A 72,089-nucleotide genomic window follows, 5' to 3' on the forward strand; every position below is an offset into this window, starting at 1 on the left:
CAAATAAACATTAAAACACTCAGGCATAAGCCAAAATAAATAATGAATCTTATTATTTCATGTTTCTTGGGAGATTTGATTTCCTACTGATATTGGAGCAATGGGAAAAATACACTTTCAATGAACTTAGGATGTACAAAAGAATAAAATCATAGCTGTTGTTTAGAGTTTGAATGACTTCCTTCTACAAGTAATTAAACCATAGGGATTTGGTCCCTATATAACAATTTTGTTATAAAGTCTTCAGGTTCTTTATATTCATGCTGTTATTGGGAAACTACTCTTCTTTCACAGGTAATATTAGCTCTTGTAAAATGTACTTTGGAATCTAGAGCTATTTTGTTCAGTAAAATAAAATTATAAGCTGAATTATATTTTGATGAATTATTAATTGGCTTGAATTAAATTCTACTGCATCGCACTGTTTTCAGAGTACACATATTTTTAAATGTATAATGGCATAGTATTTACAATGAATGGAGAGCTAGACCAAAGATAAAGGTCATCTATCAATAACCATTGATGGTCTCCATTTGGGAAAGCACTGTTCTAGGTGCCACCAAGGCTATATAGCTACAGGTTAGATAAACTTCTTGTTCCTAAAGAGCTTGCACATTGATGTTGAGTCTTATTTTAGACTGGATCTTGTTTTTTCACCAAAAATTATAGTACCTACAATTTATTAAGTGCCTGTTACATGTCAGACATGTTTTTAAAGTTTTACCTTGATTAACTGTCTAATATGGGGGAAGTTGCTACTAGTAACCAAATTTTATGCATAAGGCATCATAGGCACAGAGAGATGAATAACTTGCCCAATCCTTCCTAGGAATTACAGGAAAATGGAACACATTGCATGGGGAGGAAACAAGTTGAAAACAAGCTTCAGTTTAAGGGAGTAGGTAGAGAGGTTTTAATTTTATATTGTAAAAATGGGTTCCACACAGCAGTTCCATTTCCCTAAGTCCATTTAGCTGTGAAAAACAGATGAGTTTTCATTGTGATGCCTTAGATATAACAGAAAAAAAAAACAATGCTTAAAAATATTGTTTAAGGAAATTTAAGTGAACGAATGTGATCAAGGCTTACAGAAATGGTAAAGAATTTTTCAAATATGCAAGGACATTCAGAAAACCTTTTAAAGATATAACTGCCTTTATCAGAATCATCTCTTTATTAATCTAGATATTTAAAACATCAATTGCATGTTTACTAGGCTACTTTATTTTGCCACATGTAAGTATAAGTTTGAGAGGAGAAGTATCAGAAGACATGATGAGGTAATGGATGAATAACAAAAGACATAAATCTCTATTTCTTCTATTTAGACTTCATTTGAAGCCAAGTGAACACAATGTCGAAGAAGAACTCCACAGTGGTGACTGAGTTTATCCTCCTGGGTCTGACAGATAGAGCAGAGCTGCAGCCTGTCCTTTTTGTGGTGTTCCTGGTCATCTACCTGGTCACAGCCGTTGGCAATATGAGCATGATTTTGTTAATCTGGAGTGACTCAAGACTTCACACTCCAATGTACTTCCTCCTCAGCCACCTCTCCTTCGTAGATCTCTCTTATGCCACTAATATTACTCCTCAGATGTTGGTTAATTTTTTATCCAAGAGAAAAACCATTTCTGTCACTGGTTGCTTCATACAATTCCACTTTTTTATTGCCTTGGTGATCACAGAATATTATTTGCTCACGGCGATGGCTTTTGACCGCTACATGGCCATTTGCAAACCTTTGTTATATGGTAGCAAAATGTCCAGAAATGTCTGCATCATTCTTGTTGTGATTCCTTACGCGTATGGCTTTGCAAATGGTCTGGTCCAGACCATCCTGATGGTTCGTCTCTCCTTCTGTGGACCCAATGAGATCAACCACTTTTACTGTGCAGACCCACCTCTGTTAGTCCTTGCCTGCTCAGATACTTATGTCAAAGAGACTGCCATGTTTGTGGTGGCTGGTTTTAACCTCACCTGTTCTCTTGCCATGATTCTCATTTCCTATATTTTCATTTTCACAGCCATTTTGTGTATTCAGTCCACTGAGGGGAGGCGCAAGGCCTTCTCCACCTGTGGGTCCCATCTGACAGCTGTCACTATCTTCTATGGGACACTGTTCTGCATGCATCTGAGGCCCCCTTCAGAGACATCCGTAGAACAGGGGAAAATTGTAGCTGTGTTTTATATCTTTGTGAGCCCTATGTTAAATCCTTTGATTTATAGTCTGAGGAATAAAGATGTTAAGGAAGCAATAAAGAAAGTTATCCAAAAGAAATTGTTTGCTAAATAAAGTCGTCATTTTGGTCATAGGTACGCAATATGTCCTTATTATTTGACCAGTTGATGAGCACTTTCAATTAAATAATCACTTTCTGTCCTTAAGTATGTCTTTTTTTTAAAATTCATATATTAAATTTATAAGAATGTTACCATATCAGTAAATTTAAAAAATGTACATAGAAATTCAAAGATATTACCAGAAGACATTGTTATTGCTCTTTAAGGTCAATAAAAATGAACATTCCCATCTATAATACTTTTACAGGTAAAAAATTATAAAAGACAGAATTACCAAATGATTTTACAGAAGACCATTAGTTAGATTTTTATACCACTTAATAATTTCCAAACTATATTCCTAATCTTCTCAACTACAGCAGGTAATTTTTTTCTTTTTGCCTTTATGCAAATCATATGCCAATGAAGTTTCATGGTTATCTCAGGTTAATACTCTAAGAAATATATTTAGAATGATAATATTGGTCCAGTGAAAACCTCATTTATAAGGTTTCATGAAATGTCAAAATTATTTTAGGGTTTTTTTAAACCAATATGAATCTTCAACATAATTTTTATATGTACTATTTTCAACATACAATCAAAAATAGAAAATAGTAGAAGATGTGTAAATATAAGTAATCATTATTTTCTTCACACAGTGCCACTTGTTTTTGATAATTCAGATACTTGGATATTCTAAAATTGAGTCCTCCCCACCTGATGCAGTTCTTTTTCCCATTTCTTGTATTAAACTCTAATATAATTTAATGTTTATTTTTTCTACATAGAGATTTAACATTTCCTAAGTGTTTATATATCCACAGAATTATACGATAATATTTTCCAAATATTTTTCTATATTTAAAAATTAACATAAGTGATATCAGTATATGTGTCCCTCTGCAATTTATTTTATTTTACATTAAACTTATCAGATTTATTCATGCTAAATCATGCAGCACTACTTTTCACTGATTATATTTATGTCAATATACAAATATGTCACAATATATTTATCTATTCTACTATTGATGGACAATTATATACTTTCAGTGTCTTATTTTATGTAAGTCTAGCAATAACTTTTCTTGTAGAATTCTGAATGTGTACCTGTTTAAGAGTTCCTCTCATGTGTACCTAAGATGGTGATTTCTGGATCGTAAGATATAAGCAAAATTAAACTTACTACATATAGCCAAGTTGCTTTACCAATCTACAGTCAGCCTATGATATATGAAAGTGTCCTTTACTTCACATTCTATTCAACATAATATAGGGTAGGGAGAAAATAGGTTTACAGTTGTGAGTACACAAAACACAGAGTTTATTTTTATATTATTGTTTATTAATTATTGTATTATTTTAAAATGTCTTTGAATCTTATGGTTCAAAATGAATTCTCATTTCTTGTATAAATTTTTAAAGTGTCATTACAATTGTAATTAAATATTTTAAAGTGCTTTAAAGGTAATTGAAAATGTCTCTTTTTTTCAGTTGTATATCCATATTCTTTACATTTCATTTGGGTTATTGCATCTTTATTTCTTACATTTATAATAGTTCTTCATGTATTCTTTACTAGGTACTAATCTTTTAATAATATTTATATACATACAATGCAAATATCTTTAACTTGATCATGGCTTAAATTTATTTTTGTCCATGATATTTTTGGTGTATATGATTTTTCATTTTAACATATTGAATAATTTAAATTCGTTAATCTTCTCTTTATGGTTGTACTTTGAATCTCCTGTCTAAACAATTTTTCCCTTCAATATGATCCTTTCTTATTATCAGGAAGGTAACAGGAATCTGATGGGAATATAGAAAGCACTGATTGGAGAGAAACTAAGGGAATATGTACATAATGGTGAGAAAGGGAGGAGCAAACTGTGACTCCAAGTTGAGGAATGGCAACTACCTACAATCGAAAATGTAGTCAACTTGGTATGTGAAGATATGAATTAAATCCTACCTAACACTTACCACTTAGGAGATACCGAGTGAATTAATTCATCACCATTCTTTTTTGCCTCTGTTTCTTTAGCTAAAGTTTAGGACGAAGTCCTTGCTTCTTAGGATTATATTAAGAAATCAATCAAATTACTATATGAAACTTGTACACACATGTGAAATGTTCACTAAGATTTTTGCCAATAAACTTGTGTTGCACAATCCTGCTTACAGTAGACCTTTCCCTAAACCTGCTGTTCAGCAGAGAGGATATTGCTAAGAGATATGGATTTTAGGAGGTTAGACACTTAGGATAAATGAAATAAAAAACATAAAAGTCAAATTATCATAAAATTTCAAGAAGATACTTATTTTTGTGGGCCTTCTACAAAGCTCTTAGGGGGAATACTAAATTTGAAATTATGGGTACCATGGAAATCTTACCTTTTGTGACAGCATGGATGGACTTAGAGGGTATTATGCTAAGTGAAATAAGCCAGTCAGAGAAAGATAAATATCATATGATTTCACTTCTTTGTGGAATCTAAAGAACAAAATAAACAAACAAAATAAAAACAGACTCATAGATACAGAGAATGGACTGACAGCTGTCAAAAGAGAAGGAGCTGAGTGAATAAGATGAAGGAACTGAACAGTACAAATTGGTAGACGCAGAAGACCCACAGCGATGTAGATTGCAGCATAAGGAGTGTAGTCAATAATGTTGAGATAAATAAATATGGGGCCAGGTGGGTAGTTGAAGCAACAGGGACCACTCTCTAAAATACCTGATTTTCTAATCACCTTACTGTAATCTGAAACTAATACAGAAAAATATTGAATATAAACCGTAATAGAAGAATAGATAAATAAATAAATAATGAAAACTATGACTGAGGCATATAATTAAGTGTTTCAATTAAACCCAAGAGGGATGATTCTCAAAGTAACTCTCATAGCTTCTGAGATTTGCTTCAAGAACAGGTCCCTCCCTCCCACATCCTGGTATAAATATGGCCACCTTTTACAGCTTAGAGAAGCATCGAGAAACATCCTTAATAAGAGGTTGGAAGAAATAGTGCTTATCAGAGCCAGAAGTAAGTTTTGGTGCTTTTATTCTCTTTCAGTCAAGAAAAAATTGTATTAAAATCTCAAACTGAGTCTTACAAATTTGTACCCAATGTTCTCAATTTTTCTGTTTCCAGTAACAGCATCTGAACTTTAACTCATTTCCCTGACAACAGGTGTACTGAAATTTTGGTTGGTTTTCTTAGACAATAGCTTACAGACCTGTCATTGGTGCAACTGAAACAAGAAAGGACAACATTCTCCTCCCCACACACAAACGCAAGGACATTTCCAGGTGTGGGTGGAGCTTACCCTAATACTAAAGTTTTTATCGTTAAAGTTAAGTGACCTGTAAGCCCCATATATACTGTGTTTTTTGGTAGATTTTTAATGTGTGCATATTTCTGGTCGAGGATCTATAGCTTCATTAGATTATTCACAAGACTCTTATTTTAAAAAATAAAAAGAAGCCTAAGGACCATTCTTACAATAAATTTTTGCTAAATTTTTTCTTAACTCTACTTCTTTTTATTCTGAAAAATGAAACAAAATAAAATTTATTCTTATTAATCTGTAATTGATTGGCTTCCAAAATTTGTATTGACAGCTAGATCATCAGTTGGGTTCCCTGGAGAACATTCTTATCAGGGCTAATTCATGTTTTGGGATTACTTTCTTCTCTTTCTATCTACATTCTTTCTTTCTTTAATTTTTTTTCTTTTTCTTTTTTTAAGTGTTGGAGTGCTCTTCTTCTTTTTGCATATCCTCATTGTCAGCTCTGTTAGCCTCTGTGATCCTAGAATGGCTGGCTCCTTGGGGATGTGGCTTATATAAGCTAGGTTTAACATTCTGCTGTTACCATGTTGAAATTTTTAATACTTGTTGAATAAGGGTCTCTTGAATTTTATTTTTTACTCAACCCTGTATAATGGGTAATTAGTGCTTAGTCCAGGTTTTACAATTCCTAGCTTTCTCCTGTTCTTGAGCTGCTCCTTTGCTAGTGTTCCCCTATCAGATGGAGGCTCCTGTGGTTGTGAACTAGGAAACCCACAAGTACTTTGTTCACATGATGGTCACCTTTCCCTCTGGCCTAAGACAAGGGTCAGAGCAGCTGTGATTTTCGGTCTCTGTAAACACACACTATTCATAGTCTCTTTTGCTTCTCTCCACTTATCAGTCCTTCTGCTTTACTTCAATTGGGTATTTCTGGATCCCTTAGGGGTCACTGAACTCGGAAGTCAAAGGCATTTAAGATCATACAGTCAGTCAGCAGGTGACATGCAACAAATAACCCTTCTGCAAATGAACCCTCAATTCCAGTTTCTACTTGTGTCTTTATAAGTCCGAGGTTCCCACATCCTTATCTTTTTCCTTTCAGTTTTCTCTGTTCATGTAAACACTACTTATTCTCTCTTTGAGATTTTCTGGTTTCAAGAGAATATGAAAATATCTCCTAAGCCACCCTGCTACTGTCAACAAATTAATATGCTGTTTTCCGAGTATTTCCTGCTAGACGCTTCTGGAAGAGAAGTTGTGCTTACCTGGTGGCTCCTGTTCTCCAATGAGGGTACCTTATAGTTAGGTAGGAAAGTCATAGGTAGAAGTAAACCAGACTTCAGTGAAGTGGAACATTTGTGCTTTAGGAGATAACTAAGCTAGAGTTTTCTGCTCTCCTCTGCAGAACTCTGCACACACAGACACATCACTAGCAGTTCCAAAAAAAGACCAGGTATAGTGTATTAACATCTGTTCTTTATCCTTCCTACAACACCCTTCATTTCATAATTAAAGTTATTGGGGTGACATTGGTTAATAAGATTATATATGTTCCAAGTGTACAATTCTCTGATACCTTATCTGTATATCGCATTGTGTGCTCACCACCCAAAGTCAAATCTTTTTCTGTCACCATATATATGATTTTACCCTTCACTACACCCTACTACCCTTTTTTTTTTTTACTACCCTTCTTAAAAAAGCCATATTGCTAGTCTCTTTGTCCTTCAGTTTTTGGCTTAAAAAGTCACTTTTTCACAAGTTCTTTGTTGATGTTACTTTTAAAATTTTGAGCCCTCTGTCTTTCCCCCAAAATCCATTTTTAAATTTTTTCTCTGTAAGTGCCATTTGAAACACCATGTACTCACTTGTAGCACCATCTGTCTCTGCCCACTAGAATGTGATGCCAGAAGGACAGGGGGTTCTGATGGCTTTGCTCATTTTGCATCTACAGTGTTTAATCACATGCTATGTGAGTTTTCATAAATATTTGTTCCATGAGTATCTACCTTAATTTCCTCAATGTCTGGGGAGAGAAGCAGGATAGATATTATTACTCCCATCTACAAATGGGGGAATAAAGTGACTCATGGATAAAGATTATTGTGTTAGCAATAACTATTAGTGTATACAAGAAACTTTCATCAGTATTTACTATTTTTGGTAAGGAAGATAGAGTTGTAAGAAGAGTTTGTCACTGTCTAAAAACTACACTAAAATATGTTTTAGTGATTCACTTTGAAATGACACCAAAATGAGGCAGATTTTAAAAATATGAAGTGTGAGAGAAAAGACCCAAAAAAGCATCTTAAAAGATAGAGAAAAGAGATTTGGCACTATTTTCGATGTAAAGGAGAGCAAACTTGAGATGTAAAGGTTACCAGAGTTAAGGGGGTTGGGGAAATAAAGGGGAAAGGGTGTCAAACAGACGGTGACAAAAGGAGATCGACTTTGGGTGATGGGGACACAATGCAATATACAGAGGAGATATCAGAGAATCATACAGTTGCAACTTATATAATTGTATTAACCAATGTCACCCCAATTAATTTCATCAAAAACCTATAGGGATGGTTAACGGTTTTACATAAATACAAGTTGTGATCAAATGACTTAGGTATTAACTATACAAAACTTATTTCTTCTTTAGCAACACATTTTGTCATCAATACAGATTATATTTAAAATATTGCATGACAATTCACTTGATTTGATGAATCTTTGTTTATTCATTTGGCATAGGTTTATGTTTGCAATTGATGGTGCCTTTTTAAAATTGTGATTGCGGCACTGTCTACATTAGAATCTTTTGAATAACTTAAACACAAAGATATCAGTATCTCACATCAGACTTACTGAAAAGCCTTTCTGTGAACTTGCATGATGGACAAGCTTCTCAAGGACTTGTGTTGTGCACTGCAGTTCATGGAGCACTTCATTCTCCTGGGAATATGAAAACTTCATGGAAATACAGAGACAAGTAAACCATTGCATGCAACTCATACTTGCATTCTTACACGATTTTTTCTTTTTTTTTTTTTTTGCATTTTTCTGAAGCTAGAAATGGGGAGAGACAGTCAGACAGACTCCTGCATGCGCCCGACCGGGATCCACCCAGCACACCCACCAGGGGGCAACGCTCTGCCCACCAGGGGGTGATGCTCTGCCCCTCCGGGGTGTCACTATGCCGCGACCAGAGCCACTCTAGCGCCTGGGGCAGAGGCCAAGGAGCCATCCCCAGCACCCGGGCCATCTTTGCTCCAATGGAGCCTTGGTTGCGGGAGGGGAAGAGAGAGACAGAGAGGAAGGAGAGGGGAAGGGGTGGAGAAGCAGATGGGCGCTTCTCCTGTGTGCCCTGGCCGGGAATCGAACCCGGGACTTCTGCACGCCAGGCCGACGCTCTACCACTGAGCCAACTGGCCAGGGCTTTTATTTCTTTTTTTTTAAAATCCAGTATGTGAATATGTGCTTAGAAATCTCAGTACAAAAACGGGCTAGACATTGTTCTTGCCCCTGGAGAACTAATATATTAGTTAAAGAAGATATGTTATGGTGATATAATGTGTTAAAAAATAAGTTAGGGGTATGACTTTGGGTGATGGGTATGCAACATAATCAAATGTCAAAATAACCTGGAGATGTTTTCTCTGAACCTATGTACTCTGATTGATTAATGCCACCCCATTAAAATTAATAAAAAAATAAGTAAGAGGTACACACAGTGACTGGAAACACAAAGCAGAAAGGGAGGGATTCAACCTCATGTCTGATAGGCGTGGAGGTATTCTTCATGAAGGATAAACCTTTACACTGGGCTTTACAGGATGAGTAAGAGTTTGAGAGGCAAAAAATAGCTGGGAGACAGAGGATGAGTGTAAGTATGATAATTTATAGGTCTAGCTATATGTTTAGGTGTAGATAAGAGTCTGATATATATTATATAACAGTAATTTATGTAAAGGCAAATTTAATAATGGCTTCGCAAAAATACAAAGCTGGTTTATGGTACTATTCATTTTGAATGACATGGGGCTGAGAGAAAAATCATTTCTATAATCAGTAACATGACTTGTATCTGCATGTCTGACCTATTTCCATTTGTTTCAAGTGAAGGCATAGAGTCTCAGAAGATGCCCATGGCAAACAAGAGCGCAGTAACAGAATTCATTCTCCTAGGGCTCACAGATCAACTCGAACTCCAGCCCCTCCTCTTTGTGCTGTTTCTGGTTGTGTACCTCGTCACTCTCTTCAGCAACCTGGGCATGATATTGTTGATCAGACTGGACTCGCGCCTTCACACGCCCATGTACTTCTTCCTCACAAATTTAGCATTTGTCGACTTGTGCTATACCTCCAATGCCACTCCGCTGATGTTGACTAATTTCCTGTCGGAGAAGAAGACCATCAGCTTTGCTGGCTGTTTTACCCAGTGTTACCTTTTCATTGCGCTCCTACTCACTGAGCTTTACATGCTGGCGGCCATGGCCTACGACCGCTACGTGGCCATATGCAACCCTCTGCGCTACAGCATGAAAATGTCCAGGCAGATCTGCATCTGCTTGGCCACATTTCCTTATGTTTATGGCTTTTCAGATGGCCTTTTCCAGGCCATCCTGACCTTCCGCTTGACCTTCTGTAGATCCAATGTCATCAACCACTTCTACTGTGCCGACCCTCCACTCATTAAACTTTCCTGCTCTGACACTTACATCAAAGAGCATGCCATGCTCATATCAGCTGGCTTCAATCTCTCCAGCTCCCTCACCATCATCCTGGTGTCCTATGCCTTCATTATTGCTACCATCTTCCGGATCAAATCAGCAGAGGGGAGGCACAAAGCATTCTCCACCTGTGGTTCCCACATGATGGTTGTTACCCTATTTTATGGGACACTCTTCTGTATGTATGTAAGACCACCAACGGATAAGACTGTCAAAGAATCCAAAATAATCTCTGTCTTCTACACCTTTGTAAACCCAGTGCTCAATCCCTTAATCTACAGCCTGAGAAACAAAGATGTAAAGCGGGCATTGAAGAATGTTCTCAGATGAGATATGGTCACTAAGATGGCCATGCCTTCACTCTCCAATAAACCATAAATTTAAACCTTTGGCTCAAATGTCTTTCCATATTGATGATGAGTTTTGGTATTCTTTATGGATATGTTTCAAATAGCTCATCTAAAAAGCTCAGTTCTTGGAAAAAAATGAGTGACACTTGTTAGTCTAGGCTCTTGCCTTCAATGTGTGGTCTTTGGACCAACACAATAGTGTTACCTAAGAGATTTTTAGAAATATGGCATCACATTCTGTACCTCAAATCTACCATATTGAAATCAGTGTTTTAATCAACTCCCAGGTGATTTGTAAACACATTAAATTTGAGGAGCAATCATCTAGCAGAAATCTCTCTCAGAGTACCTTGGAACATGGTGTGCTGTGATTGTTTATAATGGTAGGTAGGATAAACATGCTTTCAGCCCAGTTCCTTAAATTTATTTTGCTCTTATTATATTATCATCTATCCTTAAGAAACACATTTTACTCCAGTTGACTAAGTCAAACCATAAACTATGGGTCATAATAATGGTTTCCTGTTTCTATGCTTGTGTATGGTTGGCTTGTGCTAGGTAAAGAGAGGATGAGAAAGAGCATTCTTTTCCAGATATGAGTTTGTGACCTCTGAGTTAAACACTGTTTTAGCTGAAAACTACTAATTTTTTATAGCTCAGTTTGCAATATTTTCTTATTTTCCTGATCTATATTACTGTCTCTCCTTCCCTCTTTATCTAAACTAAAAAATAAAATAAAATAACCAGAAAAGAAAACTACAGTAAGCATTAAATTTTTCAAATCCCAGTGATACAAAGAACTTTCATTTTTTCCCTAGACCTTAGTTTATGAATCCATGGTTGCAGGTCAGAGGAAGGATTAGATATAGTTACTACAGTAAGCATTAGATATAGATCTGTTCCAGTATGTACCCTGACTGGGGATTGAACCATCAACCTCTGTGATTCAGGATGATGTTCTAACCAACTGAGCTATCCAGCCAAGGCTCTTTTCTAGTTTTTTTTTTTTAAATAAATGTTTGGATTATTGATTTCAGTTTTACTTTTTTTGTCATATAAGTGCTTATATATTTCACCTACACACTGTTTTAGCTGAAAACTACTAATTTTTTATGGCTCAGTTTGCAATATTTTCTTATTTTCCTGGTGACTTTTTCTTTAATTTACAGGTTACTTAAGCAGAGAGTCATTAATGACCAAATATTTGGGACTTTAAAAGATCTATCATTGTTACGCATTTGCAATTTAGTTTTCTTGTTGAAGAACTACCTTATAGTTCAGTCTGGGAGAACACAGAAATATCAAATTGCATGAACTATGCCATTATTTTATATCTTTATTTATTTTTTTACTGATATGATGAGAATAAATGTTGATCCACAATGCAAAAATTTCATGAGAATAAACTCTTGACCACACAAAGGAATCTGCTCAATATGATTGCAAACTGATGCGATCACATTGAGCCTATCTCAAGACTCTAATGAGCATGAGTCAACATAAATCAATATTTCCCTGGAGTTTTCCCTGGTAATTATTTTTTCAGGGTGTGTTGAGATATACTTTGGGGATAAAAGTTCCCAGTTGCAAGTTAGTTATAAAGCATCTTCAGTAACTCATTCCTTGGACCATCTGTGTCTCTGAGAAAATTTTTCTTGGGTCAGGTAGGTATGAAAATTCTGAGTTCCCTACTTGCATTTTCTCTTGTTTCAGTTTTGAATCCTCACAAGTCGGAGGCAGGTGACAACAAAAGCAGCCTTGAGCGTTAGCATAATTACTCAGAATCTATTACTTAGATCAGCGTTTCCTCTACATTTACAGAGTTCCTTTTCCTTGCTTAGTATTTCCTCTGAGAAACTGGTTTCTGAAAACATGAATTGATGACAAATTCCAAAGTTCTTTAGTACCCTACCAGTGAAACTACTCAATGAAGGTGATTTTCAAGTAGCACAGAATACGTCTTCCTTGCATTCTGCTTAGCTTTTGAGGTGAAACAATCTCTGATGCTTGTTGTGGAATGAGATTTATTTTCTTAGCCCACAGAGAACATTTTGAGATGCTCCAGGCTCTTGGAACAATTAAGTTTAGGAAAAGCTGCATATTCTTGCCCCCATTCTCTAGGTTCAAATGCACGTGGACATATAAAAAGTTCTATGACTTCCGGCAACAGAGTAACCCACCTATTCTTCTCCCTCCCAATTCAGTATTTTCAAACTTATTTTCATCATAGACTTGTTTTGTTGCCTGATATTTATTTGTTTCTCTGAATGCAGTTTTGGAGATAGTAATCTAGACACTGAGGCAATAGCAAGTTTAATGTTCATTTGTGCCCCATTTTCTCCATTTCTAATTGTACTTGTTCTATCAGTTTCAGGATTCTATAAAGGTAAACTAAAATAGAATGACATAATTGCTTTGTAAAACTGAAGTGGCTGTATGCATGGGAGTGAATACTATCATCAAAATATTGCTTTTTCTTCATAAACTGTAGAGTATGGTTGCTGAACCTATTTACAGGAAAGGGTAAGACAAAGGCAGATTATATTCCAATCTATTTTAAAAATATTATCTATAATATCTATAATAAAAATATTTTTATTGTTTTTATTTTTGTCTTTATTAGTTGTTTAATGTAATATGATGACCCAACAGGTGCTACTATACTGCTCACAAAAATTAGGGGATATTTCAAAATGAATATGAAGTGATAAGAAAAGCATTTGATTTTTAAAAATTAAATAAGAACATCAAGAAAAACAAAGGACATGTCAAAAAAAAATTGTTCAATTATGCAAATGAGATACAAAACCAACTTTTATTTCATTGGTGAAAATGCACTATACAAAAAGATGAAAGTACTGGAGTATCTGCACGTTCCCTGATCCCCTAATTTTTGTGAACAGTATATTTTGGGCATAGTTATACAGATTTAAAGATTAGATGAGTATCTTGATGCCCCCAAAATAGGTGATTTACATTGCTAAGGTCAACATTTTCCAAATGGATTTGTCCTTCCAGTGAGTGAGGAAAAAACATTTTTAGCTATTTATATAAATCTTGATTGTCTAATTATTGTATTATTCTTCCAAAGGCCAAAGTTGTATGTTTAAGCCCTGCAAATTCTATTTCAAATTCACAGGAACATTGGTTCTAATTTATCACAGTAACTTGGGCATAACCCGCATATATACACACACATTGCAAAATAAAACCCATCAAAGACAGAACTAAAGATCTGCTGTCTTGTAGCTTTCAGGACTGTTCATATCTCTGGGCCTGTGATGGGGCTTTTCAGTTTCTTTGCATGCTTGCCACTATTTAGATGTTTTATTTGACACAATAGAAAATTCATTCCTGCTTGGAATATCTTTGATTTACCTTGAAAACCTCCTGTCTCTGCATAAACCATTCTCACTAACTGAAAGTTTTCCCTATACTTGTTCTCCTAGAAAATTCTTTAGTTAAACTTTAAGTTTCTGTTATAGGTTGTTGCTCTTTGATGCTTATCCTGATTCTTGAATGCAGTTAGTACCTTTATTCAAATCTTTATTATTTAACTAATCACTTTAATATTATTTATTTATTTATTTATTTATTTATTTATTTATTTTTACACAGACAAAGCAAGAGTCAGAGAGAGGAATAGATAGGGACAGACAAGAATGGAGAGAGATAAGAAGCATCAATCATTAGTTTTTCGTTGCGACACCTTAGTTGTTCATTGATTGCTTTCTCATACGTGCCTTGACCATGGGGCTATAGCAGACCGAGTGACCCCTTGCTCGAGCCAGCGACCTTGGGTTCAAGCTGGTGAGCTTTGCTCAAACCAAATGAGCCCGTGCTCAAGCTGGTGACCTCAGAGCCTTGAACCTGGGTCCTCCACATCCCAGTCCGACACTCTATCCACTCACTGCGCCACTGCCTGGTCAGGCTGAACTAATCACTTTTAACCTTAATTTTCTCTTCATATGTCTTCTTTACCACGAAGTCACCAGCCAGCTCTCTTAAGACGAGCTCTGTTCCCGGTTATTGTCATTTCTCTGGCAAAGTGACTTGCACACACATAGAGTTCAATGCTATTTGTGTACAGAAGTAATCTCATTACAATGATTAAATTATAATCATTACAATGATTAATTAACATCTTGGAAGCATCACAGAGTCAAAGCAGCTAACTTTTTCAGGGTACTTGGTTCAATCTTTAGGAGCAGCCGAGATACTAGAAATACAGTATTTGATTAGGTTTCATATAAAAAATTAATTCTGATAGTTCTTGAAAATTGAAAGGTCTTGAGATCTTGGGATGTGAGCCACGTTACCATATAGTAGAAATTCAGCTGGCTTAGGTGGCTGCTGGCCTGGGTGGCTGCTGACCATAGTCTGGGCACCATTCTCCAGTTCCCTTCAGTTTATTCTTACCCAAACCATCCCACTCATTCTTATGATCTGAATGGCTCCCAGAGGCATTTGGGTTTTGATTCATTATCTTATTTAGTGTATCACTTATGAAATAATACATGACAACGTTAAGAATCCATAATGAAAATATATTCCCTAGACTCCTGGCACAATAATTTCTAATATTTTCCCTTAATTATAATCAACATTATCTGAACTGATATTACCTGAATGTATAATCCTTTTGTTATAATTAGCACCATCTGAACTCTTTGCTAAGACTAATTCTTTATTAGTTAACTTCTGTTTTACATATTTTGGACATTGCAATTCTGTAAGAAATAAGTCTGAACTATTTACATGTGTCGCAAGAAAGCTTAGAGTCCCATTTGTGTTCTACCAGTAGCACAAATATGCCAAATTTTGTTGTTGGCTATAAGCCCCTTAATTGTTTTCTTTGTTGAATGAAAAAAAGAATAGATAAGCAAACAAAACTATGATCTAAATTTTAGTTATTTTTCTTTTACCCATCTATGTCTTTTGCTTTTATTCATATAAACTCTTCTGAATGAAAATATTTTCATCAGTAATTTATATAGGGTTTTATTTCCAAATTTGTTTTTTTTTTTTTATCTTGGATCAACTCATATAGGGATACTATAATCTCCTGTATTTCATAGATAATGCAGTAAAACAGGTCCCAGATAATTTATTTCAAATTTCTATAATTTGGGGTTCTCTAACACAGCAGGAAATGCAGTTCTTAGATGTTTAATTTCTAGATATGCACATACTGTTAATGATTGTGAAACATTTTCAAGCATAGAGCCATTTTGTCTGTAACCATTGCTGGGTTCAATGATAAAGTCCATGAATTTATGGTCAATAGCAGGTGGCATTTGGAGGTTCAGTTCATTTTTATACAAATTTTGGGTCATAATTCCTGCATTTCAGAAAAACTTCGTGTTACAAGAGCCATTTTCTTAGGGAATCATCTAGATATTATACTCCTAGATAATAGGGGCCATGAACTTCTTAAAAGTCCTAGCTCCTACAGTCTCAGACTCTAATAATAGTTATGTGGGAGGGTGAATGAGAGTGGAAGAAGAGAGAAGGAGAAAGAGAAAAAAGGAACGTATGATGGACTTCTCATTCACTTCTTAATTTATTTTAATTCATCTAAAGTGAGCAACACTGGCACCAAAGAAAATGGTCAGAGAAAATGCCACCTTGGTGACTGAATTCATTCTCTTAGGATTAACAGATCATCCAGAGCTTCAGCTTATCCTCTTCGCACTGTTCCTGATGATCTACCTGATCACTATTGGAGGGAACGTTGGCATGTTGATATTGATCAGGATAGATTCACGCCTCCACACCCCCATGTACTTCTTCCTTGCAAGTTTGTCCTGCTTGGATTTGTGCTATTCCACTAACGTGACTCCTAAGATGTTGGTGAATTTCTTATCAGAAAAGAAAACCATTTCCTATGCTGCTTGTTTAGTCCAGTGTTATTTTTTCATTGCCATGGTGATTACTGAGTATTATATGCTAGCTGTAATGGCTTATGATAGGTACATGGCCATCTGTAGCCCTTTGCTTTATAGCAGCAAGATGTCCAAAAGCGTCTGTATTCGCCTGATTGCTGGTCCATATGCCTATGGGTTCCTTAGCGGCCTGATGGAAACCATGTGGACATACCGCTTGTCTTTCTGCGGCTCCAATATCATTAATCACTTCTATTGTGCTGACCCACCGCTAATCAGACTCTCTTGCTCTGATACTTTCATTAAGAAGACATCCATGTTTGTGGTAGCAGGATTTAACCTCTCCAACTCTCTCCTCATAATCCTCATCTCCTACATCTTCATTCTCATTACTATTCTGAGGATGCGTTCCGCTGAAGGCAGGCAGAAAGCTTTTTCTACCTGTGGGTCTCATCTGGTGGCTGTGACTGTGTTTTATGGGACCTTGTTCTGCATGTACGTTAGACCTCCCACGGACAAGTCAGTGGAAGAGTCCAAGATTATTGCTGTTTTCTACACTTTTGTAAGCCCTATGCTGAACCCCATCATTTATAGTCTGAGGAACAAGGATGTGAAACAAGCTTTGCAGAAACTGATCAAAAGAAATGTACTTTTGAAATAAAATCACAGTGTGTACCTTTCTTTATAAATTAAAGATATATTTATAACAACTGGATATGACTCTGACTTGATTTGCAGTAAACAAATTTTAAATTGGTAATTAAAAAAACTCTAAAATAAGGATAAAATATAAAAGACATAGGTATACAAGATTTGTAGTTTTATACGAGACAGGTGAGCACACTGGGTATGTAAAGGGGTAGGAGTTATATCTGTAGGTATGGGGCATAGTTTCTCTTTCTTTATACACTTTTACATTTGTAACTTTATATATTACTTTTGATCATAAAAATTACACATTCTTAGAGTAAAATATTTGATCTCTGGAAGAGTATAAAGAGAGTAAAATATATCCTTTCTCCCTCTATCTTGAATTTTTATTCTCATTTCTCAAAATTACCACTATTAACAGTTTCCTATGTGTCCAGAAAATTTCTATATATCTACAAAGCAATGTAGTGTATGGTTATATACATGCACACATATACAAAATCACAAAATTGTGAATATACATGTTGACTATAATGAGCTAATTTTTAGTAAATTATAATTCTGTAGCATTTATGAGGTAGGGGTTTCAATCCCATGGTCTAGAGAAATGTGACTATAACAGTTGATGAGACTTGTTCTCACCTTTAGGAAAAAGAACTTAGGATAACATACCTATGTCCATGTCTGACATCTATTTCTTTCTTTCCACTTATGAGAGTTACTTTCATTAAGACACCTTCCTCCTTTTGTCATACAAAAACAAGAACCTCCAGACAATCATTTGTTCTGGACATAACTCCTAAAGCAGGTAAAGAATAGCTCTTAAAAAGATACATGCCTGTCTCAGAAGGAATTGTGATTTCTATAGAGTTTATTAGTGTCATTTTAACTTCCTGGGGTCTGAGATTTTATGCCTTCCCTTATCTCAGTCTATTAATTTATTTTTCAGGATGAGAAAGATATTTGCCATTTGTATTATAGTTCAAATTTTACCCACAATTGTCCTTTGTAACAATTATATACACACACACATACATATATATTATATAATTATGTATAATTTTAGAATAAAATGTTGAATTATTTGTAAATATTTTAATGCTAAAGGGTTCAAATGATAATTTAACTTTTTGAGATGCTAATATTTCAGTTGACTTTTCAGATACATAGCACAAATAAAGTCAATGAATTTTCCTGGGTATCTACAATAAGCCAAGTACTGCTCTGAGAGCCAGAAAACTTTCATGGATTTCTAGGATTGCATAGTTTTGTTGAGTTCATGAATCTGTAAAGAGAAAAATCAATATAATTTATTAGGTGTGATAATATGAGAAAATGGAAGGGCTGATGCACTAGAGAAAAGCAACAATATAATCTGAGTAAATTGAAATTAGTCTTGTGTATCAGATGAGAATTAGTTTGTTCTTTGAGCTCCTGTTCCAACACACCCATAGTTCTTAGTTCAATATTAAGTCAGACCAGGTGGGTTTTAGCAAAATAAGTGTTAGAATGGTTTTGTGAATACACATGTGAATGTTACTTTCAGTGAAAGGAAAAGCCCCAGAAAACTGCAATTAATCACCCCCTCTCCCAATTAAGACACTTTTCTTATTTGTATTTCAAAGCTTTCTTTCTATCTTATAGCCTATTTTTGCTAAATATTTCCTACAGGATAATATTTTAATAATCACTAATTGCATATTATACCTTATAATTATTTTAGGCTTTCCTATGGCTAGATATTAATATAATATATTTAAATAACTTGAACTGAAAGTTAGATTGTCTACAAATATGTTAAAACACACATATAAACAAGTAATTATTTTTGTAACTTTTAACATTCAGTTGATAGATTGTTGGATTCTACATCAACACATACCTAGACCTATTACTATTTAAGAGTACACATAATCATTTATGTAAAACCAGCCCCTTCATTATTTCATATTTTTCTTATTTCAGGATTCATGTCTTTATCCTTACAGCCTAGCTTAGCATCAAATAAAAGTTTAATAATAATGGCAGCATAAAATAATAAATGAATCTCATCATACACATATCCTGCAAATCATCAATTCTACTCAGAATCCTAACAGGCAGGACTGCATGAATGTGTTCATGGAAAGATATACAAGAATGTCTTTGTAATAGCCACATCTAGAAGCTCCTTAAGTATATCTCAAAAATAAGAAGAATATATAAATTTTTATATAGCCATACAGCAGATAATACACAGTAATGGAAATAAAAGAACAATTTCTATACTCATTACATTCAATAATGCTAATGAAAATCAATGTTATAGGCTGAATGTTTATGTCCCTCTAAAATTTGTATGTTGAAACTCAATTCCCAGTGTGATGGTATTTAAATGTGGGGCCTTTGGGAAGTAATTAGGTCATGAGAATTAGTGCCCTTATAAAAGAGACTCTGGGAACTCTCTTGCCCCTTCCTCTATGTGAGGACACAGTGAAGGGACAGTCATCTATGAACCAGGAAGAGGACTTCCAACTGTGTTGGCAATCTCATCTTGAACTTCCAACTTTTATATCCATGCAAAAAAAATTTCTGTTGTTTATAAACCACCCTGTCTATGGTATTTTTGTTATAGCAGCCCAATCAAATGCAAAAAATCACCGATATGATATTTTGACATCAGCATAGTATACATCAAAAAGTGGACATAAAAATATATGCTGTGTGGTTGCAATTATATAAAAATTAAAAAGACAATTTAAAGTGTTAAAAGAGAGAATAGGGATTGTGATTAAGATAAGGCATGGAAGGGTACCCAGGGTACTGTTCATATTCTAATTTTTGACTAAGACATTGTTACATGTAGTTAATGTATGTTCACTTTAAAAAATTCATTAAGTTGGGCACATTTTCTATGTATATATTAGACTTTACATAACGTTTACTTAAAATTGGTAAAAAAATAATACTAGTACTCAAACAAGCAACATTTCAATCCAATATCAAAGCATTCTGTTTATTGGCAATACAGAGAATATATTAGTTCACCAGGCAGCCATAACAAAGTACCACAAACTGGATGGATTAAACAGAAATTTCTTTCCTTACATTTCTGGCGGCTAAAAGTTCAAAACCAAGGTGTCAGTGGAGTCGGTTTCATTCTGAAGCCTCTCTTAGACTTGTAGATGGCCATCTTCTCCCTGTGTCTTTATAGGGTCTTCCTTCTGTATGGGTTTGTGTCCTTACTCCTCTTCTTATAAGGATGCCCGTCATCTTGAATTAGAACCCACTCACATAACCTCATTTCACTTCAGTTTCCTTTTTTAAAGATCTTCCTTCCAAATTCAGTCATACTCTGAAGTACTCAGAGTCAGTGCTTCCATATGAATTTTGGAGGGACGCTACTCAATCTAGAACACAAAATTGAGATGGTAATAAAATTGTTATATAAAGTTGTGACAATGATGTGAAGAAATTGGATTAGGAAATTGGGTTAAGCTGAAATTAACACGGTAAACAGAATACAATCCATGGTGGCCATCAATGTTACTGCATGGACTTCCCAACATATGAAGAAAAACACTGAGATTGAACCCAGGGGAGGAAACACTACACAGTGGTTGGCTCCTGAACCTGCATTGTGCCAGTGGTTATTTCTCCAGAGAACTCATTCAGTGAAACCAGGGATCTAACCAAATAATTGCTTCATCTTCACCTCTTTGTGCAATCTCTTAGGGAAATGGAGTAAATGTACAAGTAATATAAATTCTGCCTGCATTATTTATCAGAAGAGCCATTGGTATACTTTGTAAAGATGGCTCTTTCCCCACAAGTAAGTAGATGTCTTTATTCTACATATATTGATAATCATGAATCTTTACTTATTTGTGAAATCATATGCATTATCAGAATTAGACTTATGATTTTTAAGTGACTAGACAGAGAGGAGAATGCAAATGACCAGAGAAATGCACACATTTGCTCTGTAGGGGTACTTATAAAAGCAATCAAGTAATGAGCATAGATGATAAGGGGATGGAAATACATTCAATGGTATTCTCTAAGACCCTTCTCTTAATAGGACTGATAGCTAACATTTATTGAGAGCTTACCATCTATTAGGCATAGGGCTACTCATATTTTATTTTTTGTAATCTTCAAAATAACCCTTCCGTTTATGAAAGCCATTTTGCAGTAGAAGGAAATCAAGTCTAGAACTATTAAGACATATTCCAGTTTACTCGAATCAGAAGTGCTGAAGCCAGAGTATGAAGCTGACTGCATACCCTATGTTTTTACCAGCACACACCACTGTCTACAACATTATTTCTTCTGCACTAAACTTGAGGAATATGTTATTATTTGTATTTATGAAGGACAGAATGCACTAGAGTTGGTTCAAGAGTTAAATAACTTCATATTTATAAAGCACTTAGATCAAAGCTTAGAGTATAAGATACCATGTAAGGGTTTGTTAAATCAGTAAATAGATAATAAAACTGAAATTCAGAATAAGAAGCTTGTCTCAAGAAGTAAGGCAGTATCCCATAAATGACTAACGAGAAAATTCATGAACCGATTTTGTGCTAAGATTATGGAGTTGATTGATACATTAATCTGTTTGTATAATCTAATCCTAACCTAGACCTAAGAATATCTGACTGCAGTTTACACGGGTATGTGAATTTACCAAACCACACAATTATGCATTTACAGAATGTGAATTTCATTCTTATGTAAATTTTATCTAAAAAGAACAATAAATAGACCAAGAAACAAAAGTGAAAAATAAAAGAAGTTGACATATAAGAAGACTATATAACTACTATAATTAAGCAGAGGTAAACTTGGGTTATATAAATCACAAATTAAACTTTGCTGCAGACATTTACATTCAAAAAGTAGCTTTGAATAGGAGATTCATTAATGAATATACATGACCTCCATACAGAAATACAAACATGTTTTCGTTAATAGTAGTAGTATGAGTTTTTTTCTTTTCTTGCAAGCAACACAAATTAACTCTACCTGAAGCAAACAAACAGACTAAGATGTTCTAAAAGGATACATAGTTTTTCTAAGCCAAGATGCAGCCAGAATAACAGGCTGAGAGAAGAGAGAGGCTACCCAGATGGGCTGGAGGCTGGGCAGCTCAAACTTCACAGGATCAGGGCTCCTTTGAAGGACCAACGTGGTCTTTATGATCCACTGCCATCAATTTGATGTAAAAGTATTTTGTCCACCTTGAATTACTAACTTACATCAGGCCACAAGGGACAAGCATCTGATCCCTGATTATTCCTTTCTGAACCAGTGATCTCTTCCCTCAGATCTCACAGTGATCAGATGTGGGAGACTAAGAGGAGAGACTTTCTCCATCGCTCTCAACTCCAGGCAGCTCTTTCCAAATGAGTAATTCAAATGATAATTTAAAGGCTGAGAAACTGTCAAATTCAATTATGTATGTATTTTAAAAAAAATCCTATACCCACCTAAAAGACCCATTCCTGTGGAGTCTGAAAGGGGAGAAAGCATCCAAATAGCCCAACTTAATCTCTAAAGATTCTCCAGAAGGGATCTGTTAGGTGAAATTTATTTTTTAAAAAAATATTATTTGAAAAAATAATGTTCTTTGATGGCAGGTTATTTTCTCTTTCTAAACTCATCCTCTGCTCTTGTGATAATCAGGGATAAAGGAATTTGTCAGTCCTGAAGATTATATTTGGGATGGGTATGGCTGTAAAGTAATTTTGTCAATTAAAAGGCAAGGGCACAGGAAGAGAAGGAGAAAGTGGAGAAAGAAAAAAGAGAGAGAGGCATAATTAGAAGAAGGTGGAAAGAAAGAGAAGGAAATAAAATAAGCAAACAAACAAGGAGGTTATATCATGAAAGTCAAGAAAGCCCCTAGTTTCCAATGCCTGACTGAGATTGTTTACCAAGAATGAAGATCAATAGAAAGGGAGTGGGAAAAAAATTCTGAAAAGAAGGAAAACAAAGATGATTACTGTGATAATAATTTTTTTCTTTTGCTGTAATCGAATATAAATGTCCAGTTCCCTTTTCTCACTGAAGGAGACAACGAGAAGAAACTTCACCTGCGTGACAGAGTTCATTCTCCTTGGACTGACCAATCGCCTGGAACTGCGGATTCTGCTGTTCCTGCTGTTTCTGGCCATTTACTTGGCCACAGTGGCAGGGAATGTGGGCATGATCGTACTCATCCAGGTCAATGCCCAGCTGCACACGCCCATGTACTTTTTCCTGAGCCACTTATCCTTTGTGGACCTGTGCTTCTCTTTCAGTGTGACCCCAAAGATGCTGGAGATTTTCTTGTCAGAGAAGAAAACCATTTCCTATCCTGCTTGTCTGGTGCAGTGTTACCTTTTTATTGCTTTGGTCCATGTGGAGATCTATATCCTGGCTGTGATGGCCTTTGATCGGTACATGGCCATCTGTAACCCTCTGCTTTATGGCATCAAAATGTCCAAGAGTGTGTGCATATCCCTTATCATGGTGCCTTATGCGTACGGAGCACTCACGGGGCTGATGGAGACCATGTGGACCTACCACCTAGTCTTCTGTGGCCCCAATGAAATTAATCACTTCTATTGCGCTGACCCGCCACTGATTAAGCTGGCTTGTTCTGACACCACCAACAAAGAGTTGTCCATGTTTGTTGTGGCTGGATGTAATCTCTCCTTTTCTCTCCTCATTATCCTGATTTCCTACCTTTATATTTTTCCTGCTATCCTGAGGATTCGTTCCACAGAAGGTAGGCGCAAGGCTTTCTCTACCTGTGGCTCCCATCTGACAGCTGTCACTATATTCTATGTAACTCTCTTCTTCATGTATCTGAGACCCCCCTCACAGGAATCTGTGGAACAGGGGAAAATGGTGGCTGTATTTTATACCACGGTAATTCCCATGTTGAACCCCATGATTTATAGCCTCAGAAATAAAGATGTAAAAGAAGCATTAACCAGAGAACTGTTAAGGAAAAAACTATTTTCTTAAAAGTTATCACTATTTTTGGTTCCAAAACATTTTCTAGACATTTTTCCCAAGTTACAGGACAGGATTTATGGTGAAATGAGAAATGTGGTACACCATAAAAGACACTACATTTTTAAAAATGCTTTCATGATTTCTTTTAAAAATTCAAACACAAAGAGTAAAATTTTTATTACAAAAGTTTACATGTCTGTACTTGTCATTCATTTTGTTCATTAGTTATTTTAATCTATTTGCCTTTTGTGTACATGATAGCATTATGCTTCCCTGCTTTTGCATTTAGGTGGAAGTGTGTCTATTTCTGGATAATGAGTTAGATTAGAATTCATAGATGTCACTTCTCAGTTGAGCATATAATAGTTGGTGAGAAAACACTGCAGTGGGTTTTTTTTTTCTGTTATGGTGACCAGCAAGATTTAAAATTTGACATTTATGCATGGCTTCTTGGGTGAGAAGACATGGAATAGACCCCAACTATCACTCACAACAGAAATGTAGAATGGATGAGAAATGTTCTTTGTTTTATAAGCTGTTACAAATGTTGAGTTGCTTATGTTGTGTTAGGCAATAGCTTCTTCTACTGACACAATATTAATCATACAAAATTTAAACAGGTGGATGCATATAGCATAGAAGTTTAACACCACAACTCTCCAAAAACTCACATTTGAGATTTTATGTTCTTTCAGTCTTTTTTTCTATGTTTTTACATATGTGCATGGGTTTAATTTAAATTACTTATAATATTTTTTGTAAGTTACTAATGTAAGATATGTATATTGTTTTAAAAATCAAATAATACTACAAGGTTTATATAAACCTTTATCTCACTTCTCCTCACCCTTGTATCCCATAGATATTACCTTCCTATAATTTTATTAGTAATTAATTGATTTTAAGTCATATAAATATATGTGTAGTTCTTGTTTTTTTTAATAATAAAATCATTGATTGGCATCTTTTAATTAAAAAGAAGGTATTAAATTTTTTCTACCAGTTCTTGCATACCTCTCCAAGAACCATTCCTTCTTTCTCTTCATCTTCAAATTACAATCACATTAAAATATTTTCTAAAATTTATATTTATTTTTGGAATTACTATGAATATGTTATTAGTCATACTTGAATAATACAACGAGAGACACTATGAGCACTACTAATACTAATTACTAACACTATTAGTAATACTATGAATGCAATATTTTTGCAGTTATTTGATTTTCATGGAATTAATTCTATTTACTTTTGCTTTTCTTTTTGTATCTATTTTACCCCCAAATTTCACAGAACTGTAAAGTTTATAAATTCCTTTAGATATGGTGAATAACAACTTTGTGTGATACTTTATTTTCATCCATTCCGGTATTCATGCCACTTGTTATAATATTCATTTCAACTTTTAGTTATTAACAAGCAAACAAACAAAAAAATCTCTTCACAAAATGGTGTGGTGGATGTTGACAAGAGTGTGGTGGTTATGGGGGGGGGGAGGGAAAGGGAAAGGGAGAAAGAGAGGGGCACAAAAAAAACTAGATAGAAAGTGATGGAGGACAATCTGACTTTGGGTGATGGGTATGCAACATAATTGATCGACAAGATAACCTGGACATGTTTTCTTTAAACATATGTACCCTGATTTATTGATGTCACCTTAGTAAAATAAAATAAAAATGGTGTGATGGGAAAAGGATTGGTTTTGGATTTATTCTGACCTGAGTCTTAATCTGTTTCATTATTTATTTCTTAGTTGGAAAAGCTTAAAATAGCCACACCATAGGATCACTTTATTCAACTCAAAATCATTAGTGACACCCATCTCATGGGATTATTATGAATATCAAATATTACTTATAAGCTATCTTCTGCTTAATTACATTTTGAGGCAACTATGCTTTGAATTCAATCTTGGACTCAATTTAGGAAACTTTTCCAAACATGGGAGGCATGACAAAAAGAATAAATTAAATATAGTCCTTCGTATATTTAACATATACTGTTGATTACTATGTCAGGTATTGTTATTGTTATTGGTAGTTATCAGTCTTTCACATTCCATGTATTTTTTTTCCTGGAAACTAATCATGTATTCTTAATATTATTTATTTATTTATTTAGTATTTTTCTGAAGCTACAAACGGGGAGAGACAGTCAGACAGACTCCCGCATGCGCCCGACCGGGATCCACCCGGCACGCCCACCAGGGGCGATGCTCTGCCCACCAGGGGGCGATGCTCTGCCACGACCAGAGCCACTTTAGTGTCTGGGGCAGAGGCCAAGGAGCCATCCTCAGTGCCCGGGCCATCTTTGCTCCAATGGAGCCTTGGCTGCGGAAGGGAAAGAGAGAGACAGAGAGGAAGGAGAGGGGGAGGGGTGGAGAAGCAGACGGGCGCTTCTCCTGTGTGCCCTGGCCAGGAATCGAACCCAGGACTTCTGCACGTCAGGCCGACGCTCTACCACTGAGCCAACCGGCCAGGGCCTCTTAATATTATTTAAGTATCTAATCAATGTGCAAATGCCTTTAGGAAAAGAATAAATTTTTTATATTTATATTCTGAAGAGTATAAACAGCATTGAACTTTGCACTAAGTTTATATTATATTTATTAGTTAAGGGCCAAACAATATAGAAAATAAGTCAGAGAACTTGAAGTGACATAGACAATGACCTGAATTCAGTTTCATGAGAAGCTGTGTCCCCATAGTACTATAAATTTAGCTTTCATTAATTTCTAAAGTATTGCCCAACTACTCATAGCAGACATTGACTTAAATGTCAATGAAATATAAAATATGAAATTAAAATAAGTCTTGAATTGAGAAACTATTGTACTACCAATTCATATTTCTCCTCATGAGAATGGAATTTCATTTTTAATTGCTTCTTGAAGCAGTTGGGGCTTCTCCTCAGATGAATGCTGATGTCAGGAAGTTGGGTATAAATCCTATAACACTGGCAAGAATTTGTTTTTGACCTTTGGGGTCACTAAGAAGACACTCATAATTTTACAGGTAAGAGAGGAAATGTGTTTGAATATTAGTTTTCAATATCTAGCAATTTATGTATTTGCTTCATTAAATTACATGCTTTTTAGATCTTTATGTTTTGAAGTAGGTATTTCAGAGGAGATTTGCACAGAAAATGTATTTTTTATGAGAGAAAACTTATAGAGTACTTACTCAGTTCTGTCTTTCCCTCTATATTACTAGAGTTTTTGAATCACCCTGGTGGAATTTCATACTATGGCTCTCCAGCAGGTGCTTCAGTAAAATTAGTTTCAAATAATATTCTTTTTGTATTTCCATTTACCTAACATCTGGATGTCTACCGTCATTGGTTTCCACAAGAAAAAGACAATTTGAAATTTTATTTCTATGTCATTTGTTAATGGTTGAAAATTTTCCTGACTTCTCAGAAGTAACATATATGGTCAAATAGGCATTTCCTTGTGATCATTAAACATATGGAGAAATTCTGCAGTTATGAGGTTTAGACTGGATGATTTCTAGGTCTTTATGTTTCCCATGTTTTCCTACATTTAAGTTTTGCAAAATACCAACCATCTTTGGTACCTATTTTTTGTGTTGGATCATCTGTGGCACCGTGCAATCAGATCTGACTGTCCAAATAAGGATTTCTCCACTGTTAATCTTTGAAACATGCACAAGTGTGAGCAGCACAGGAAGACACAGGCATGTTCTGTTGTTCAGCTATGAGCACGATCTGTTGACATGTCGCCACCTCTTTTCAGGTGACAGAATCTCTCTTCATCTCTGTGTATTTTATATCAACCATGATGATGTTTAAAACATTTTTCATCAATATATCTTTGTATATAAACCTATCAAACTTCAAAAATCCAATTTCTTATTATTTAAGAAATTGTTTTGCCTTTACTTATAATTTTTTAGCTTTATGAAAGCTATATAAGTGCTGCACACAATTACTGTGCATATCTCAGGAATTTTGTAATCAGAAAGAAACCCCAAACAACAAAAAATATTCACAGTATTACTTTCCACTCTGTGATTTGATGTCATTTTTATTTCTTAAAGACTCAAAGATATATTTATTTAAGGTGAGGTTAACTTTTGTGACACATATGGTAAACTGGTAGATAAATACTACTGACCAATTTATTAATATGCAGGCTGTGAGTAGTGAGCTGAACAATGACAAAACACATGCTATTGATTTAGACTTTGAAATAATTTAAAGGAACTCTGTTTTACACATAGTAGATTAAGAGCCACTATAATTCAGTGTGAGCACATGTACTTTCTAAGCTTCAATTTATCTTTGTGTATCTGTGTATGCTTAAACCCAAATGGCCATGTCAAATTAAACATGGAAAAACTCTTCTAAAGCAAAATACATCCCATAAAGGTATATGAAGTCTCAGAACTAGGGGTGGAAGATGGTAATGTTTATTTCATAAAACAAAAGATTTTAGAGATGAAGTTATTAACCCTGTAAAATATTTTTATGCCCTTACATAAATATATTCCAAGTCAGTTTATCTAATTTTAGACAACTTTAACTGTTTTTATTTTTAATTTTTTAGCCATTAGTTAATGCCTCGATTTTTCATTAATTAATATGAGACACTGGAGACATGTAGTTTCAGTCTAGTACACTTTGTTTTAGCTCTCTTTTCGCTAGAGAAAACTCTCCTTTCCAAATGGGCTGAATGGAAGGTAGTGGATTAATTTTGTTGACAAGAGTCTATCTATTTTTACTATGGCTGTGAAGTTAATCTTATTCCCTGCTCTTATCTTATAACCTGGTCACCACCTGGTGATAATTATGGATAGGTTCCAACAAATTGTAATTGAACAAAGTGTAATTCTGGAGGTTAAAACAAGTGTCTTCAGGATGAAAATTTGCCCTAGAAATAACATTTAACCTTAGAAGAACAAGACAAAATACCATCTCTAACAAATTCAGTGTCCCATGGAAAAGCTATCTCAAGATTCTTATTGGATAGAATTACACTCTGTTCTGTTAAGTGATGCTGATGGAATCTCACTTTCTTTCTCTTTCTCTCTCCTTTCTTTTGTTTTCAAGCTAAGTCAGTGCTAGCTAGCTAGACTAAGTATAATTGAATATTTTCCCACAGAACCTGTCACAATGTAACTTTACTAAGTAGATTGTGTGTTTCCAAAGGATTGTATAGGATATAAAGTTTTCTCATTATTATTTGATGAATGAACACTTGTGGATTTTTCTTCATAATCCCTTATGGAAAGAATGTCATAATAATGGAAGACACGAATGTTTTCCTAGGAAAATAATTTGCAAAATGTTGTTCTGGAGAAAAGCTCATATGATACAACTTATATTTGAAAATAAATTTGCAAAATATCTAAGAAGCTTTCTTATAACTCCACCTGATCTCAAAAGAAGATTCAAGCATTTCTTACTTTCTGCTACCATTGTAACTCTGTAAGACCATATCATGGTTTTAAAATGTTTACTTACATTAACACTACTATAAATAGTGACATTAATCTCATTGCCTTTCTTATTTTTGAGTCTCCAGAACATTACAGTGGATGATACCTAGTAGATTATAATTATATGTTAGATATGTAAAAAAGTCTATATGCAAGGAATATGTATAATGTATGAATATGCCTGAATATGTATAAGTAATTCACCCATTTTACTTGGCTTTGATGATGACTGTGATTAGTTTGTTTCACTTCAATTTGAGTATAAGTATGTGGTTAGATTAAAAATATTTTTTTTTAATTTTTTTTTATTTATTCATTTTTTTTTAGAGAAGAGAGAGAGAGACAGAGAGAGAGAGAAGGGGGAGGAGCTGGAAGCATCAACTCCCATATGTGCCTTGACCAGGCGAGCCCAGGGTTTCGAACCGGCGACCTCAGCATTTCCAGGTCGACGCTTTATCCACTGCGCCACCACAGGTCAGGCTAAAAATATTTTTTATCAGACATTTAAAGCTGATGAATTATTTGATTAAGTGGCTTTTATGTTTAATCATGTAGAGTATACTACTAATAAAAAAGAGATGGTATAAAAATTTATTTTTGACTAATAAGGTTAAAAGAGAAGTGTAATTTCTCTATAAATAATATTAAAATGTGAAATGAGGAATGCTTAAAAGGTAGGCTTGGACATTTAGCTAGTCATAATATTTAGTGCTAACATGTTTCAATCACAATAATGTATATAACTTTTCTGTAATAAGGCCTGTGCATTATTGATCTCAGTAACCTTCAGAGAGCTTACTGCATGGGAAGTGCTCAGAAATGATTTGCTGAAAACAATGGCAAAGGCAGTCATAGATGTATCACACACAAAAAAACTATGAGAGTGGGCATGGATAAAAGTATAAATTAATAAATAACACCTGATTTTTAAATTTATTTTCTTCTCGAGATCACAGAGATTTGTAACTAGCATTGACCTACAACTGAGAAAATGCTCAATTTCATTGCTGTTACAGAGTTTATTCTTTTGGAACTAACCAGTCATCGGGGAGGCAAGTTCTCTTTTGTAATTTTTCTTGTGTCTATATTATCACCATAGTGGGCAATATTGGCATGATCATGCTAATTAAGATCAGTCCACAGCTCAACACCCCCATGTACTTTTTTCTCAGTCATTTTTCATTTGTCGACGTCTGACTTTCTTCCAATGTCACCCCTAAAATGTTAGAAAATCTGTTACCAGAAACAAAAACTATTACAGTGGTTGTTTGGTACAGTGTTCCTTATTCATTGCCCTTGTCCATGTAGACATTGTTATCCTTGCTGTGATGGCCTTTGATAGACACATGACAATTGGAAAACCTCTGCTCTATGGCAGTAGAATGTCAAGAGTTGTCTGTACTCAACTGATTTCTTTCCCTTACATGTATGGTTTTCTGACTAGTCTGGCAGCCACATGTGGACTTATGGCTTGTACTGCTGTGGAAAAGCTGAGATCAACCACTTCTACTGTGCAGACCCACCTCTCATCAAAATGGCCTGTGCTGGGACTTCTGTCAAAGAATATACCATGATTATACTTGCAGGCATTAACTTCACATACTCTCTAACTGTAGTTTTCATTTCTTATCTGTTCATTCTCATTGCCATTCTACGGATGTACTCAGCAGAGGGAAGAAGGAAGACATCTTCCATCTGTGGGTCCCGCTTGCCAGCTGTCACTATATTTTATGGAACACTTATTTTCATGTATGTCAGACATCCCACTGAGGAGTCTGGGGAGCAGGGGGAAATGGTGGCTGTGTTTCATACCACGGTGATCCCCATGCTGAATTCTGTGACTTACAGTCTGAGGAACAAGGATCTTAAAGAAGCCATGAACAAAGTGATGAGCAGAATATGTGTAATAAAATAAAATAAAATTGAGTTAATCATCTATTTTATGTCTCTTAAGTGTTTGTTTGCCAGCAGGTTATGGCTCAGCACATAGCTAAGGACCTTCTACAAAAGCTAAACACTGCATTAAAAAGAAAAAAAAAGAGAAAGGCTTAAATTCTAAGAAAAAAAAAGGAGATCAACGCATTCCTGTTGATATAAGTAGTGAGAATAGCTAAAAATTTATAAATTAATAACTCAAAAGGTTGAGTCAAAGTTTACAAGCACACTAGTTGTAAATGTTCAACTACTTAGCTTAAATGAACAGATTTTCTTTAATTCAAAAATGCAGTAAATAAACTTGAGAAATTTAATTAATTAATTAATTTATTTATTTATTTACAGAGACAGAGTCAGAGAGAGGGATAGATAAGGACAGACAGACAGGAACGGAGAGAGATGAGAAGCATCGATTATCAGTTTTTTATTGCAGTTCCTTAGTTGTTCATTGATGGCTTTCTCACATGTGCCTTAACGGGGGGGGGGGGTCTACAGCAGACCGAGTGACCCCTTTCTCTAGCCAGTGACCTTGGGTCCTAGCTGGTAAGCTCTGCTCAAACCAGATGGGTCCGCGCCCAAGTTAGCGTCCTCGGGGTCTCAAATCTGGGTCCTCCGCATCCCAGTCCGACGCTCTATCCACTGCACCACTGCCTGGTCAGGCGAACTTGGGAAATTTTAATTTGCTTACTTATAGAGTAAATTGGGACAGAAAACAATAACATACTTTATTTAATTTTCTAGAATGAAGACATAAAATTGTCTCACCAAAAGTTGTGAGATTGTGTGATGTTTAATGCTTTTTTCAATAGAAAGGGCAGGTCTGTTCGGCAACAACTACTTTGAAAATAGCAATCATATTATATTTAATCCCTTTTAATTTGGGGGTTTTTAATATGGTTTCTCTCTTTTATGGATTCCAATAATTACTATAACTCAGCCTGAAAGTTGCCAGAGACCAGACTGCAATTCTTCTGTGCACCTGCCAAGAATTTTCAGTTGGAATGAAGAGAGGGTAGAATTAATGGATGGCTGGTGCCACTTTGAAAGCTCAGCACTCTAGATGCCACTTCATAAATTAAAATGGCATTCATGTGGAATAGTTTGCACATCTGTGATAAAATAGTACTTCAATATTTTAAAATAGTGTTTGTACTTGAAAGAAATAAAATATTTAAGGCAGGCTATTTCTTGTTAATGATAACATGTTCTGCCATGAAATATTAACACAATGTGGTATCTCTCTTGTACCTCATTTCATGAAGTGCAAGCATGAGGCAAGAACAACTCTACAACTTGGACTTCCTTAAAGGCTCTGTGTCCTCACATAAATAAATGAATAAACAAATAAAAATAAATATAACCTGATGTTTTGATGTGGACAATGCATAACTAGATTAATGTAATTTACAGCCCTGGCCCAGTAGTTTGGTTGGTTAGTGTCATCTTGATACAACAAGATTGTGGGTTTGATCCCGGGTCAGAGCACATACAAGAAGCAACTAATGAATGCATAAATAAGTGGAACAACAAATAGATGTTTCTTTCTTTTTCTCTCTCTAAAATCTATAAATAAAAATTAAAAAAGAAATTTAATTCACAGATTTAAATTATACATTTAAGTAATTACAGATTTACCTGGAAAGATGTAAATATAAAATAAAATTGATACTATATGGAACAAACATTCTTCCTCATCTATTTTTGAATTTTTATTTTCTCTAAGAAAAACCAAAAATGCATTTCCACACACATACACACATATATATCATGGGCAACACTTGAAAACTCTTCACATATAAACAAATTATTTTAGATTAAACTTTAATATTACCATGTTTCTACTTACAAAACTTAAACTCCCTAAAGAATTTAAGATCTAACTTACTTAATGTTACTTTGGGGTGAATTAAAACTAATTTCTTTTAAGATTAAAATCATTTATGGGAGAACTCTTGATATTCCATATTATGATCTATTTCATAATCTGATTTTAAAACATTTAATATTTTGTAATCTGTTAGCAGGCAGAATTAGATGACCTTTGTTACCTTTTTTTTAAAAGGTGAAATGCTTTCTCAACTGACTGCTTTAGAGAGTTACTTTAGTACTATTGATACATGAGCTACATAGGTATAAATTGCTGTGATCATGTATCGTGACACATGGTGTTTATTAGAACTATAACATAACAAAAGAGAAAGTGACTGAGCAAATTGTACATGATACAAACCAAGTACATTTTTTTCTGATTGGCAAAATTGTCAAGTGTGAATGGAAGAAGAAAGAGCAATGTGAAAATGAGAAAGATTCTACCATGACATCGAGTTTTGATTTCTTAATATGATTAAAATAATTATCCATCCAATGAACATCTTTTGATGTCTCCTACCCCTGAGATGTTTCTAGAATTGTAATCATTATTTCTTGTATAATTAACTGAATAGTTCCTTGGAGAGATACTCTCAGTGTTCCAGATTTTATTATAAATAGAAAGACTTTACCACCTGCTGTTGTCCTCTGCTGAAGGTAGGTCTGCAAATTGTATTCTATACAGAGTCCAGATGAATGCAGTCAACTATTTTATTTTTTATCCCAATTTTGAAGAGAAGACTGAGACCTTATTTGTAGACTTATTTGATATTAGTGTTTAATTTTGTGAAATTATGATATATTACTGGCAAATATTTTTATTTCTATTTAAAGTTTATTGAAAACTTCATAAGAATAATCTTGGTATAATGGGAATTTACAAAATGTTTAATTTTTCATTTTTTTTTACTCATTTATTTTTCTCTACAAATTTAATTGATTTGCACATTCTTGTTTTAAAATATATGTTGGTGAAGTTTGAGGATATTGTGTCAGTGAGGGTGATTGGACCAGTAATTTTTTGCACACTCTTGTTTTAAAATATATGTTAATAAAGTTTGAGGATATTGTGTCAGTGAGGATGATTAGACCAGTAAATTTTATTCCTATGGAAAATTTCTGAAAGTTAATAAAAGTGAATTTCGGTTTCTATTTGTAAACTGCACATTCTATAATCTCAGCTGTTTTTTTAGATGGTGCATACTTGAGTAATAAATTGGCTCTATCTCAGATGTGACTTGCTCATCTGATCCTGGACCAATGGGGTCACCTAACTATGAAAAAGTGGGGAGAAATAGCGATCTACTATTTATGTAGTTCAGCCTGCTCTAGGGCTACACAAAGCTCTGTCCATCAGAGACAAAGTATTAAAAAGATAAATTTAATCAGTCTTGGAGGATAATTAAACTAAATTTTAGATGTATAGAAATAGAATAATAGGTTATCAAAGAGGTAGCAATATAAGGTTATTAAGGGTATCACACTGGAGTTTAATTAAACAGTTTGTACCCCAATCTGGTCAGTTAATAAATGTCTGTCCTATGGAGACTTTCCTAGCCTTTCAGTGCACTATTTTTTCATCTATAGAGTGACAATGCTAATAGAACCTGTTTCATAACGTTTGCATGCAAAAGCACTTTTATAAGCATTCAAAAGAAGTTAGCTATTTTTACTAATACTATTAATTTGATAGGCTTGTCACTAGAACAATCTTTCTTCAAGAGCTTTAAAAATATTGGAATATTATGATATGTTATATGATGTTGACCTAGATATTGAAACACTTTTTTAAAAGAAATCAAATGTATGAATATTTTTTAATATCTGTTCTATATAAGCATTTTAAAGATTTCCAAGCTGAATGAGACAAACTCTACCACCAGAGAGCTAGTGATTACATGTAGGGGAAGAGAAGTACACACATCTCACAGGGACTGAAACAAAATTAGAGAAGTAATATTAGTTTATGTTTTTAGATACATTGATGCTTTTATACATTTTATATTTAAAACAATACAATAGTAGCATTCACCCAAGTGCAACTCTTTTTCATTAGAGAATTATGGATTCATCAAGTGGGATCAGGAGTGTTTACACAGCAAAATTCCTGATCTTAACTCTATTGTTTGAACACAATCTGCAGCTCTTCTCTGGCTCAGTATTCTCACACTAAAAGGATGAGCTACAACCATGGAGCTCTATAGTAAGGAGAAACTTGGGTCAGAACAAAAACTGAAGTGCCTATTATGTTATGTGCCCAATTCATTTTATATATTATATATATTTAATTTATGTATTAAGCATTTTAGTGGTAAAGAAATAGTTCATAGAGATTAATTTGAGATTAATTAGCTTCTCAAATGTACCTTGCTATGAAATGGAGGTCCACTTCTTTTTCAAGAATGCCAAGCTAGCCTGACCAGGTGATGGTGCAGTGGATAGAGTGTCGGACTGGGATATGGAAGACCCAGGTTCGAGACCCCAAGGTCACCAGTTTGAGTGCAGGCTCATCTGGTTTGAGCAAAGCTCACCAGCTTGGACCCAAGGTCGCTGGCTCGAGCAAGGGTTTACTCGGTCTGCTGAAGGCCCGTGGTCAAGGCACATTATGAGAAAGCAGTCAATGAACAAGGGGTCGCAATGAAAAACTGAAGATTGATGCTTCTCATCTCTCTCTGTTCGTCTGTCTGTACCTATCTATCCCTCTCTCTGACTCTCTCTCTGTCTCTGGAAAAAAAAAAAAGAATGCCAAGCTATTATTTCCCTCTCTGAGCTTTTGAATCTGTATATACTTCTTTCTTTACATTTTTACACAGCTGACTACTTCTCACTAACTCAGAAGTCACCACCTCAAATATGTTATTTTCATCACTGTCTGCATGCTGCCACCCTTTATTTCTTATCTTACTAGCATGCTGTATTTTTGTCACAGGAATTCCAGTCCTTAAATGGTCTTATTTGTATATTTATTACTTATTCCTTTTCAACAAGAATAAAACAACTATAAACAAAGGCCCATTAATATATAGTTCAGTAATAAACCTTTTAAATACTATTATTATGGAGGGCTTAAATTCCCAAAATTATGCTAATCCTACCTTAAGATTGTTGAGAACTCATGGCAAAGTTTTAGGTCTTGGAAGAAGTAAACTGGTAAAGTAGTAAAACAAGAAAATATTGTTTAGGAATCATTTCCTTGTAGTGATGCCAAAGTTGAATATGAATAATAAGGCGTAGAATCAATTCATTCTGAAAACCAGTAGAATCTGAAATGCTGCATACTACTTATTAAACATGTTATCTAAACTTTACCTCATGGTATTCATCTATTGAAATAATTTTCATAGTGGGTGCTCGGTGATTAAACTATGTGTAGTGTACTCTTCTGAGAAAACTGTACAATTGATAACATCTATACTGGTAAGTCCCTATTACCTTTCTCCCTCAAGTAGTGGCAACCAAACAAGCATAATATTAGCTAAACAAAATAAAATATAACTAGGAATTCCATATGTTGAAAGCATATGCTATTATTTGCTGACATAATGTAGGATAAATATGTCAGTAACTATATTGTAAAACCAATGTATTGAGACATTAGTTAAAGATTCTTGATTTTAAATTTCATTATCAAAAAATCCTTGTAAATAATAATATAGAACACTTTTTTGGCCAATCAGTCCATGTGAAATTGGATTTAACCATTCTTTGACAACTCTCAGTATAATTTTAGTCTTAATTGTTTCCTATGATTTTAACATTAGTGTCATAATCTAGCAAAATGGAAATGTCTAACTATAGTAATATATAAGCAATGAATATAATTTCTTCTTTTACAGATAAGAAATTGATAAATATCGATGGTAATTAATTATAAGACCTATTAAAGGAAACAATTATGCCTATATGTTCTTATATTGGACATTGTATTAAATTTGCATTGATTTTTAAATTATTTGAATTCAAATAAGAATCAAAGTGACTCAAAATTTCAAGAAGAAAACAAATTCATTCATTCATTCTTTTTATTTTTATTTTCCTTTAGGCCATACAGACTGTGTCTATGTAGAGACAATGCCAAATTTCACAGATGTGACAGAATTTATTCTTCTGGGGTTGACCAGTCGCCAGGAGTTTCAAGTTCTCTTTTTTGCGGTGTTCCTAATAGTTTACATAATCACTTTGTTAGGGAACATCGGTATGATCATTTTGATCAACATCAGTCCCCCGCTTCAGAGTCCTATGTACTTTTTCTTGAGTCATTTGTCTTTTGTGGATGTGTGGTTCTCTTCCAATGTCACCCCCAAAATGCTGGAAAACTTACTATCAGAGACAAAAACCATTTCTTATGTGGGGTGTTTGGTGCAGTGCTACTTTTTCATTGCCCTTGTCCACGTAGAGGTTTACATCTTGGCAGTGATGGCTTTTGATCGCTACATGGCCATCTGCAATCCGTTGCTTTATGGCAGTAAAATGTCCAGGACTGTCTGTGTTCGGCTCATTTCTGTACCTTATGTCTATGGCTTCTCTGTTAGTCTAATATGCACACTATGGACATATGGCTTGTACTTCTGTGGCAACTTTGAAATCAACCACTTCTATTGTGCAGACCCTCCTCTCATCAAGATTGCCTGTGGAGGGGTCCACATCAAAGAATACACAATGATTGTGATAGCTGGAATTAACTTCACATATTCCCTCTCAGTGGTCCTCATCTCCTATACCCTCATTGTAGTAGCTGTGCTACGCATGCGTTCTGCTGACGGGAGGAAGAAGGCGTTCTCCACATGCGGGTCCCACTTGACAGCTGTCACCATGTTTTACGGGACTCTCATATTCATGTATCTCAGGCGGCCCACTGAGGAGTCTGTGGAGCAGGGGAAAATGGTGGCTGTGTTTTATACCACAGTGATCCCCATGCTGAATCCCATGATCTACAGTTTAAGAAACAAGGATGTGAAAGAGGCAGTCAACAAAGCAATCACCAAGACAAACTTGGGGCAGTGAAAGTACAATAAATAGGCTTGTGGTGTGTTGCTATGGATGAGAAATGTCCAGGTATAAAAGTCCTAACTTAAAAAAGATCTAAAGACAACTCTCACAGACAATAAAAGGTCCAAACTAATACAGTGATGCTTTACCTCATGTATGGACTCTAGTGACTAAGCTTGCTTTTATCCTATATAGGCAACCATATTATTGAATCTGAAATATTAATGTCATTCACAGTGTATATAAATTTGTGTTAAGTGTAGTCATTGGAAGAACTCATAAATAAGATTAGAAAGATAAATGGTAATTTAGAAATACCCTTGTTGAAATCAAACATGATTTCTTAGGATTTATTTTATATGCACATCCTTCTCCACCTAACTTTCAAATGGAATATTTAAGAATTCTTTTTTCTTTGACTACAGGATGTAGAACGGACTCTGATTTACCAAGAGAGTGTTCTATAGTGTTTATGTACATATAGATCTTTAAAATTGAAATTGTATTGCGACTTTTTAACTAGTATAATGCAATCATAAGATTTGTCCTAAGTATGTATTGTTTTATAGTTAAAAATGTTTGTGTTTCAATAATCTTTTACCCATAATTACATCTTGCTTTGGATTATAGTATAACTTTTCTGATGTTAAAAGGATGAAATGTTTATGACTAAAGATTTTTCTGCCCTCATTGTTATAAAAAAATAAACAGTATAAATTTTCTGATATATAAAAATTCCTGATATTTAAAAAGATCTGATCTTTATCCTATTAAACCTTTGGTTGATATGATTTGAAACTATTGCTTGATTCCAATTCTTTCTACTAGTATTAAATGTTTTTGTTTTGTATCCTGCAGCTTAAATCAAGCTTTTAGTGCCTAGAGTGAATCAATTGGCTAAGAAGCAGTGGCCAACTAAATGCTATTGCACTGCACATATATTCAAATGTAAGCAATATAGGCCAAAATGGTATCCCATTGGGCTTGGTTATAAATAAAAGCTCGTTGTTCAGGAGATGAACACATGGTGTGGTGTACAGATGATGGATTAGGGAATGGTACACCTGAAACCTATGTAATTTTATTAACCAATGTCACCTCAATAAATTCAATTAAAAATCAAAAAGTGCTCATTGTTCAATTTATCTAGATTGGTGCATCTACAGCCCACATTGTCTACATTCCATCCTTGCAACAAGCAGGATACAAATTTGTCTACCTTTGATGACTCCTGCTAACTTAGTGCAGAACCAAATGGAAAGTAGAAGTGATATCTGATGAGTGAGTTTATTATTGTGTAATTGCTGATTTAATTAAAAGGGGTGCACAATTGAGTATGTATAAGAGGACTCTGAGAAACAGCATATAGTTGCAGTAATAATACTAGTTAGGTGGACTAATTCAGAGACAGTACTGCTACTCAGACTAATATACTAATTAACCACGAGTCACTTTCCCTTAGAACGGAGCTGAGAAAGGGCTAATGGTGGAGGGGGGGGAGTTCTCATTCATAACTTTCAAGTCTGAATAGAGGGAAAGAGTACCACTGGTTGGTATTAACAATGTTTTTTTAAAATGTTTTTTAAAAATGTTTTTAAGCCTCTCATATTTGCCTCTAAAGAGTTAGTGTAAGTGCAAAAAGTAGGGCTGTTGAAGCAACAACTGTTTTTTATGGAGGTTGACATTATAGCTTGATATTCTAAAGACCATGCTTTCTGTGATTCTCATGGCAGAGAGATTCTTACTATTTCAAAAAATCCTGGCCATCCTGCTACTGACTACAGTTCTCCTCTTCCTTTATTAGCCAAGTCTATAATCTTATTATGAAGAGTTGACAATGAGCTGTTAGTAGAATATTATAAATAAAATCTAAGCATTATCACTTCAAGGTCAACATCACTAGACCTGAAATTTTTCCTCCCCTGCCCACTCAAAAATGTTGACATTGAATGGCTTCCCTAGACCCAAACATTGCAGGTCTAATAACCTTACCCTAAGCTTAAACTCACACTGTTGCTTGAGAAAGAAATAAAATCCTATCATATTGTGTGACTCACTGTATTTTAGGGGTTAACTCGTTATAACACTTAGCCAGTATCCTAATTTTCCCTTCAAGTGTTCTTAAGTTTTGCTTTGAGAATGAGTAAATCTCCTCGGATCTTTGCCTATTCTCCTGGTATTGAGTAAAGTAAATCTAGCCTTCTGTCATAACCAGACGGAGGTAAAAGCCCAACCCACTGGTCTTAGATTTAGTTTTTCTACATGATGTGTCACTAGACTTGTCACTGTCCCCAGTGTCCCAACTTCTAGGCCATTTCCCTCCACTAGCATTTTCAGATACGTATGGGCTTCTTTCTTCACCCCAGAAATTCTCAGCCATTTTTTCTGTACTGCTTGTAGGTATGGATTTAGTAACCTTCCATCAGACATGTTAGCCAACATCTTTAGCTCTTGTTATTTATGGGTTGAATTATGTCTTCTTAAAAGATATGCTGAAGTCCTAAGCCCAATCACCTCAGAATAACATGCTTTGGAAATAGAGTTATTGTAGATGTAATTAGTTAAGATGAGGTCTTATTGTAGTAGAATGGACCAGACCTGCCCTGGTTCTACTTATCACTGGTCCTCATAATGTGATGAATGGAATAAGTGGGAAGGTGATCTTGCCTTCGAGCCTACCACTTCCTAGTATATGTCTTCTTTGTCCAAGCCTCCATATTTCTCTGAACATCCAGGTTCTGATCTGTTAAGTTAGGTAGTAGTAATAGTTTTGAAGTGTAAAAAAAAGCATGCAGTATAGGATTAAGAATTATTAGAAATATTTTAATTGGAAACTTTGAGAAGCACTTTTATGCCATGCCTAAACTTGTAAACATACCACAAAGGGTACAGACAACAGATTGGTCAAAGCTTTACAGAGATTCATGCTTCTGAAAGCTGTTGGTTCATCTCATCATCAAAAGTGTCCCACATTTTGCCTGACCAGGTGGTGGCCCAGTGGATAGAGCTTCGGACTGGGATGCAGAGGACCCAGGTTCAAGACCTCGAGGTCAACAGCTTGAGCTCAGGGCTCATCTGGCTTGAGCAAAAAGCTCACCAGCTTGGACCCAAGGTCACTGGCTCAAGCAAGGGGTTACTCGGTTTGTTGAAGGCCCATGTCAGGGCACATATGAGAGGGCAGTCAATGAACAACTAAGGTGTTGCAACGAAAAACTGATGATTGATGCTTCTCATCTCTCTTCATTCCTGTCTGTCTGTCCCTATCTATCCCTCTCCCTATCCCTCTCCCTGACTCTCTCTCTCAGTCTCTGTAAAAAAAAAAAAAAAAAAAAGCGTCCCACATTCCCTGTTGCCTCGTAGACCCAAAGATGTGCAAATATCCATGGGTATTAAAAGCAAGTTGGTGGAAAATAACTTTGTTGTTTCCATTACACAGAAAGAAAATAAAATGAGAAAATTGTACCATGATGGAGAACAAGTGTTGATTTTCATCCCACAATTAGTTTGATGAGTTAGAAAGCTGAATCATTTTGTAGCTCCCTGGGACCTGGCTGTTCCTGTGTAACCTTCAGCTCATTAACAACAGAAAATGGATTTATAACACATTACCTAAATAAACTACTTTTAAAGCCAAATGCTTCATAGTTACTCTTAAAAATGAGGTCTGTATTAAGGGATTTTCAATTTCTGACCTAATTATTTTTTTCAAAGAAGGGTAACGCACACTTCCCACAGTTCCTAGATGAAGGAGTACTTACGAGTGTAGATGAAACACCTGTGAGACAAGGCTTTTGAATACCAGGACCTGGTGTAACTGAGACACCCTGGACCCTGGACCCTGGGTTGTAACAGGTGTTGAGTATGTCAGTGTAGCAAGTGCATGTACTTTTAGTAGATTTTTGACTGCGGCAACCTCATCTGCATCCAGTATGCTTCCTGGTGGAAAGGCACAGACTCATCTCTAAATCCTACTCACATTGCCAATCTCAGGTTGAGCCCTCACTGCTTGTAGTCAAATATATAACTCTTTTTATTATGAGTTCTTTCCCACTCTCCACTATTCTATATATACATTGCACTATTCTCTTAGCTTTTTTTAAAAATTTTTTTAGAGAGGAGAGAGAGTGAGAAAGAGAGAGAGAAGGGGGAGGGAGGAGCAGGAAGTATCAACTCCCATATGTGCCTTGACCAGGCAAGCCCAGGGTTTTGAACTGGCGACCTCAGCATTTCTAGGTCGATGCTTTATCCACTGCGCCACCACAGGTCAGGCTATCTTAGCTTTTTAACGTTATTCTTTGGAATTATAGAACAAGCAAAACCAAAATAACAGCAAAGATATTCTCCTTTTTTTGAGTACTTATCCTTGATAATTTATAATCATGACTTCCAAGATTAATTTCTCTGTGGTGCTGTCCCCATCAAAGAAAATCACTTTAAGAGCTTAAAAGTCATAATTATAATTTAGTGTTTTGTCTCCAAAATTTATACCACTTGTTTCCACTTAGAATACCATACTGCTGCTGTAATAATGATGTTGGGGTTGAGTAAGGCAGATGTAAAAATAATTTTTAAAATACATAGTTTAACATAGCAGTATTTATATCTTTACATAGATTTAACAACTAAACTTAACCATTAAACCTATATTAAGACAACTTAGAATGATTTAATTTAAACTGGTTATTAAAAACTTTTGATTAATTTATATACTGTAATTTCTATTACCAATATTTTCCAAAATACAATAAATGAAGTAATTTTATGTATTGTACAAACATTTGGTTATTTTAAATGTTTGAGTATTTATAATGTTTGTTACTTATTATTTATCATAATTGGCACAAATCTTTCTTATCTGAAGTGATTATATAACCTTAGTTTTCAGATTTATTTAAAAGAAGTGTGAGTTAATGTAAGAAAAACATATTAAGTAAAAAATAAATTTAATATTTCAATGTAGGAAAAGTCATAATAACCAAGAGACAGAAAACAACATAACTTTATGACATCACCACAATCACACACACAGCTACCTATCACATATATGTTTAAATAGTTTATATGGTTATTGTATCTGTATTATATAGTATTGCATAAATACAGTAACTGCATATCAGACACTAATCAGGGGGTTTAAATATATACTTTCATCATTTTAATTTTTTCTGTTCAATAATTTCTACGGTGTTTAAGATTATTAAGCGGTTCTAGTGAGACAAAAATCGAATATGTCTGTTGTAAAGACTCTGCTGTTACAGCATTGGTTAATTTTAGTAACATAATACTCAAACAGGATTGGAGAAAACTTGGGTACCCAGAGTGCTTCCCACATTGTCTAATGAATTTTAACTCTAGGACAGAACCAGCTTTGAGTTCTTGAGCTTTATAAGCACCACTTATCCAGAACTCAATAATGTTAAAAACAACTTTTCATCTTTTCCCACTACTAAGAGTTGGTTTTGAGGGGACTGTTTGATAGAAGTCAGAGATATTACCCAATGTCAATGAGCCAGAAGTGGTAAAACTTAGATTTGAACCCAAGACCATGAGATTCTAAGAACTAACTTCCTATTTTACTGAGAAGCCATAGTTTTCATGCAGAAAGACTTTGATTACTGGTCATACTTGGGTTTGAAATTTGAGCCCTTGGTGAGATTAAAGCATGATGACAGAATAAAAAGGGGAATTGGTTCAGGACCATACCAGCATGGCTCATTTTGTGTCTTTTATAATAAACTTCATTTTATTCATTGTTCACTTTGTTCATTGCTTGTTCTTCAGACTTCATTGTCAAGTAACAAAATGTATTTCTTGAGTAGCTAGATTCATTCTAACTCCTACCACAGTACATAGGTCATAGTAGCACAGTCTTATAATTCAGTAGACTGATTCATTTAGAATCCATGATAATTGCATGATTTCAGGGAGTGATCAGTAATGAATCCAGTGGTGGTAAGAGGCAGAGTAAGGAACGATGGCTAACAGACAGAGAGCAGTTGAAAAACAAGCTATTGAATGAAATGATATGAGGAAGGACAAGAAACTTACTTCATCACCTTCCTTGTCCCCTTTTCTGTCCTCCAACAGTATACAAAACAGAAACACACTTAAAAGGAACAGCTAAATCTTATTACTAGCTGAATAGAAATTCTCAAGGTCAAGCCATCGAAGTCACATACCTAAAAGTAACAATTTTTTAAAAATATAAATTCTACTCCTTTAAATATTTCATCTTATAGACTACATAAAAATTAGAACTCTTGTACGCAATAATGTTACTCATTTGAAGAATGATAAAAATGAGTTAACTCCATCAAAGGATTATAAAAACAACCTCTCAGCATGTGGCCTTATTCCAAGTCAGTTGTTGTCCCAAGTCACTTTCTAAAGTTTGTTAGAGGCAGGCCATAACATTTTTCAATAGCTTTTCTCAGGTATTTTTTACCTTTTGGTTCTTCAAACTGTAGATCATGGGGTTCAGCATAGGATTGACTGTTGTATAAGACAAAGAGGCCATTTTATCTGTGTCAAGGTAATGGTTTGATTTGGGCTACAGATACATGAAGATCAGAGTTCCATAGAATATAGTCACTGCAGTAAGATGCAAAGCACAAGTTGAAAATGCTTTGCACCTCCCTTCTGTGGATTGGATTCTCAGAATGGCAGCCACAATGTATAAGTAAGGAATAAGGACAGTGGTCAAAGAGCTGATCACATTGAATCTAGCAAAGATGAAAATCAAGACCTCTTTGAGGCTGGTGTCTGAGCAGGCAAGGGTCATCATCACAGTAGAAGTGATTGATAATATTGGGACCATAATATCAATAGATCAATTGGAAAGTAACAGCTGTGTGGAGCAAAGCAGCAGAAAAGCTATATAAGTAGGAACCCACTATCAGCTGCATATACACCTTTTGGGACATGATCACCCTGTAGAGAAGAGGACTGCAGATGGCCACATAGTGGTCATAATCCATTACCGCAAGAAGGAACATCTCCGAAATCAAGAAGTTCAGGAAAAAACCCAGTTGTGTTGCACAAGCATAGAAAGATATAGACCTGCGCTGGGTCAGGAGGGTTTCCAGGAACTTGTGGGCTATTGAAGAGGAGAAACAAAGGTCAACAGAGGCCAGATTACTGAGGAAAAAGTACATGGGTGTGTGAAGTAGAACATCCCGTCGGATTAATAAAATCATCCCCAAATTTCCTACCAAAACTAGAGTATATACCACTAAAATGAGCAGAAACAGAATGAGTTCAAGCTCCCTATGAACTGAAAAACCCAAAGGAATGAATTCAGTTACCCTGGTGCTGTTCCTTTCAGCCATTCATCCTGGTGTCTCAACTGAAGACAAAGCTGAAACAGACTCAGAAACAAATTACTGTGACTCTTGTTTTAGCTTCAAAAGTTATTGTGCTTTGAAGAAGAATATCAGAACAAATATATCCCATTTTAAATTTTATATTATCATTTCTCCCTTTATATAACTTCATGAGGCCAAAAATTGAGAAAAATTGAGAGTCAATAAAATATAGATCAATTGAAGGTGATATAGTAAGATTAAAAACAAACAAAACCTTTATATGTTTGTAAATATGCTTACTACTTTAGATGTAGGTCATTTTAACTTATATTGAATAAGGAGAAAATAATTTAATTTTTTTTCTGCTCTCTTATTTTTTCTTGGTAGAGCAAAATGTCCATGTACTATTATTTTATCCCTTTGAATAGATATATTCTCTAATTTAATAGTTACACATTATTCTAAATAAAATGTTAAGCAGGATATTCAAAGTGGGAAAAAAGGAGGACATTAAATGTTTCTACTTGTGGGTCAGGCAAATTTTGAATATGTGTATAACAAATTCATTTTCAAATACTTCTTTCTAAAAATTAAAAAATATATATATATTTTAAAAAATGCAGTTCTCTATGTTAAAGTGTTATAGTTTAATTATTTCTACCATTTAATAATCAAAAATGTCTTCTATAATGTCTGCTAAATTTTCAGTGAGACAGCAAAAATTCCTGCTTTTAAATTCCTCTTTGATGAGAGAAAGTATAATTTTCAGAAGTAATGTTCCAGTCCTATCATGTTTGGAAAGTTACCATTATTAAAATAATGACCTTTGTGTCCACAACTATGAATATATTAGTTTTGGCTCTTGGTCCATGCTTAGGGGCCCAAATTGTCAGTCAGTCAGCAACCTGCACAACTATAGGAGGAAGAAAAAAGAAAACGAGACGAGCTAGATAGTGGGCTGTTTTCCTCAGGTTGCTAAAAGTTACTTCTCTGAGGGGAATATGGGAGTTGGGGGGGGGGATGCATTCGGGGTGACACTAAAATCTATGTAAACACAATAAATTAAAATCAATAAATTAAAAAAATAAAATAAAAGTCACTTCTCCTATTTGGATTCTATATTCACAGGAAATTCAAAGCCATGTCTTTCTCCAGTTGCCACCATATTTATGTAGTCCCCTTAGATCCTTTGCCCTCAGTGCCCTCCCATCTCCACCTCCACAGCAGAATTAATGCATCTTTATTTCTCTGCAAGTAATGAGTCTATGATTATAACAACCTGCATAGTGTGGTTATTGGAAATTACAAGCCTCTTTCTACCTTTGTGGAAGAGAAAGCTAACTTTAGTTTCGGATGAAAGTAAAAGACAGGAAATTCTCAGCATATCAAATTTAAATAAATAAATAATGTAAAATAAAAATAATAGTACCCTATCATTCCCAAACATATTTTCCAGAGGGAAACTTTTTATTAACAGTTTGGTGAAAGTCATCAGAAAAATATTTTTTTCCTCTATTGACTCAGTTTAATAGTTATACCTAGTATGTTCCCCCAAAACAAAACAAAAATATATATATACTTATACATATATACATATGTATATATGTGTTTGTATAGTTACATACATATGTATATATGTGTATGTGCAAAAATACATATATACATACATACATACCCATTAAATTTGACATAAAAACAATTTTTTCTTTTATTCATTTACTTTCTCCTTAGTAGAGGTAAAGCCCTTGTGGGAGAGGTGTTTGGACTAAATCATTGAACTAACTTGTGTTCCTGAACTGGTACCTTAACACAGCTATTAGTACTATAGCTCACTACTCTTGATATGGAATAGAAGAAGAAAGGAGCCAGTATAGATCTTGCCATCATTTTTTCACTTCCAGACACAGGAACATATTGATTCTGGTCCTACCTTCAGTCTTTCATGATAAACATTACTTGAGATATTTCATAGACAATTAGTGAAGTTTCAGTATTGAGTTATTTTTCTTGTAACTGGGATTATTTTCCTTCCTTCTGCATCCATAATAAAAGGAAAAAATTAAATCCTATATACCTTTATCATTTCAAATTTTGAAAAGATCAGCTTCTATTTTTGTATATTATTTTTACCTATGAATATCTCTTTGATATATGTTGGTTAAAACTATCAAAATTTACCCCTGGAAGGCAACTCTCACACACAAAAATGCTGTTCTTCCACAGGAATTAGTTTCTGAAGATAAAAAATCTTTTTACTTCTAAAAAAATAACCTTATGTCTCAGGGAGCCATTGAGGGAAATATTTTGGGAGAGTTAAGGTTGTTTCATCCTTGCATATAGACTGCAGCTTTGCTTACTTGGAGCAGAGAAAGACAGGGTCATCTACTTTCTTTTTAGTGGAGAAAACTATGGATGACTTGAGGCAGAAAAGGCTGTGGAAATGACCAACTGTACCTGGTAACCTACCTAATTGTGAGAGAAATCTTCCCCTGAGTGTTTCCACCGGGGTTTCTTTCCAATGACTCTGGAAGAGCGAGGGTATGTAAATGTGTGATACAGACCTTCATATTTTGGACACTGTTCCCTAGAGCAGTGAGCCATAAGAATTTTTAGAGAATTCAATACCTGACTATTTAGTCAAGGTACTCTTTTCCTTTAGATTGTCAAATAAAAAAAAAAATAACACTAGCTAACACAACAGCCACTCTGTGTGAATGAATCAAAATTATACTTTTTTTTGTTAGATTGGCAAAGCATATATTTTTGGTGTGTCACATAATTTTAGTAATTAGTTTATGTGTGCCACGAGATAAAAAAGTTGAAAACCACTGCCCTAAAGAGTTAACCCCTAATGTTTCCCTTATATGACTGTGCTAGGGCCCCTGATCCTCAAGGGTGCAACTGAGATTAGAACATTCCAGTTAAACACAATGGTAAAATTTGTTCCTATTTCAACTGGAATGATCTCACCATGAAACCACTAGTCCTTGTGGATGTATGTCCAATACAATTTGCATAATCAAAACAGAGAAAAACAAAAACAAATGGCAAACAATTTAAATATCAAAACCACTTCTAATATATTGTCATTTGTTTACACATGTCCCTTCTTTTCCCTATAGGAGTCAAAAGGATTCAGATTTTATCATTAATTTTCTTATTTTCACCATCCTTTCTAGTTAATTCTTTATATCCATCTTTGCCCTTTCCAGCTGATTTTGTGTGTGTGTGTGTGTGTGTCAGAGACAGAGAGAGAAACAGAAAGAGGGACAGATAGGGACAGACAGACAGGAAGAAGAGAGTTGGAGAAGTACCAATTCTTCGTTGCGGCATCTTAGTTGTTTATTGATTGCTTTTTCATATGTGCCTTAACTGGGGGGCTACAGCAGAGTGAGTGACTCCTTGCTCAATCCAGAGACCTTCGGTTCAAGCCAGCAACCTTGGGCTTCAAGCCAGCGCCTCTGTGCTCAAGCTGGATGAGCCCGCGTTCAATCGGTGACCTCGGGGTTTCGAACCTGGGTCCTCTGCATTCCAGTTCAATACTCTATCCACTGTGTCACCACCTGGTCAGGCTCCAGTTTATTTTTAAAACACAGTAATTCTTTTAGTCAATAAATTAAACAGTAAATTACATTATCTCACTCCCTGGCAGAGAATCTTGTAATGGTTGCACATTTCATGCAGAGTAAAATCCAAAATTCTTTCTAGAGCCCACAAGATCCAGACTAATTTGGCCATTGGAAGCTCTTGGACTCAGTGATCTTAATCCCTATATCCTTATTTGCATCCATCTATCCACATTGACTTCAAGAACTTCAGGGTAAGCCAGCCTTAAGTATTTGTATTTGTTCCCTCTATTTGGAATACTTTTTTGGGGGGGAAGGATATCTTACTCCTTCATCCTTGGACACTTACAGAAGTGAAGTGTGAGAACACAGGAGCTAGATTATCTGGGTCTAAATTTTGGCTGTATCATTATGCACCATTACAGTACTTGGTCACATAACATTCCAAGTCTTGTTTCCATCATCTTTTTTTAAAAATAAATTTTATTTATTGATTTGAGAGAGTGAAAGAGAGAGAGAGAAACACTTATTTATGAATTAATTGGTTGATTCTTGTATGCACCTTGATCGGGGTTCAAACCTGCAACCTTGGCATATTGGGAAGATGCTCTAAGAAACTGAGCCATCTGATCAAGGTGTTTCCATCATCTTTAAAACAAAAATAGTCAGAGTAACTGCCTCAGGTGCTGCTTTGAAGGTTAAAGGAGTGAACGTGTATAAGATCTAGATTATTTATTTAATTATTAGTAAGTGAAATATATACATAAATTTATGTATATAGACATGCACATAATATATGCATATAATTTGTATGTATACACACATATAATTTTTATACAAAATAAAATTTAAAATTTATATTTTACTAAGGATTAAATAAATATATATAAAAGAAAATCGTATTAAAATATTGAATTTGGCGCTTTTGAGAATCAAACTGCCAAAAACTTTCTGTGAGATTCTTTTATCTCACTATTGATAAGTCCACGATGATTTATCGAGTTTGTGTCAGGAGCCACAGATAAGAATGACTAAAAAGAAACTTCTATTTAGTTCTTATTTCTTTTATTTTGAATTTTTGACCCAAATTATATAATGTTTTTTTAAACTTAACTTTTGGTAGTTTATTCTTATGACTATGCATTAATAATTCTCTGTATATGCCTGCATTTGTAGTCTTAGTTTTTATTTAAACACCTATATATGCAATTATTTTCTTGATACTTTAAATTGCAAATGTGATTTACTCTTTCAGGCGGGTTTATTTTATTTGTTTTTCATGGAGTAACTTAATTTGATGTCTTTTACTATAATGTTTGTGTTGTGATGAGATTTGTGTCCTATCTTATTTCTGGAAAATGATCAAGTCATGGTCATAAGCATTTTATCATAGTTCTGTTCATAATCTGTATTCTAAAGGTTTGCAGAAACCAATACTTGGCCTAATTATTGCAAATCACAAACAAACCATCACATCCATACAAACTCTGCCCACATGGCAAATGCATCTTTTATTGCTCGGATATATACCTACCATTTGATATTTTCATTCTATTTACACTTGAGCAGGACTTTACCTAGCTGACTCTTTTGGGTATTTTTATTCAGGGAAGAATTAAACATCCATTTATCCTTAGATATCGTAGAATGCATTAACATTCTGGTAAGACCTTTGGGTCATAGTATATGTAAAAAACCATTAAGGTTTTTAGTCTTAATTGTAAAATTAAGATCCTAATTGTGAAAAAAGTAGTAGTTTGACACTGTGTTTAAAAAAGGTTTAATCAGTGATTATATTCCCAAATTATTTGATATTGGTTTATACACAGCATCATGTCACAGAATTTACAAGCATCCAAGTGCCTACTGCATGCATATACTATATAATATGAAAGCAATTAAGTCAGTGTTTCTATTTCTAGTCAGGCTGAAAAGTTCAGAGTATCTGGGAAAATTTTTAAAAATCTCATTTTCAGTAGCTGCCATTCTTCTTCTGTTGATTTTAATTAAGTAAAGTGCTGTTCATTAAGTAAAGAGAAACTGAAGTCAGAGTTAGCCTAAGTGTTGATGATGAAATTGTCTCTTTGGGTCTTATTACAAAACTCTTGATTGCAAATAAAATTCCCTACTGTAATTGCTAAAAGTGAGTTGACTTCCTAATCAGTTGCAAAGGGCCTTATTAAAATGACAATTCTTAGTATTTTCATGGGGACATATTAACTGAAAGCAATCTTAACAAACATAAAGTTTTAACTTAAGATTAATGAATATGCAGTTTAATCTGAGTGTATTGAGATAATTATCTGATTCCTCAAGGATGGCTCTATCCCCTACCTTGAAGCACAATCCTTTGGGAGATGGGAAGAGAAGACAATTTGAAACCAGGTCTAAGTTTGTCCTCTGGCTCTTCTACCATCTATTATGTCTTCTTGAAAAGTCATAAACTCTGATCCTCAATTAAAAAAATAAAGATACTACTTATAGCTCCAGGCAATTTTATGGAGCAAATATATACTGAGTATTAAATCAGTTTACAAACAGCAAATTGATGATATTCTAAAAATTCTGAGAAGAATGATAATGAAGACATTGATAATTATAGTGACTAAATTTTATTAGGTGATTACTATGTGCCCGGCAGGGAACTAAAAAGGTCTATATACATATCATTATTCCTTACAAAACATTGTGGTGTAGGAAAAAATGTTCTTGCCTTATACAGAATAGAAGCTCAGAGAATTTAAATACTTTGCCTCCAGTCACACCTGATAAATGTGTTAGCTAGAATTGAGATTCAAAGTGACTTTATATGTAATATATATGTATTATATATATATATATTTCAATATAAGAAATGATGTGTATCTTTTCTGTGTGTTTTGTGACTGCTCACAAAAATGAGGGAATCAGGGAACAGACAGACACTCCAGTATTTTCAGCCTTTTTTATAGTGTATTTTCCCCAATGAAATAAAAGTTGGTTTTGCATCTCATTTGCATAATTGAAAACTTTCTTTGACTTGTCATTTGCTTTTCTGATATTCTTGTTTAATAAAAAAAATCAAATGCTTCTTTTTTTATCGCTTCATATTTATTTTAGAATATCCCCTAATTTTTGTGAGCAGCGTGTTTCAATACAAAAAATTATATTGACATTAGAGGGAAGCAGCAGAGATGGAAAAAACAACAACAGGAAAAATGACAATATCTAAAAGGTAATATATATATAAAATTTGAAAAGGTATATCAAAAGTTCAAGGATGAATATTATTATTTTACCTGCATAGTAGGAAGAATTGTAGTACTATTCACCATGATAAAGGACAGAGAATGAAAATCAGATTTGAGAACTGGTCTTTGGCATTTAGAACTTGAGGTGCTTTAAGACATCCAACTTAAACTCAATTCTAGACATCTATATATAAAACTAAAGTGAAAAGGTATCTAAGATAAAAATAAATTGGGAATCATTGATAATTGACATTATATGCATAAAAAAAGGATTTTAAAGAGAGGAGGAACTAGAAGAAATAACAGCATAAAAGTAGAGGCAAAAAGTGAAGTTAGTATGGTAGGAGAAAAACAAAAAAAAATGTGATTCTACCAACACCCCAATTTTTACAATCTTAAAATTCATTTGGAACCATAAAAGACTCAGAATGGCTAAAGAAATCTTGATAAAGAAGATTAAAAAAGTAAAAAAAATCAGTATTTTTTATTTTTAAACTATATTACAAAACTTTAGTAAATAAAACAGTATTGTATCGGCATAAAAATAAACATATGTATCAATAAAAGACAAGAGAGCACCCAGAAATCAGCCCACAAACATATAGTCAACTGACCTTAGATAAGGGTATCTAAATGAACAATGAGGAAGGGATAGTCTCTTTAATAAATGGTGTGGGAAAACTAGATATCCACATGTAAAAGAATAAAATTGGATCTTTTCTAACACCACACACAGAATTCAAAGTGAATTAAAGACTTAAACGTAAGACCAAGACTGTGAAACTCCTCAAAAAAATACAGAGGAAAGTCATGGCTTTGGGCTTGGCAGCGATTTCTTGGATACGACACCAAAAAAGCACAAGGAGCAAAAGCAAAATTAGATACATGGAACTACAACTACACCCAAAAGCTCCTGCTTGTAAAAGAAATAATCAACAGAGTGAAAGGTAGCATAAGAACGGAAGAATATATTTTTAAAATATATATCTAATGAATGCTTAATATCCAAAATATATAAGGGACTCCTGTAACTCAGCAGCAAAAGAAGCTATGTAATCCAGTTAAGGACTTAAATAGACATTTCCCCAAAAAAGACTAAGAAATGACCAACAGGTATATAAAAATGTGGTCAACAAAACTAATCATGGTAAAAGGCAAATCAAAACCACAATGATATATTATCTCTCAGCAGTTAGTATGACTATTATAAAAAAATTTCTAAGTGATGGTGAAGATGTTGAGAAATTAAAATCCTTGTATAGTTTGGTGGGACTAAAAATTGGCACAGCCACTCTGGCAAACACTATGGAGGTTCCTCAAAATACTAAAATAGAGCTACCATGTCATTTATCTTTCCACTATTCACACTTTTGATTATATATGCAAAAGAATTGAAATCTGGGTCTAGAAGGCATATCTGCACTCCCATGTTCACTGCATTATTATTCATGGTAGCCATCATATGGAAGTTACTTAAATGTCCATCCATAGGTGATGGATAAAGAAAATGTGGTATATACCTACAACAGAATATCACTTGGCTTAAAAAAAAAGAAGAAGAAAATTATGCCACATGTGACAACATGCATAAACCTGGAGGACATCATGCTAAGTAAAATTAGCCAGTCACAGCAGGATAAATATTGTACTATCCCATTTATATGAAGTATCTAAGATTGTCAAACTCATAGACACAGAATAGAATGGTGGTTTCCAGGAACTGGTAGAGGAAAGTGGAAGTTGTTCAGTGGATGAAAAGGGTCAGTTATATAAGATGAATGTGTTCCAGAGATCTGCTAGACACATTGTCTTTAATTAATAACACTTTGTTGTGTACTCAAAAATTTGCTAGGAAGTAAGTCTCATGTTAAATATTCTTACCATCATAAAAACAATGCTCAGAGACACAGACAACCGTGTAGGGACTATGGGAAGGAAAAAGGGTGGGGGAGGTAGACAGAGGTAAAGTGAGGAGAAATGATGATGGAAGGAGACTCGGCCTGGGGAGGTGAACATGCAGAGCAGTGTGTGTGTGATGTGTTATGGATGGTGCACCTGAATCCTATGTAACTTTATTAAGCGATGTCACCCCAATTAATTCCATTAAAAAAGGAATGTGTGGTATCAGAAATGATAAGAAATGAGACAATGTGCATTTTCAAATTTCAGAGGAAATCTAAAAAATTATAATGTTCATTGTATATATCAACAGCATAATAGTCAGACGAGCTATAAAGAACGTGGCTTCAGTGACAGAGGGAAAAGCTGAATTGGACAGAGCAATAGATTGTGAAAAATAAGAAGCAGTGAATAACCTTTTAATGAATTTTGGCTACTGCTATGAATTTTGCTAAACACACATTTATCTAGCATATATGACATCTATTTGATTTTAAAATGGTTTTCTAGTTTGAAATTTAATGAGAAACTGGATTTTACCATTAATGAAAACACAGTTGTCTTTTTGTATACATTCACCAAGGCAGAGTCTGAAACTATGGTAGAAACAGGTCTGCTTTTCAGGTATGTTTTTGGAGTTCCTTGGTTTTATTTATATTTCTGATTCATCTTACATTTTTAAGCAAATATCTTTTGCATACTTCCTACCTACCATACAGTTCACAGACTCCTTCATGTAAATTAATTCATTCAATATTCACAAAAGCACAGAAGATGCATCATTTTTTACTTGATTTTACAGTTGAGGAGATTGAGGCTCAAAAAGAGTGTGGCTATTGCCCAAGATATCATAAATAAGTTACTCAGAATTTGAGTACTAATATTATCCTTTCACAAAACTTGAGTTCTTATTTAAGTGAACCAAGACTTGTGGCATTTTTATATTGTTTTCAGTTATATAGCCTATCTTTGCATTCATGGAAATATTCTGATTGGTAATTTTGAAATATGGTTCCTTCAGAAAAACATATAATTAATTAAAAGTTGTCCTTTCTCAATCTCCAATATAATTGTCTGGTTCATCATACTTTGAGAAAAATAGGAAAGATAAATATTACAGCTTTCATATATCCCTAGAGGTTCAAATTTAGACCCAAAGGAAGCTAGGTAGTAATAAATCCCCCACACAATTATAGAAGGAGCTCACAGGGAGCCAGGATCATGGATAAGAAGGTGAGTCACATAAAATCTGTATGCAGAGTTTGTATACTGAGTAAATTGCCAACCCTCTACCCTAACCAAGCTTCCCATTAAAACCTGTCTCCTTGGTGAGCTATGGAATTACATGGAATCACGCTGCCTTTAGAGATAATACCTCTAACATCGTAACTGCAGATTTTACTTTCATAGTCTCTGCTTTTGAGTACTTTATAAAGATTGCCTATTTATGCTTATAATACTACTTTATCAATTTCTAGTTCTCTCTCTCTCTCTCTCTATATATATATATATATAACACACACACATACACCAGATGACCTCATATTGAGTTAACCAGAGAATCTAGAATTACCCTTTCTTCTTCAGTGGCACCCACAAAAGAGAGCTATTACTGCATGTTGACGAAGGAGAAATATGAAAGCAGGTAAAATTTTCTGTACAATTTTCTTATGAGAGTAGGTCACCAAGAATAGCTCTACATTTGAGTTTTCATTATTTCACTCAAAGAAAATGAGTTGGTCCTACATCAGAAAAATGACAATACTACTTTTCAATGCCTCTTGAAATAAATTGATTCAGACAAAGAACATTAATGGCCACTAAATGGCCAGTAAAACCATTTGGGGAAAGGTTGATGGAGAAAAGGAGACATATATATGTGTGTGTGTGTGTGTGTGTGTGTGTGTCATGGTACAAAACTTAAGCATCAGAAACAGTGTTTGGGAAACATCAAGCATAAAATATTTTTTTTTCTTTTAAAGAATGGATATTCACTGTAATGTTTGAGTCTTGAAGTAAAATATAAATCTTTTGATACTTCCTTTCTCTGGTATTGCTTTTCAGAAAAAAAAATGTTTGGCCTCAAACAGGGCTTTAAGACAATCAGGTTCAAATGAGTTCTTTACAGCCTTTTTTTCATATCATGCCATGTCATTTGTATTGGTTTTGGGATAGACAGAGGAAACATCTGGCAGCAGAAGAAGTCCATGTACCCATGTCCGCAGTACACTTGTGGTATAGACAGTGTGCCTCTGAAGGCTGACCAGTAGGCTCTGGTGAAAAAACCAAGCTTGGAACAACACTACAATGAAGTAGGCTTGGCTTGGATAAGCCATGTAGACCCTAATAGAGCACAAGGAAGACCCTGAGTACCATAGATTGTGAGTATATCAGGAAACATCCTAATTAATAGGGCAGAGAATAAGAGAGAGGGGGTTTCCCAATGAATATTTTCTTCTTCTCTATGATTGAATAATACTTGCATTCAATTGCAACAGATATAATAATAGTAATAAAATAAAATTTGATATGTGAAGGAGTTAGACATGATGATCTCTCAAGCCCCCTCATTTAGCAATATTTTGTGGTTCCACTTAGTGGAAAATAAAGCCAGGAGCCAAAATAAAATTCAAATGGATTTAATGAGACTGATTCTCTTTTTTCAGGGCTGGCAGAAATACAAATAATTACAATAACTTTGAAACACTCATCAAGAACTTCACTACATACTTATGTTTCCATAAAGTTTTGCTCACAACTGGGTATTTCCTTAGGATATCTTGCTAAAAAGTGAAACCTACTGGAGTTTGGATATTGTGAGCCTTGAAATAGATGACACATATTTATGGGGAAAGGTGTTTACATCTAATTCAGAATAATTAGCAATCTGATAAACTACTTGATCAACTCACTGGACAACCAATTTCAAAAGGTGGTGGATTTTGTATTGAACAAAAATCATAAATCTCTTTAATTCTTGTGCAAATAAAATTGTATTTTTTCACATATTTCTGATTAGTTGTTGTAGCTTTTAGAGCATAATGTACTTAATCTATGTAAGTGGAAATGGGGAATGGGAAAATGAGTAAATCGTAGCAGATTATTTTGATATATTTTAAAGCTGTGGGAACATGCACGGAATTGATATACAAGGAGACAATATAGTTTTCCACATTTTTGTGCTGTTGTAATTATATATGCATAAAAGACAATGGCAACAGAAACACCGAAATATTAGTATTAGTTGACTCAAAATTATTTTTTATGATTATATTTAACTTTTAACCAACATTCTCCCTTACTTTCTAAAATTACAAAGCAAGATCACTTTGAGAATTAAGGACTCCTCTCCTTGGAGCAAGAATTGCATGTCATTAGAGAGCTAAGGTGTACCTAAGCTAAGGTGCCCACAAGATGACATGATTCTGGCTGAGAGGACATCAACGATTACCTTTCCCCAACCCTAGCAGAGGTCATGAAACGTGTCATTTTTATTCTTCAACTTGCAACAAAAACTGCCAGAGTACATGGCTGAAGTTAATACCTCTTATGTGACTGAATTTATTCTCAAGGGAATTACAGACCGTCCAGAGCTTCAGGTCCCGTGCTTTGTGGTGTTTTTTGTCATCTATCTGGTCACAGTGCTGGGTAACCTTGGACTGATAACCTTAATCAGGATTGATGCTCGACTCCACACACCTATGTATTATTTCCTCAGTCACCTGGCCTTTGTTGACCTTTGTTACTCCTCTACCGTCACGCCGAAGATGATGGTGAATTTTGTTGTGAAAAATAACACCATTCCTTTCCATGCTTGTGCGGTACAGCTGGGTTGCTTTCTCACCTTCATGATCACTGAGTGTTTTCTTTTAGCTTCGATGGCCTATGATCGCTATGTAGCCATCTGCAGTCCCCTGCATTATTCAACCGTGATGTCCAAAAAAGTCTGTGTTCAACTGGTGGCAGTTCCATACGTATATAGCTTTCTGGTTGCTCTGTTCCATACCATCATCACCTTCCGGCTCACTTACTGTGGCCCCAATGTCATTAACCATTTCTACTGTGATGACATTCCTCTCTTGGCTCTGTCCTGCTCAGACACACGCATGAAGGAGATTCTGATCTTTGCTTTTGCTGGCTTTGATATGATCTGTTCCTCTTCCATTGTCACCTCCTACCTCTTTATCATCGCTGCCATCCTAAGGATCCGCTCTACGCAGGGGCAGCGCAAGGCCATTTCTACCTGTGGCTCCCACATGATGGCTGTTACTATTTTCTATGGCACCTTGATTTTTATGTACCTGCAGCCCAAATCAAACCACTCCCTGGACACGGACAAAATGGCATCTGTATTTTACACAGTGGTGATCCCTATGTTGAATCCTCTCATCTATAGTCTAAGGAATAAAGAGGTGAAAGATGCCTCCATTAAAGTCTTGGATAAAGGTTGTAAAGCCTTGAAGATATTAAAATTTAAAAAATAAAAATAATAAGTATATTATTAAATACAAAAAGAGAAATAAATTAAGCTTTCTTTTGTTGATATTTCATGTAATATTAACTGTACACCATCAGCTATAAATGTGACTGTGGGTTCAGCAGACTTTGACATTTTCTACAAGGCCGTGGGCCAATCTTGGAAAGTCAGTATGATTCAGAGCCCCATTCAGCCTTGAGAGACCAGTGAACTTATGCTTGAACACAAACACATGGCACACATACACACATGTACCTCAAGCAAAGGCAGCGGCGTGTTTTTGTTAGAACTCGGGATTCTGGAAACGAGACTGCCTGAGTTTGAATTTCATCTCCTTCCTTTATTAGCTATTCAACCTTGGACAATGGGGCTGAACTCTGTGACTCTCTTCACAATTTTAAAAAATAATAGGACCCAGAGCATTGGCTTCTATCGAAGATTAAACAAGTGAATAGCTACATAACATTTAGAAAAGATATCTTATGATAATAAATGCTAAGTAAATGTTTGTTATATATATAGAATGTGTTATATGTAATTAAAGATTAATTCATTAAGCACTCAAAAGCTCATTAGTTTTTTAGCAAGGACCAACCTGGTTAGGTTTCCATTATCTGCCAGTCACTTATGCAAGTAGTCTTACTTAAGAAAATTAAACAAGCCTAGAAGTTTGTTCCTCCTAGTTTTGTGGTGTTTAAAGCTCCACTTACTTATTAAACAAGGAAAATGCTCACCTCACAAACCAGTGTATAAACATTCAGGTAGAAATATATGTCAGTGGAAGACAGAAACCACAGGCTGAACCAAAACCATGAGGTTAGTGTGTTCCAAAGTAAAACTTGTTTTAAAAGCACCTGGGTGCCGGGAGGCTGAGACCAGCCAAGGGTGTCAGCCCCAAGCTGTGGGAGACAGCGTCAGATAGAGGGGCTGCCGCAGGCATTTACTGGCATGGGTTTCGGCACACGTGGACATACTCAGGTTAGCATATTGGGGTTTGTGGCCTTGGTCACTGACTTGACGATGAGCAGGAGGAAGGGGATTCAGCTGCAGAAACGCAGGTTCTTCTGATGTAGCACAGGCCCCAGCAGCGTGATCTTATCTGGAGTCCTTGGTAAATTTTGAAGACAGCCAAGGTCAGGAATCTCCCAGGAACAGTCAGGTCCTGGCGCCCTTGGGCCTGTGACTAGGCTTTTACAAACAACCATTGTGATTTAAACTCCCCTAATGGTCGGGTTCCTCCACAATGTAAGCTTTCCCTGACATTCCTGCAAAGGTTAACTTTCCCTTACATTTCAAAACAGTTATGCAATTCATTAACACATATGCAGCTAATAACTGAAAAAAATGAGAGTTCAATTATGTCTAATTATAAAGCTTAATTGTTTTAGTGAGTATCTTCTATTTCCCACTACAGTTGTGCAGGTTTTCTTGTCTTCTCTTGTGGCTTGCCTGTCTTGGTGAGACACCAATAAATGGAATGGCCCACCATCCTCTGACTCTGCCATTTCTTTATTGTCTGCCTGAATCCAATGGGAACCTGCATGTGAATGGCCACGATGGTGGCTCCTGGCCTTACAGAGGTAAATAAGGCTGGTGAGCTAGAAACCTTTGATTCTAGGAAACTCGGATAAGTCAGTGGCCTTAGGAGCTCTGAATGGAAAGGGAAGTGTTTTCCCAGTGTGTGTATTTCTTGCCCGCCGGGTGCAAGCTAGGATTAAAGCTTATGGCCCACCAGTTCTTGGCTCTGTTGTTTCATTACTGTCTTTCCGAATCAAACCTGAACCTGCACAGGTCAGGCGGCTGTAATGGTGGCCGCAGTTACTGTCCCATGAAGGAAAAAGGATCAAGGAGGTCCCTGCAATGGTGATAGCAGGAACCAAGAGAGAACAAGCTCCCGGTCTGCCCCACTTTATAGTATAGAAATCAAAACCTTTCATCCAATATACAAACAAGGAAGTCTCTGATACAAAGTCACTTATCTGAGGCATGATGGGATTCCTCATGAGACTGCACTACCCCACATCATGCAACAGCCAAGAGTGTGGGGAAAAGCTTAGTCTTAAAACTAAGCCTTAGGCTATAATGACTTTGCCTGCTTACAGCCTGTCCCCCACACCCAATGCAAACTATAAGCAAGCAAACATATATATCATATTTACAAACTTATTTGACCAACATTCCACCCCTTTAGCTCACTTCACAATCTAAAGCACAGGTATTCCTGCACAAGGAAATTAGGCACATTACACAAATTACAACAACATGACAAATCATACAATTTCAACAATTACAAAGATACACTTCACCAGGCTCTGAGCACTTTTCCAAAAACACAAAATGTCCTCGGACTTCTTTCTAGCCATGGGAAAAGCTTCACGGGACAGGGGAGTGCTTCCAGCAAAGCCGCCCCCACCCCCATCAGGTTATTTCACATTGTCCAAAATCCGTAAGTCCATTCAACAAAGGAGCCAGTGCCCACTCCAGTTTTAGTTCAGGAATCAGTCCACGCACATGGGGCCTCAGCCACCCCCCTCATCCCTGCCGGCCTGGCAGGTCTTACATTGTCCCAAAGAGTAGCACGTGGCAATGGCAGTCAGCATTTCCATCTCTGCTCTGGAGAGCATGATGGCATTCACCACTATGTCCCAAAAATCACAGACCTACCAGGGGCGCAGTAAGAACTCCTTGCTTCTGGGCTCTCATCTTCTGGAGACTGCAGATCACAACTCCAGCCCGATTCTCCTTATCCTCCAAAGAAGAACTGAAAACACCAGCTCCCACTGCCAGGCTTGAGCCCTGGGCTGGCACCACCTTCTGCTCCACGGGCCTTGCAACCCCAGCCTCAACCCCAGCCTCCTGCTGCTGCTGGCTCTCCACAACGTCCAAGGCAATCTCCAACTCACAAACCTGTGATTCCTTCTCCAGTGGCTGCTCCATTTCCAGGTGAATCTCGCAAACCTGGTCGGCCTCCTCTGGTGCTTGCTCCAGCTCCAGGATCTGGCATCTCTTTCTCTCACATTTGCTCCAGTTCCATCCACTCCTCGGTTTGCAGGTCCTAGGCAGCCTCTTCCACAGAGCTCTCGGTTTCCTCACGCATGGCTGTAAAAGTCAGCCAGCCTACGGCCCCCCCAAAGGACAGCCATATGGAACCATAACAGCAGCCAGTCCTCAACTCCACCACTCAAAGATGGTGGTGGCTCCATACCAATCTGTATCGAATCCTGCCACAGGCTACGTCACAGCCACCTGGCCTGTGCAGGTTCAGGTTTGATTCGGACAGATGGTAACGAAACAATGGAGCCAATAACTGATGGGCCATTAGCTTTAATCCTAGCTTGCACCCAGCGGGCAAGAAATACACACAGTGGGAAAACACTTCCCTTTCTATTTAGGGCTCCCAAAGCCACTGACTTATCCGAGTTTCCTAGAATCAAAAGTTTTTACCTCACCAGCCTTATTCACCTCTGTTCCCGATCTCCTTCTCTCTGCACAAACTGGCTTCTCCTTCAGCACTCCGCCATCTTGGTTGCTTCTCCTTTCCTCCATGTGGCCTTTCTCTGCTTTCTTTTTATAGTGTAGAAATCAAAACCTTTAATCCAATATACAAATAAGGAAGTCTCTGATACAAAGTCACTTATCTGAGGCATAATAGATCCCTCATGAGAGTGCACCAGCCCACATCATGCAATAGTCAAGGGTGTGGGGAAAAGCTTAATCTTAAAACTAAGCCTTAGGCTATAATGACCTTGCCTGCTTACAGCCTGTCCCCCACACCCAATGCAAACTATAAGCGAGCAAACATATACATCATATTTACAAACTTATTTGACCAACACTCCTTCATAGTCTCTCAATCATAGTTTTCATATGTGTATTAGTCCAGAGGAGCCTGTATTTTTTTTTTTTACATATTTTGTCCTCATCAGGTAAATTAGAGTGCAGTCTATGAAGAACCACTAGGGATTATTTATTTATAGATCTCTTCTTTTCCTCAAACGTTCTTGGTACTTAATTTGTTCTATAAGTAATTAAATTAAACAGGGTGTTAGCATTTTGTTATATAAGAAATCACACAGGTTGAGGCTCATTCCAGATAATTTCTCTAACAGCCTCAATTTATATGAGAAAATTATGCCCCAGAGTTGTCAAGATTCTCTCTTTGGGTTCTAAACCAAAGCAGTTATATAATAGCAAATAGGACCAGCAGACATCACAATGTCAGAGTGAAATATGGTGAGGCTCTATGGGAACAGCTAAGAATCTGGTTCCGAAAGGAGATAGAAGATTCTCAGAAACATTTGAAATTAACATTATTGATAGGCAAAGAGATAATAAAGGTGTCTTTTCCCTTTTCTTTTTCTGAGTATCTGAGCAAAGTGGGGGATCTATTTGTTGTGCCAGACTCATAATCATGTGTTTTCCTAATTATATATTTAACTTATAAAAATTTAATTTAAATCTAGTGGTTGGGTGACAATTTTTGAATCATCATTCAGCTTTTTTTTTTTAAAAAAATCCCAATTGGCCTGACCTGTGGTGGCACAGTGGTTAAAGCGTCGACCTGGAAATGCTGAGGTCGCCGGTTTGAAACCTTGGGCTTGCCTGGTCAAGGCACATATGGGAGTTGATGTTTCCAACTCCTCCCCCACTTCTCTCTCTCTGTCTCTCCTGTCTCTCTCTCTGTCTCTCCCTCTCCTCTCTATAATGAATAAAAAAAAAATCCCAATTTGCACAACTGTAGTGGGAAATAGAAGATACTCACTAAAACAATTAAGCTTTATAATTAGACATAATTGAACTCTCATTTTTTTCAGTTATTAGCTGCATATGTGTTAATGAATTGCATAACTGTTTTGAATTTCTTTGTTCTATACAATATCTACCTTTGAAAGGTGATATGAAAATTTAGATAGTACATTTAAAGCACTTCATCCAGCACCTGACATACAGAAAAGTATTTAATAGATCTTTATTTTTACTTTGAAAAGTTTAGAAATAAGTAAATTTATAATTTATTAGTAAAATCTTTACTACAAATAACAAAAATATTTTTATTTTTTTTAAGAAAATATCATGCTTGGCCACTGTGAACAATGCTGGCACATATACATTATGGAATACTACTCAGCCATAAGAAATGATGACATCGGATCATTTATAACAAAATGGTTGGATCTTAATAACATTATAAGGAGTGAAATAAGTAAATCAGATAAAACTAAGAACTACATGATTTCATACATAGGTGGGACATAAAAACGAGACCAAGAGACATGGACAAGAGTGTGGCGGTTGAGGGGGGCTAGGAGAGGGAGGGAGAGGGGTAGGGGTAGGGGCACAAAGAAAACTAGATAGAAGGTGACGGAGGACAATCTGAGTTTGGGCGATGGGTATGCAACATAATTGAATGACAAGATAACCTGGAGATGTTTTCTTTGAACATATGTACCCTGATTTATTGATGTCACCTCATTAAAATTAATAAAAATTTATATAAAAAAGAAAATATCATGCTTATGGAGGAACCTACAAAATTCAGTTTGAAATATGTTCATAAATATGCAAAAACAGAAATTTAACATGATTAAATTTTTTAAAGATCTCAATAAATAACTCCTTTTATATTTTTATTTTGTTAATTTTAAAATGAAGCACATCATGTTGCCAACTATAAGCCAGTATCCAGGGCCACTAACACAGCCGCCTGGCCCATGCAGGTTTGCATTGGATTTGGACAGTCGGTAAAGAAACAACGGAGCCAAAAAAAACTGGTGGGCCATCATCTTTAATCCTAGCTTGCACCTGCTGAGCAAGTAAAAACACACATTGGGCTCCAAAACCCACTCACATTCAGTGCTCACAAAGCTATTGACTTATCCAAGTTTCCTAGAATCAAAGGTTTCTAGCTCACCAGATTTATTCACCTCTGTTCTCCATCTCCTTCCTTCTCCCTGCACAAACTCTGCACAAACTGGCTTCTCACTCAACACTCCGCCATCTTGGCTGCTTCTCCTGGCCTCCTCCACGTGGCTTTTCTTTGCTCTCTGCTCTCTGCTGTCTCCTCTAATGCTAATCTCAGGAACTAAGGGAGCAAGTTCCCGTTCTGCACCCATTTTATAGTGTAGAAATCAAAAACTTTAATCCAATATACAAAATAGGGAAGTCTCTAATACAAAGTCACTTATCAGAGACATGATGGGATTGCACCACCCCACATCAAAAAGGGTGGGTGGGAAAGGCTTAGTCCTAAAACCAAGCCCCAGGCTACAAGGATCCTGCCTGCCCACAGCCCGCCCCCAACACTCATTAATATCACCTGGGCAATGGCTTCCACGTGGGCAGCACCATCTTTAACAAAGTGAGCATAATATATTTTATCTGCCCAACACCAACTATTTTTTAAAAAGCTATTACACCAATGTGATGCCCTACTCTTTCTTGAGCTTGAGACTTGTTTGGAGGTTCTAGCAGGGGAGCGCAGTTACTCATATACCCTTGACCGAAGAACGGTCCTCTCCTCTAGCAGGGAAGGTCATCCTCTTTGACCGAGCGCACAGCTTCGGGAGGGATGCACATGGAGTGATGAAGGAGGAAGGGGACACCTGCCTAGGCAGCCAGATCAGCCGAATCAACCCTGGCGATCAATGGGGTGACAGATGTCGCAGCCAGATCGCCCTCACATCCCCCTACTCTTTCTTAAAAACTATTAGTTCATGAAAATGGTAGTGAAATATTAAAATGTTTATTAAAATTACAAAGAAAAAGCTATTACACCATTACCTGAAACCAAAAAAAAGATCATTGATACAATAACAGTGCTAGTAATTAAATATAACTGTCAACATTTATGAAGTGCTTACTATGTGCCAGGAACAGTGCAATGTTTTTTACGTTTATAATCTTATCTAAATCTCATAGTTTGAGAGAATAGAATGTATTACTTACTGCCTTTTGCAAATGAGAAAACCAAAATACAGAGATGTGAAGAAATTTACCATTGAGAGCAGCCATTCCTTGGAAAAGCTAAAATTGTTAGCCAAATTGTGTGAATGAAGAGTCCACTTTCTTAAAAACAGTTTATATAGAATAGACAATGAATTTCAATAGCATTAAGTGGATGTGATGAACTAAACTGATACAAATTCAGTGTCACAAAACGCTCAATGCCAAAGTAATTCTACTGGTGCTCTTTTTCAGCTGAATACCAAAAATTATCCAGGGTGTTAACACCAAAAATTCTTATTATTAAACTTTGACATGTTTTGCAGATCATCTTTGTGGCAAGCTTGAAATACAAGATACTAATGTTGATCTATTTCAGTACTACCCAAATTTTTCATATGATTTCATTTATATGTGGAATCTAATGAACAAAATAAACAAACAAAATAAAAACAAATTCATAGATACTGGAAACAGACTGACAGCTGTTAAACGAAAGAAGTTTTAGGAGGCTGGGTATAAAAGGTAAAACAAAAATGTCCCCATAGACATAGATAATATATGGGGATTACCAGAGGAAAAGAGAGGGTTGGGGGTAAAAGAGAGTAAAAGGGGGATAAATGGTGATGGAGGAGACAACTTGAAGACAACGTGCTGTATTGTATATAATACAATATATATATGTGTGTGTGTGTGTATATATATACACATATATTAAAACATAATGATATACATTATATAAATATAATGATGTATTATACCACTGTACACCTAAAACCTATATGATTTTATTAACCAATGTCACCACAAAAACTTCAGTAAAAAAATATTTAAAATATCATATGATGTTATTCTTATGTGAGATATAAAACTAAAAGCAATAAATGAGCAAACAAGAAAACAAACAAATCAAAACTTTATAAACAGAGCACAGTATGGTGGTTACCACAGGAAATGGAGGTGGCAGTCAAGGGTAAAGTCGGTCATACATACGGTCACAGATGATTTGATTGGAGGGTGGGCACACAATGCAAAAACATGTATCATAGAACTTATGTAAAACCTACAATATATAGTCTAATTAACCAACGTCAGCCTGATAAATTTTTAAAAAAGGCTAGGCATTCTGATAGTGTTTTAAGAGGAAAAAATTCAGACCATAAATAAAAGTTTTTCTTTATTTGCTTAAGTCACTTTCTTAATTTCATGAACAGAAAAGCCTGGTTTCTATTGATGACAACTCTCTTTAAGGCATCTTTCACCTCCTTGTTCCTGAGGCTGTAGATCAAGGGGTTCAGCATAGGAATGATCACTGTGTAGAAGACAGAGGCCATCTTATCCGTGTCAAGTGAATGGTTAGAGCTTGGCTGTAAGTACATAAAGATCAGGGTCCCATAGAATATGGTGACGGCCAGCATGTGGGATCCACATGTGGAGAAAGCCTTGCGTCTTCCGTCAGCTGAGCGCATCCTCAGGATGGCAGAAATAATGTACACGTAGGAGACGAAGACAACCAGAAGGGAAGAAATGAACATGATGCCAGCACAGGCAAAGATCCATAGCTGTTTGATGTGTGTGTCCGAGCACGTTAACCTGAGGAGAGGCATGTCATCACAATAGAAGTGATTGATGACGTTAGAGTGGCAATAGGAGAGGTGAAAGGTGAGGATAGTATGAAACAGTGCAACTAGGAAGCTGTAGGTATAGGGGACAGCCACAAGCAGAATGCAGATGCCTGGGGACATCACAACCATGTAGAGCAAAGGGTTACAAATGGCCACATACCGGTCATAGGCCATGGAAGCCAGAAGTAAGCATTCGGCGGTCATGAAGGCCAGGAAACAGCCTAACTGAGCAGCACAGGCATTGAAGGAGATGACATTTTGTTTGTACAAGAAATTTCCAAGCATTTTGGGGGTAACAGTAGAGGTATAACAGAAATCGACCAGAGCCAGGTTGCTGAGGAAGAAGTACATTGGTGTGTTGAGTTTTGCGTCTGCTCTGATGACTAAGATCAAGCCCAGGTTGCCTACGACTGTGAAGAGGTAGACAGAGAAGAAGAGCGCAAAGAGAGGCATCTTCAGGTCCTGGCGATCTGTGAGGCCCACGAGAACAAACTCCTTCACCTGCGTGCAATTGACCTGGGCCATGTGTCTTCTGTGTGTCTGGGTGGAAGGAGGAGAATTGAATCCATATGAATTAAATTAACCTTAAAACTTTAATAATGATTTTTCATACCTTAACATCATGAAAATCAATTTTATTGTTGACATGAAAGTGCTAAATTTACAGTGATTAGTAGTACACTTATAATCTGGGTTGGGACAAATGGCCAAAGTAGATACTTTGGAGGAAAGACTTATTTCTTTCAATCAATCCATTTGCATTTATCAAGTTAAGAGATGTATGGTAAGACTTAGTCCACAGTGTCGCTCTTTTGAAAGCTCTTGTGCATTATATTACTTAAAATTTAATAGTAATATTTCAACACTGGAAGACTATTTTGGTATTGAAAAAATTCTTAACAATAATAACAAAAAGGACAATGAATCTTCTGCAGTGATATCACTCTGACAAGCCTGTCGCTGCGCCCAGGTTACAAGCTTTACACTGCTACAGTGTTGACAGAATACTTGTCTGTTCTACACTCGTTTTTTCCTTTTTTCCGCAGCTGGGCACTATTTCCGGTTGCTACACAATCCTCTTAATTGTGTGAATAATGCACATACTGAAGATGTGTAACATTATGAAGGACACAGTAACATGTTTTCTAGTGTTTATTTACTTCATGTGTTAGCCCCTTTTACAGGTAAGGGGGACACTTCTCAGACAGGAGAAGCCTAAGAAGGGAGCTCAGACAGTGAGTCTGTTGAACTGGGATTCAAACCTATGTTTCCCTGATGCAGGTACCCGCCCACTATTATCTTCTTAACATACCCAATTTATGCTGTCCTTGCATGTCTAAAATTGTCCAAGTGTTTTTCTTGTTATAGTATTTCAGAACTCCTTGTAAAGCATCAAAAGCAATGTAGAATAGCAAATTTTAAAGACATCTTGCTTAATTAAAATAAATGTGTTATCTGTTTTCTAATAGATATACATCAATATATATGACTCCTACCACTTTAACATTTCTTTAAAAATATATAGATTTGAATTACTTCTGTTAAATTTTATTTTTCATTGTATTGTTTTAAATGAAATATCTTCACATGCTTTACATATTTCTTTACTGTTTTTCATCATTGGAATCTGAGCACCAGTATCAGATTTAGTTTAGGTCAGTGTAACAGAGAAGAAATATTCTAAATTTATAATATTACTAAATTTATAATGTTGCATGCCATATTTCTTTCTGCATATGAAAAATTAAAAAACAATTTTGAGGAAACTAATGAATTGGTTTGTACAGAGTGAATATGACTTGGCATATTGCACAGATAAAAGAAATAATATTTCTTCTCTTTTCAATGACTAATGGCTTTTCTATGCTATAACTCTTGCCCAGGTAATCTCAAAAAGTTTTAATGCAACCTCCTGAATTAGAGAAAATATTTGCAAGTCATTAAACACCTTAAGAGGTTGATATCCAAAATATATAAAGAATTCACCTTACCTTGCAATAGTAAAATAAAACAATTTGATTAACAAATAAGCAGAAGATGTAAGTACCAGATATTTTTACAAAGAAGACATACAGATGGCCATTAGATACAAGAAAGGGGTAGGATATTAAAGATTTTAAAACCTAATTTGTGTTCTCACAGATATATATATAATCCACTTTGAAACAAATAAACAACTTTTTTTTTTTTCAGAGACAGAGAGAGAGTCAGAGAGAGGGATAGATAGGGACAGACAGACAGGAATGGAGAGAGACAAGAAGCACCAATCATCAGTTTTTCATTGCGAAACCTTAGTAGTTGTTCATTGATTGCTTTCTCATATGTGCCTTGACCATGGACCTTCAGCAGACTGAATATCCCCTTGCTCAAGCCAGTGACCTTGGGTCCAAGCTGGTGAGCTTTTGCTCAAACCAGATGAGCCCACACTCAAGCTGGCAACCTTGGGGTCTTGAACCTGGGATTCCGCATCCCAGTCCGATGTTCTATCCACTGCGCCACCTCCTGGTCAGGCCAAATAAACAACTATTGATTGGAGATTTGGCTTCCAAATCCCAAAATATCTCCAGGTAAGGTTTCACTGTTTAGCAACTGGATGCCCTTTGATATGTTATCTCACCTCATCTTGAGGGGTATATATGCAATTATACTTCAAAGCACATTATACATGACCTTCTAATATTTAACCCAAATACTTTTATACTTTAAAAATGATAAAATATGGACCAAAATACTTTATATCCAAATTATACACTCATCTCTTTTCTTCTGCCTCAATCTATACACAGTAATGTAATCAGAACAATTGTTTTGTGGTCTTTAATTACTACATGCCCTTTCATGCTTCCCTACTTTCACATCTGCTGTGCATGGAAAATGAAGATTTGAAGGGGAAACTCTTAACTATCCTTCAAGGCCTACCAAAATCCCACTTCTTCTATAAAGATCTCTTTGATTTCTAACTCTCATGCTCTGATACCTAGCACTTCTCCTCTTTGTGTTTGAGAAACATTTTATACATAATTCATTTTTATAACATTTCATATTTTTAGCAGCCATCTGTTTCCACATTTCTTTTATGGATATATTGTAGACCTCATAGTAATAGGCACAACTTTTTCATATATTTTCATCTATAATCCCTTCTAATGTTTGATACTAAAAATTAAAGATTTATTTATATAATAATATTTTAATATTCATTCCCCTTGATCATACTTAATGTTCTATACTTATGTTCAATGTATTAAAAAATGTATAGACGACTTGATTTCAACACATTCACCTTACATCATAGACAAAATGATCAACTTTCGAAAAATAATAAGATTTTGACACAAATTACAGTCTAGTCAGTTTAATGCCTTATTTATCCAAATGGTATAATAGGTTCTATCTTGAAGATCTCAAATCTTATTTCCCTTTCAAATGAATTAATAAGAGCTATATTTTACATACTATCATAGACATGTATACAGAAGTAAAACTAGAACACTCTTCACCTTAATCTCAGAAAATGCTACCTTGAAATATTTTATTTTAAAACATCTATTCTCTTTTACTTTATTTTAAAAATGCCTCTCTTGATCCCAATGTTAAAATACAGCCTGCAAATCTACCTGAGTAGATGGCATTCCTATTTCTTCTCCAGTGTGCTTGGGCAGCAACACACTGCTGGGTTTAGTCCGTGACTCTACCCCAAGGGATCTTATTTAAGAGGATGGTACAGGTAAGATCATCAGAAGAATTACAGTCCACACCCCATAGGGATGATGCCAAGGCAGCTGGAGATCAAGTAACATTGTCTCTGATTTGAGTAACCACACATCTACAGCTCTCCCTTTGGGATGACATTATGGACTTAATAATTATTTAGGAAAAACTTGTTTATGGCAGACATTCTCAACCATGGCAGTGTTACAATTTGGGGCTGGGTAATTTTCTTTCTTTCTTTTATTTTTTAATTTTTTTGTGTGTGTAGGAGACTGTCCTGTGCAATGCAGTCATGCAGCAGCACTCCCAGCCTTTACCTTCTAGGTCACTATTTTATTCCTTTACACCACCTTGTCATGGTAAAAATCAATAATATTTGCAGATATTACAAAATATCCCTTGGGGAAAGGAAATCACTTCCAGTTGACAACTCTAGTTGAAGTGATTTCTTGGCCTTTAATTTGAAATATATGATTAAAACACTCACAATTATATTATTAAAACAATCTTATATGCCAAACAGGGTTGTAGAATGCCTTTACTTTTGTCTATGAAACTAATCACTGAGATAATGGAATTTTAAAAAGCTATTATCTTTCATTTGAGGAATAACACAGTGTAAATTCTTATGGTTTTTTTTACACATAAATTATAAGTTTAAGTCACACCTGCTACCAAAGAATTCAGAGAGTGATTTCATTTTACAATGAACAAATTTTTACTGGGAACCAGCTCAAGATCAAGACACACTTTCAATTTTATTAATAAATGAAGAAAAACAAATCATAAAGGGCAGGTCACTTTTGTGTATTTATATCACTTTTAATTTTCAGAAGGTCTACCGATGATAACTTTCTTTAGGGCATCTTTCACATCCTTGTTCCTGAGGCTGTAGATCAAGGGGTTCAG

The 72,089-nt window shown here is 35.4% G+C and overlaps 8 protein-coding genes and 2 pseudogenes across 8 annotated transcripts in view; 7 read left to right on the forward strand and 3 right to left on the reverse strand.

Moving 5' to 3' along the window:
• The first annotated feature begins 1,354 nt into the window (after window positions 1–1,354).
• Window positions 1,355–2,293, forward strand: LOC136388629 (olfactory receptor 5M5-like). Its single transcript, XM_066360451.1, has one exon. The coding sequence runs from the start codon at window positions 1,355–1,357 to the stop codon at window positions 2,291–2,293; it is 939 nt and encodes a 312-aa protein (XP_066216548.1).
• Window positions 2,294–9,713: 7,420 nt separating this feature from the next.
• On the forward strand, window positions 9,714–10,634 carry LOC136388631 (olfactory receptor 5M11). The gene has a single exon (XM_066360452.1). It carries the CDS (start codon window positions 9,714–9,716, stop codon window positions 10,632–10,634), a length of 921 nt encoding a protein of 306 aa, XP_066216549.1.
• A 5,618-nt stretch (window positions 10,635–16,252) lies between these two features.
• On the forward strand, window positions 16,253–17,200 carry LOC136388632 (olfactory receptor 5M5). Its single transcript, XM_066360453.1, has one exon. It carries the CDS (start codon window positions 16,262–16,264, stop codon window positions 17,198–17,200), a length of 939 nt encoding a protein of 312 aa, XP_066216550.1. The 5' UTR covers window positions 16,253–16,261.
• Window positions 17,201–23,214: 6,014 nt separating this feature from the next.
• LOC136387929 (olfactory receptor 5M8-like) lies at window positions 23,215–24,183 on the forward strand. The gene has a single exon (XM_066360035.1). It carries the CDS (start codon window positions 23,215–23,217, stop codon window positions 24,181–24,183), a length of 969 nt encoding a protein of 322 aa, XP_066216132.1.
• Window positions 24,184–30,624: 6,441 nt separating this feature from the next.
• Window positions 30,625–31,548, forward strand: LOC136388633 (olfactory receptor 5M3-like; annotated as a pseudogene).
• Window positions 31,549–37,508: 5,960 nt separating this feature from the next.
• Window positions 37,509–38,715, forward strand: OR5M9 (olfactory receptor family 5 subfamily M member 9). Its single transcript, XM_066360455.1, has one exon. The coding sequence runs from the start codon at window positions 37,509–37,511 to the stop codon at window positions 38,439–38,441; it is 933 nt and encodes a 310-aa protein (XP_066216552.1). The 3' UTR covers window positions 38,442–38,715.
• A 6,141-nt stretch (window positions 38,716–44,856) lies between these two features.
• Window positions 44,857–45,622, reverse strand: LOC136387930 (olfactory receptor 8U3-like; annotated as a pseudogene).
• Window positions 45,623–57,952: 12,330 nt separating this feature from the next.
• On the forward strand, window positions 57,953–58,909 carry OR8U3 (olfactory receptor family 8 subfamily U member 3). Its single transcript, XM_066360456.1, has one exon. The coding sequence runs from the start codon at window positions 57,953–57,955 to the stop codon at window positions 58,907–58,909; it is 957 nt and encodes a 318-aa protein (XP_066216553.1).
• Window positions 58,910–67,034: 8,125 nt separating this feature from the next.
• LOC136388636 (olfactory receptor 8U9) lies at window positions 67,035–67,994 on the reverse strand. Its single transcript, XM_066360457.1, has one exon. It carries the CDS (start codon window positions 67,992–67,994, stop codon window positions 67,035–67,037), a length of 960 nt encoding a protein of 319 aa, XP_066216554.1.
• A 4,008-nt stretch (window positions 67,995–72,002) lies between these two features.
• The window catches only part of LOC136387931 (olfactory receptor 8U9-like), a 939-nt gene continuing 852 nt past the window's right edge, over window positions 72,003–72,089 (reverse strand). Inside the window, exon 1 of the mRNA XM_066360036.1 lies at window positions 72,003–72,089. This exon is cut by the window's right edge and continues 852 nt beyond it. Within this exon, the coding sequence (XP_066216133.1) occupies window positions 72,003–72,089 (87 nt within the window).

The sequence above is a fragment of the Saccopteryx leptura genome, chromosome 1, assembly GCF_036850995.1.
Source record: "Saccopteryx leptura isolate mSacLep1 chromosome 1, mSacLep1_pri_phased_curated, whole genome shotgun sequence".
Taxonomy (NCBI): Eukaryota; Metazoa; Chordata; class Mammalia; order Chiroptera; family Emballonuridae; genus Saccopteryx; species Saccopteryx leptura.

Excerpts from the sequence above, each read along its gene's own strand:
- LOC136388629 (XM_066360451.1), top strand. The coding sequence starts at position 1,355 with ATGTCGAAGAAGAACTCCACAGTGGTGACTGAGTTTATCCTCCTGGGT.
- LOC136388631 (XM_066360452.1), top strand. The coding sequence starts at position 9,714 with ATGCCCATGGCAAACAAGAGCGCAGTAACAGAATTCATTCTCCTAGGG.
- LOC136388632 (XM_066360453.1), top strand. The coding sequence starts at position 16,262 with ATGGTCAGAGAAAATGCCACCTTGGTGACTGAATTCATTCTCTTAGGA.
- LOC136387929 (XM_066360035.1), top strand. The coding sequence starts at position 23,215 with ATGTCCAGTTCCCTTTTCTCACTGAAGGAGACAACGAGAAGAAACTTC.
- OR5M9 (XM_066360455.1), top strand. The coding sequence starts at position 37,509 with ATGCCAAATTTCACAGATGTGACAGAATTTATTCTTCTGGGGTTGACC.
- OR8U3 (XM_066360456.1), top strand. The coding sequence starts at position 57,953 with ATGGCTGAAGTTAATACCTCTTATGTGACTGAATTTATTCTCAAGGGA.
- LOC136388636 (XM_066360457.1), bottom strand. The coding sequence starts at position 67,994 with ATGGCCCAGGTCAATTGCACGCAGGTGAAGGAGTTTGTTCTCGTGGGC.